Source organism: Accipiter gentilis, chromosome 12, assembly GCF_929443795.1.
Source record: "Accipiter gentilis chromosome 12, bAccGen1.1, whole genome shotgun sequence".
In the NCBI taxonomy this organism is placed as follows: Eukaryota; Metazoa; Chordata; class Aves; order Accipitriformes; family Accipitridae; genus Astur; species Astur gentilis.
The window spans coordinates 33,981,278-34,052,779 of record NC_064891.1 but is presented as its reverse complement, the minus strand read 5'-3'; the positions used below and the strand labels follow the sequence as shown (position 1 = coordinate 34,052,779).

The 71,502-nt window shown below is 49.1% G+C and overlaps 1 protein-coding gene across 6 annotated transcripts; it reads right to left on the bottom strand.

Moving 5' to 3' along the window:
- Positions 1–24,448: 24,448 nt before the first annotated feature.
- Positions 24,449–64,302, bottom strand: CXXC4 (CXXC finger protein 4). 6 transcript variants are annotated; one of them, XR_007507890.1, is made up of 4 exons: positions 63,151–64,302; positions 27,521–27,765; positions 27,307–27,437; positions 24,449–24,829 (listed from the first exon to the last, which is right to left on the bottom strand). XR_007507890.1 is itself a non-coding variant. In XM_049815551.1 (2 exons), the coding sequence occupies exons 1-2, from the start codon at positions 64,276–64,278 to the stop codon at positions 41,997–41,999; spliced, it is 1,149 nt and encodes a 382-aa protein (XP_049671508.1). In that variant the 5' UTR covers positions 64,279–64,302; the 3' UTR covers positions 40,675–41,996. The 6 variants fall into 6 exon arrangements, 2 of the variants coding, with proteins under 2 accessions (XP_049671508.1, XP_049671507.1); XR_007507889.1 differs by lacking the exon at positions 24,449–24,829 and having other exon boundaries at positions 27,057–27,437; XR_007507891.1 differs by lacking the exon at positions 24,449–24,829 and having other exon boundaries at positions 27,057–27,404.
- Positions 64,303–71,502: the final 7,200 nt, after the last annotated feature.

Below are 71,502 nucleotides of genomic sequence, written 5' to 3'. Positions count from 1 at the left end.
AGTTTAGAGACTGAAGCTGCACCCAGACCTCCCACACCTAACTCAGTCATGCCTAAAGAAAAAGACTATTGCCAAAATACCAAATAAATTAGAACAAATTTTGGGCAATAGCTGCCCTGGGAGAGGGAGCTGGGGGAGCTGCCTGCAGGTTCCAGCTTACTGAAATGGAGGGGGTTCCCCTGTCTTCTCCACCTTTAAGTCCCACCACTGTTCATCTGGCTCCAGAGTAACCCGTGGGCTCAGTAACTTCTCCACTCCTTGACTAAATAACAAAGCTCAGCCTTCAAGAGAAAAGCTGCTCTCTTCCAGACCAGGACTTCTCAGTCCAAGAAAGACCCAACAACAGAGACACTAGTATGTTTTTGTCTTGCTACTGAAAAGAAAAAGAACAAGGGCAAAGGAAAAAACCTCAGAGAACTTCATTCAACTCCTAAAATGGTCCCTAGCTGAATGGGTTTGGGATAAAGGGTAAGCATTTTATTTTCTTCAGCATGCCCTGCAGCATTTGTCCATCATTTTCTTTGAGATGAGCCAGTCTCGTTCAACTCCAATATTTACTGGTAAAAATATTCCTCTATCTTGTTTTCCTGGAATATTTCACCCTGGCACTGCAGTCAGGCATTTCTGAAGAGTATTGGTTCTGCTCACCAGCCTCTTCAACTTTGGACCAGGTTTTAAAAATAGTAAGCTTCTACTTTTTTCTTTTCTTCTTCTTTTTTTTTTTTTTTTTTCTTCCCTTGCTGTTTCCTTTTCATTACCAAGTTACAGCTAGAGAGAGGGAGAAAGACAGAGATTCTCCTTTGTTTTGGACTTTCAGTTGGACCAAAGACTTGTGCTTCAGAAAAGCTATGCTGCTCTCCCAAAGGCCATCCTTCACTTCTGTTATGCCTCATTGCCTCACCTCCCTACATGAGAGAAAACCCCCAACAATATCGTCTCCCTCGAGCTCTAAGAAAACAGGTAATGATGCATGGATGTGCAATGAAATTTCAGAAATGTGCACTGACTTTTTAGAAATATGCCAACTGTCAAATAAAAAAATAAAATAAAAAATCAGACCTAGCCAATATTTAAACTCTGAAGTCCTCAATAGCACCAACTCTGAACTGCAGCCTCTCTTACAGCACAGCAACTCACCCAATGTTTTTTGTTTAAGATTTACCCCAAAAATGTGACCTGGTGCTTGACCCAAGACATGGTTTCCTTATAATTATTAGTCTGTCGCCAGCCAGCTGCTGATCCACTGCCAGCAGCCCTTGAATGTGTCGTGTGTAAGGTTTTTATTTGAAAAGCTTTATAAAACGATAACTTTGGTTGTATAATGACCTGGCCATATGTACAGAGATATCCATCATGAGGGATTCTGTACTTTGTGCTTCCATGAAGGCAAAGTGATGGCGATACCTTCTGGGTGAGGTACAGGAGCCAAGCTGTAGATGTAAATACATAGACAAGTCAAGAGAAATATGTGTAAACTCTCTGTGTCGAGCCATATTGGTTTTCATTTTCCTATAGATATATGTATTTACGGCTGTACCATATGCTGCATACCCAAAGATTTATTATCGAGTGGATGTGCAAATTGAGATAGCTGCACAGCATCTCTAGTGGGTGTATATATATATATATATATATGTAAGTACATGAATGAAAATATATATGTTTTATTTTTGCTTTAGACTCTGTTTTTTAACATGCCCTACAAGTAATTGTAGAGAGTAAATATGTATGTGAGTGTGTGTGTGTGTGTATAAACCCACTGGTGTGTTTGTGTATTCCCACTTGCACGCACACCACTGTGCCTACAGGGATGTCAAGCAGGGTGGCAGACAATATACAATTACACATTATATATGTTATAGCAGGCATGTGCATGCATGCTTGCACCTGGGTACAAACACTGAGCCGTGCACGGCCCCGGTTGCTGCTACGCAGGCAGCAGCGTTGCTTGGCGAGCCACAGGCAGGCAGGTGGCAAGTGGGCAGGGAACAGGCAAATAATTGCCAGCAGAGAAGCCGTTGGGGTAGATGCTGGTGGGTGGTGAGGCCAAGCCTAAGGGTTGCATGGGCTTGCTCAGCTCCTAATTCCCCCTGCCGGGCTGTGATTGGAAACAAATGGTTCAGGACATGGTTCACTGCGGAAAGGCTTGAACCGCAGGGGATGTGGCTGGCCGTACACCGGCATGCCGGGCAGCATCTGGGTGTCAGCCTAAAGCCAGGCCAGGAGGCTGCAGCCCCACACGTGGCCATCCTTCCTATCATCTATTTTATGGCTTATTTTAACCACTTAATCAAATTGCACTCCTCTGATTTTCACTGAAGGGAGCTCAAATCACATTTGGACAAAGCAATTTTGAAACATATTTTACTGATAAGGGAAAAATTTAATGTTCATCAGTGCTTTAGAGAAACCCTATAGAAATAGGTTTAGAAATAATCACATGCATGCCACACATTTGCTGGTTTCTTTCATACGACTTTTCAAAGTAGAGCTATTTACATTAACTAGGCTTTGCATTTCTACAGGATTACAGGTTACACCCTCAGCTCTCTGCAGAGGGCTGGCTCCCCCGTGCCTGTAAAGCACTGGTGTGCCCAGCTGCCCACCCATTCCCCTCGTGTGGGCATCCTAGCTGTGCAAACCCCATCTTCCCAGCATCCCCGTGCCACTGCCGGATGCGTGGCTCGACCGACCGGACAGGGAGCGCGACGGTGCTCCGCGACCCCGTAATTGAACGGAACAGCACTGCCAGGGGACAGTGCTGCAGGGGCTGGTTAGTGCGGTCCCCAGGTGCCTGTGCCAGAGCCCGGAGGGTGCAGCAGTGGCATGACCCACTACTGTCCCTCCGACTCGGAGGGTGGCACAGAGTGAGGCACTGCTCTGCCAGAGGGTCGGGTCTGAGAGCTAGGCTCTGATCTGGCTTACCTTCCTGCACAATCCACAGGATCTCATGAAAACTCGATATTTTTTTCCCCCAGAATCAGTACAAAATAAATCAGAAGCCCGGGCCTCTTACCTTTCAGATTTTTGTTTTCCCTCCTCCTCTGCACTTGATGAAGAAGCCTTTTCTTTGCAATGTTCAGTTGGCATTTGTGAAAATTACATCACAAGGGATAAAAGCCCAACTTCTCACGTGTAACACGCTCACACTAGCAAAGAACGGGGCTGAAGGGCTCAGAGGGAGGAATACGCAATAGGAAGGGGAAAGAGAGCCTGTGAATTTCCTTTATTAAAAGTTGAGAGGGAAGTGTCTTTTGTCTTCTCTGAAGCTGCAGGAGAATTGTTTTCATATAAAATATTTGAAAAGTTGGCTTTCAATTGGTCTTTCAGAAAAAAATTATGAGTATTATTTACTTTGTTCTAGAAATATTTTAAGAATTTAAAAGTAATCCCTGTTTTATAGGCGTAGTATACTTACTCCCTTTACATATGCTATAAAAGCAAAAATATTTTATATGTCTTATTCAAATCTATAAAATATCATTACAGAAAATTGTTACTTTTATTACTCAAGCTGAACTTTTATGAATAGCTACTCCATTAGATTTATACACTGACTTTTTAGAGTTAGAAATGACACTGTAAAGCACAGGAATAGCTGGGATATTTATTTTAAAGGCTACATTACAAATAATTTTCTGATAACAATTCTTTTTCTGCTCAGCTTATTATTTTATTGCTCCCCGACTTTTTTCCTCAAATTGCAAACTATAAATCCAGCACTTACAGTGACAGATGTCAGAAGAACTGAATGCTCCTTGCAGATACTCCAGAGTTTCTTTCCCTGCTTGTCCCCACACCTGGCAGACATTTGCTTCCCAACAGAGGTTGTCCCACGCCGGACTTGGGGGCATGGTCCTGTCGGGTGTGGGACACACTAATGCAAGTCGTGATCTGCTGTCTAAGGTAAGAAGCAGAGCCGCAGCTCGGAGTATTTGCAGGTGGCTGGAAACCATTTCAATCTGAGTATGCACACAAAAGTATATATATTTCTGTGTCTATGTGCTTATGGACACAGACACACATGTAGACCTCACATACTTCCATTGGGGATATCCCAGACAAGGAAATGTATGTACAGCACACAAAGGCAAGTCCAGCAAGTCCCAAAACCATCAGCAAAACATCTGGACCTGTGCTGTCCTTTGGGATTTCCATATGTCCCCCTACCCAAACTGCTCTCCATCTGACATCACTGCCTGAATTACTCAACTTAGAATCATAGAATCATTTAGGGTGGAAAAGACCTTCAAGATCATCGAGTCTAACCATCATCCATGCCCACTAAACCATGTTATGGAGTACCTCGTCTACGCGCTTTTGGAATACCTCCAGGGATGGTGACACAACCACTTCTTTGGGCAACCTGTTCCAATGTCTGACAACCCTTTCAGTACAGAAATTTTTCCTAATAGGCAAACCTAAACCTCCCTTGCCGCAACATGCGGCCATTTCCTCTCATCCTATCTCCAGCCACCTGACAGAAGAGACCAGCACCCACCTCACTACAACCCCCTTCAGGTAGCTGAAGAGAGTGATAAGGTCTCATCTCAGCCTCCTTTTCTCCAGACTAAACAACCCCAGTTCCCTCAGCTGCTCCTCGTAAGACTTGTGCTCCAGGCCCCTCACCACCTTGGCTGCCCTTCTCTGGACACGCTCCAGCACCTCCCTGTCTTTCCTGTAGTGAGGGGCCCAAAACTGAACACAGGACTCGAGGTGCGGCCTCACCAGTGCCAAATACAGGGGAACAATCACCTCTCTGCTCCTGCTGGCCACACTATTTCTGATACAGGCCAGGATGCCGTTGGCCTTCGTGGCCACCTGGGCACACTGCTGGCTCATATTCAGCCGGCTGTCAACCAGCACCCCCAGGTCCTTTTCCACCAAGCAGCTCTCCAGCCACTCTTCCCCAAGCCTGTAGCGCTGCATGGGGTTGTTGTGACTGAAATGCAGGACCCGGCACTTGGCCTTGTTGAACCTCATGCAATTGGCCTCGGCCCAATCCATCCAGCCTGTCCAGATCTCTCTGTAGAGCCTTCCTACCCTCAAGCAGATCAACCCAGCCTCCCAAGTTGGTGTCACCTGCAAACTTGCTGAGGGTGCATTTGATCTCCTCATCCAGATCATTCATAAAGATATTAAAGAGAACTAGCCCAACACTGAGCCCTGTGGAACACCACTTGTGACCTGCTGCCAACTGGATTTCACCCCATTCACCACAAACCCTTTGGGCTCGTCCATCCAGCCAGTTTTTCACCCAGTGAAGAGTACACTTGTCCAAGCCATGAGATGCCAGCTTCTCAAGGAGTATGCTGTGAGAGACAGTGTCAAAGGCCTTGCTGAGGTCAAGAAAGAGAACATCCACAGCCTTTCCCTCATCCACTAGGCAGGTCACCTGGTCATAGGAGATCGGGTTGGTCAAGCACGACCTGCCTTTCGTAAACCCATGCTGACCGGGCCTCATCCCCTGCTTGTCCTGGACTTGCCGTGTGAGTGTTCTCAAGACGAACTGTTCTATAATCTTTCCAGGTACCAAGGTCAGGCTGACAGGCCCGTAGTTCCCCGGATCCTCCCTCCAACCCTTCTTGTAAATGGGAGTCACATTGGCAAGCCTCCAGTCCTCTGGGACCTCCCCCATTGACCAGGATCACTGATAGATGATGGAGAGTGTCTTGGCAAGCTCCTCCGACAGTTCCCTCAGTACTCTTGGATGGATCCTGTCTGGTCCCACAGATTTGTGAGTGTCCAGATGGCGCAGTAGGTCACTAACTATTTCCTCCTGGATTAAGGGGGATATATTCTGCTCTTCATCCTTGCCTTCCAGCTCAGGGGGCAGAGTACCCTGAGGTACCTCCGTACAAATAAAATTTCCAGGTCCAAAAGACAAGGCATGTCTAACAAAACTGGGGAGGTTTGCATCCTGCAAATGCCTTCTTACCATGATGTGAAACCATGATGGTACGTCACAGTCCAACATGCACCATCACTGCCACATCAGCGTAATGTGTTGCAGCAGTCACAGCCACTTGCATGCTCTGGGGCAAAAAGGAACAAGGACCTTCTGGATACCAGGACTACTGCAGGGATTTCAACAATCCCACTAGCCATGGGCATATGCTGGATTTAAGGTGGCTGGGAATATGCCTGTCTTTGAAGATGGGTGGTGAGCTCATACAGCAGGTTTCTCTACACAAGGGATTCCCATTTATTCTCCTGAAGCCTCCAGCGCCACTGCTGCCAGAGACGATGCTCTGGACTAGATGGACGGCTGGTGGTGCTTCCACATCCCTCGGTATATCCCCTCCTTTACCTCCTCTATTTCTGTATTCCAGGTCTAAGTTTTTTAAGACACCGAGGGACGGACACCACAAGGCTAGAAACAGCATTTCAGCCAGCTCTCAAATATTGTGAGGCTTTACCTGACAGGTTCTGGTGGCCACCCTCCCACCCATGCTCGCCCTGGCCATGCCCAGGGTGCTTGAGCCATACAGCAGGTACCCATGGTCCCAGCAGCCAGAATCAGCCCCACAACTCATCATAATTCACCCTGAAATGCTAGCAAGCAGAGAGCAGCAGTGCTAAACGCCTGGATGAAAGCAAGGATGGTCTCTTGGTGTGTTCAGTCCTTGAAAGAAGGAAACATTTGTATTGCATTTTTGAGCTAATGAGCTAATGACAGGAAACTTTTCCCATTGAGATGAAAAATAAATAAATAAATAAATAAATGAAAGGACTGTGGCCTACAACACTCATATCCTACAGCTTCAGGCATCCTATTCCTCTGTCTGTCACTTTTATATATGCATATATAAAAAGTGTGATAGCCTGCCACTTTCTACATATAAAAATTTTATAGCGGGCACCAGTGGCAACCACTATATTTTAGTGCACAAAAACGATTTCAATGAGGACACTGCCTTGATTTTGCCTTCTCATAGTTTCCCAGAACATTATGTTTAGGGATTAAGAGGTTGGTGCTTGTTCTCTAAGTGACGGTTAAGGGACAGAGGAGAGTGCTTTCTTCAAAGCAAAATTATTTCAGCTCTCTTTTTCCATACATGAACGAAAGAGGCTTTTTCCTCCATTATTTATAAAAAGGGTTTCATATTCGTACAGAGAACTACTGTGTTTGGTTGGGTTGTTTTTTTCTTTTTATTTTGAAACAAAAGCAGGTTTGATTTATAGGGATGCAATAAATTAAACTTGCATACTGAGGATAAGCCAAGGAGTTTTCTTCATCTGTTCTTGAGCAAGCATCTCTAAGAGCACTATAGCACATTCAAGTAGGAGCTAGAGCAATACTAAACTACTACGAGCTCAGAAAGCATACAGCAAAGGGCTTGTAAGACCTCTCAGTCAAGCATTATTGGGGTCTCCTCCCCTTTCTTTTGTTTCATGAGCAGCAACAGGATTAACAGAGGTTTTTGTTGAAATCTAAAGAGAGGATCAAGGGAACACCAAAGAAAAGCCACCCATGACTGCTTCAGTAGCACTCCACCGCTATCTTCTTGCAGAGTTTGGGGCAAGCCAAGCAATCCACACCTCAACTTCTCCCCATGAGACTCGGGGATGCCGTCCCTGTCCCATATGCTCAGGGTGGACTGTTCTGGCAAATCTGGGCATGTTTGTGGGGTACAGCGGGTGTAACCACGCTGACCATTCAGTCATACAGGAGCTGTGAATGACTAGCAATGTTTGACTTACTTGCGAGAGGGTTTTTCCTCCTCAATGTATGTTACAGACTATTTAGGGTGAGACAGTACTATGAAACATCTATGTATTCTGTGACACGAGGGAAGGAATAGCACTGCTGAGAAAATAAATGCCCCCAAAGTAGGGTAATAATTAAAAAAAAAAAACAAAAAAACCCTCTACAAAAGTCAGCACCTTCTTCCGCTTCCCCAGAATTTCAGATTTCAGCCCATCTATTTTATCCCCTTTACCCTCCCCATTGACAGTACAGAGCACTGCAGCTGGTACTGTAGAGTACAACTACCCGTAAGGTTGTTTTCCAGCTGCAGTCCAGACTGATTCTTTCCTTCCCTTTTGGAGTTTGTCATTCTCATCACAGATAAAGCAAAAGCATGTGATTTTCAGAGACCCTCTGTGAGCTGAAGGAGTTCCCCATCCTTGAAAAATCAGATTTATTTCTAGGTAGGAAGTGCACGGGGTAGGCTGGCATGGAAGATGAGCCTACTGTATGCTCATAACCTACTTATTACTGCTTATCTATTAATGAATAAGGCCTCAGGATGTCAGGTTTAAAACAAAAACAAAATTGATAGCTAGAAGAAATGAAAAAAGAAAGTGATTTTCAAAAGCACTTAGCATCGACTTCTAATGAGCACATTGATTTCCAACACTGTTTCCAGTGAAATAGCTCCAGTATATGAAATAGGCCATAAATATAGTGAAGATCTAATACTAAATTATGAGCACCTCATACCCCAGTCTTTAGACCAAGGCTGGACCATGTGACTAAGTATTTGGAGAACCTTCTTCTTTAGGACTCAGCTTGAGGCACTTTGCATTTTCACAAGTTGCTCATAATTTGGCAGCTAAGGTGGCCAGAAATGCCGGCTCCTAAAAGTTTGCAGACATTTCAGAAAAATCCTGGTGTTCAGACAAAACTGTGTGAGAAGGCTGGCCATCCTAGATGGCAAAGGCGAGAATGCTGGAAGATAAAAAATCCTGCTCAACAGCAACACGCAGAAAACAAAGTCAGTAAGTACCGAAATAATTGTAAAAGGTCAGTGGTGTAGGAAGCAGACACTGAAAAGGAGAAAAAAACCTAAATAAATGTAAATCCATTCAGTTTTGCCTCCTAAAATATTTAATAATATTTTCTAGCAGCGCTGCGTTAGCTGCTCTGTGTACCTGGGCTCCAAGGGGCATTTCTGCCTGCTTGCACGGCAGCCACTATGGGACAACAAACGGCCCCAAGCCAGGGGTTTCCAAAAGGCAGCATCTTGCCGACCTCTCATGGTGCCGCCAGCTATTCCTTTTTTGTCCCCAGCTAAACTGGGGTGGTGGTTTAGGTTGCTTTTTTCCCCCAGTGACCCTTGGCTCTGAAATGAATTCCTCTGGGATTTGAAAGCACCAAGATGCCCCGACCTCTAGCTTGCACTCTCCAGTCGGACTGTCTTCATGGTGTGTTGCCAAGTTGCTGGCACCAAAGGCTCAGGATGGTCCAGAGCGAGGGGTTTGGGCTAATTTTAGGGAGCGTGGCATTGTGCCAATTGGATGGGTTTGTGTTTTCAGGGTATTATCTTAATTTGATATACTTAAGGCATCTATTAAGGCACGCTGAGCCATCAAGACTGGGCTTAAAGCACTTTACCTAAAGCGACGCCAATTGAGAAGAGCAGAGAAGAATAAAGGTGATGGTCAGAGCTCGCCGTTCATAGACGTCATACACGGGGACTGGGCATGCAGTATGCAAATGAGCCTGCTCCAAAATTCACCTTCCCCAGCACCCACATCCCCAGCCTGGGGGGCGATGCTGGCCAATTTACTCTGGCTTCTGCGAGTTTCTCTTTTGTGCCTGCAGGTACTGATGGATGGGACATTTAAAATCACTGGAAAATTAATAAATATTTGACTTTTTTTTTTTTCCTACCTTTTTGTTCAGCGTTTTCCGGCTTCACTTAACGCCTGGAATAGGCAGTTTATCAATTTTGCTTGCTTTGCATCTCTTTACTTGGGTATCAAAAGAAATGTAGAGGAAACAATGGAAGGTGTGGGGATTTTGGGGGACCACACAACAGAAGATGCTGATAATCAAGCTAGAGGGCGATGCCTGCTTTCTGCCTTCAAACAGTCCAAAGTATCTGCTCAGCTGGTTGGTTGAGCCCAGTTTCTCTCGAGGGAAAAAAGTTCCTTTTTTGTGGCTGGGGCTGGGCCTGCTCTTGTGAAACATCTGCAAACAGCCCTGGCCCACGCGCCTACGCTCGCGGAAAAAATCCCCCAGGAAAACTAGGAAAAGAATGGATGTTTTCTGTCCTTTCAGGCAAAGATTGAAAGATAAATCAAAAAAACATAGCAGCAGCCACACCGAACGGCTTTCTCCAGTCTTCTCTGTCCATAAGAGGAGCTCTGAGGGTGGTCCCCCACGGGTGAAGCGGGGTGCTTGCCGCTGCGCCGGACGCCCTGCCAGGGCGAGGTGTAGAGCATCCATCTGTACTTCAGGGGAGCCTCGGGGAGAAACCTGGGTGGGACGGAGGAAAGGGGGCCCGGTAATGAGTCACAGCGTGAATTCAGCTGTTGCCCATGAAAAGCGTGGCTGAGAACCTAATTTTTGGTGTTACTTTGCAACGCTTTGGTGAAATACCGCTTCCCTTGATGAAAACAAGCAGCGTCTCTGGATCGGCAGCAGCAGCCTCACGTGTTGCAGATTTACACGGATGAGGAGATCGGCTCAGCGTGAGCACAGCGGGACCGGCCACGGGGAAAGTGCCCGCGCACCTCCTTGGCAACAAAAGCAGCTTCTGGCAGGTTAATTTTTAGCCACGGCGTATACGCACATGCTGGGCATATGGTGCCCTTCCCTGCTATATTACCATCCTCAGCAAGCAAACATACCCCGGGCCAAATTCCGCCCCGGTGAATGGAGTTGCACTGGGGTGGAGCAGGACGTGGCCACGGAAAGGTTGTTTTAAGAGGACGCTGAAGCAGGATGCAGCATGTTAAAGAGGGAAAGCGGGGCTAGCGGGACCAAAATGCGGGGAAGGAGGGTGCGATAGCTCTATCGAGGCCACGTCAGCAGGAGAGAGGAGCATAAACAGCCGTGGAGGAAAATGAAGGCAACGCATTTAAAGCCGGTGTGTATTTTCAAGGCAGAGCGAGAGACATCTACCGGTCCATGCATCCCCACTGCCAGGGCCCCCTCCCACTAATTACGGCAAGGATTCCTCTCCTTTCAGCTGACAGCCGGGAAGCGTAATTAGAGTCTAATAAAACCCTGAAAAGTCACAAATGCAAAAACGGGCTAAACAATAAACACTGCGGGCCGAGGAGGGGCAGGAGCATGACGGCCGGGTAATGCCTTGGCTAAACGGTGTGCGCATTGACACTGTCATGCTCCCGGCAGCCCCGAGCGCGCCGACAGCCCGCTGCAGACAGACAGCTCGAATTAATCCCAGGAGGTGCGCGTGACAGGCGAGCCAGGCAGACAATTAGAGTGAAGGAGGAAATTGGAAATGGCAAAGGTGTGAACATATGTCAAATTACAACTAAATGATAAATTACAATTCTGTCATTGAAATAAGCGGTAATTAAGAAAGATTTCAGCTAGCCCTCTTGGAGGAAAAAGAGGAGGAAGAGGAGCAAGCGGATTTTTCTCTTCCTCCTCCCCCCTTTTTTTAAAATAATATAGTTTGGATGTATTGGGTGTATTGTTTCCATCCATCGCGTACATGGGGGCTGGTTCATCCTGCTTCTTTCTGACTGCGTTCGTGTACTTAAAATATAATACCTTTCTTCCTGCTCCCCCTCCCCCCTCCCCATCCCCCCACCTGGCAGAGTGATGGTGTCAGAAATGAGCAGGGAGCTGATAGCAACCGATAAAAACCCATACGGAGGGATTAAAAAAAAAAAAAAAGCCTACCCCAACCCGCCTTCCCCCCCCCCCCCCCCCCCTCCCAGGTCTGTTTAAGCCGCCGCACTCTAATTATTTTAAACAAGCCCAGCGCAGCGCAGCTGACAATTAGGAAACCCTGCTTGCTGGCTCGGGGGATTCATGCGAACCCTCCTCATCATCGCCGGCTCCACGTCCTTCCCATTTCGGCAGCCGCGATGGATGCGGGCAGGCGGGGCTGCCTGCCCTCGCAGCCCTTCACGATTCAAACCAGCCAAGGAATCGCGGCTTTGGAAGGCGGCAGCCCAGCCCGATTCGGGGGCCACGGTACCTGGGGTCCCTCTGGCCTCTGGGCACATCTGCGGCGAGCTTTTTTTGGAAATGGGATTTCTCCGCTACGCAACTGCTATTCCCCAGCCGGTGTTATCTGTGGAGAGCCCGTGTCAGTAGTTGACGGCGCTTCTCCCCACAGAAGGAGAAAGCGCGCTCGGGTAATGATGAATGTTTAGCTTCGTGGTAGCACATTTGTCATGTGAAATTACAATGATATTGTGTAAACAGCAGCTTTCGGCCAAAGATCTGGAGGTGCTGTGTAAATACAAATAAGGTGGGGGGTCTTCAATTATCCGCTATATACATAGGTAGACTTTGTACCTCAATATGACCTGTTTATACATAAAACAGTTATTGCAGAAATTTACCTATTGACAATAATTGTTTAAAATCCACTAACGCCAGTTTAGCATACAAATCAATACCAAATCTCTACACAGCGATCTGCTCTCTTTGCGTTTCATTACATCTATTAGGTTTAATTAATCTGCTAATGCAGTGACATAAAGATTTAAAAAAAAGGCAAGATAGGCTAATTACAGGTCAAAGGCATTTTATATGCATCCTTATCGTTTCTTATCTACACGGCCATTATACAGAAATGGGTAAGAGACGGCCTATAGATACATTTGCACATTTACCTTCTAGCTTTGAAATGTAAGTTTTTGCCCCAGACCTCTATACTTAAACACAAGAGGAGAAGGGATAAAATAATTCGAGGAGTTAAATGCATCAGTGTGCTTCCCTGACAGCAAGGTTGGCGCTAGTGACCATCATCAGGGGATAAATCATTTTGCAGCTACTGCAGCCAGAAAGTGAAGTTCAGATCCTGGAGAGCTTAATTAGGAAGCATGTTAAAAGTGAAAGGGTGAGAGTCATGTTAATTATGTGGGGTTCCTCTTGGAGCAAACCCAGGCAGCAACTGTGCTGTAAGGCTAACATAGCATCATGTTATCCCCTGAATTAATCAACCCGCATTACTGGTATAACGCAGTTGCTTATACAAAAACCCCATCCAAATGCAATTGCAAATTGCAGGTGGGAGCTTGGATTTGATTGTATTTGATTACTGTGACGTATCCATATGTTTTTGGAGCAGCTTCATGCTCCAAATGGTATTTCAGACACCAAGTGCTGTTTTATAAGACGTCTCCAGTCTTGCCATGAACATGCAGCCCAAAGCTTATGACCAGACCCTGAGGACTGTTGGGGGGTTTTTTTCCACCTTTCGAATGGTCCATGGAATTGAAGCCCTATTCTTGGTTATCTCATGCTAGAGAGCTTTTGATATGAGGCCCCAATGGCTTTATAGATGAGGAGCCCAATGAAATCTGCTTTGTCCTCTTGTTCAGGGCTTAAATTTTGTTAAAATTTTAATTGTGGGGTACATACATGTAACCTCTACAGGTTCTGCCTCAAAATTAATGATGATGATGACAATGATAATAATAATAATAATAATAGTAGTAATAAAGTTTAGCTTAAGTAATCCATCGCTGATGGTAATTAGGATCATGGTGAAACTTCTAGCTGTGAAGACGTAGCTGCTGCTCCCTGAAGCCCTTCAGTTCCCCCACTTTGCCCCTCTGGAATAACCACCACCCTCGAGAGATCCTGAATTTCTGGAAATCTCTTTGTCAGTATAACCTGTTTTCAGACACTCACCCCCAAACATGTGTGACTCTCTGTCAATTTTTCCTTTGGGAAGACAACCAGCAACCTACCAGGAGAGGGCACAGACTGGTTTCCCAACAGGTGCCCTCTCTGGAGTTTGAAGCAGTGCGGTTCACCCTTACAGGTGCTTCCATGGTCATGCATCATCTTCCTCAGGCAGCAAAAGGAGAGCTTTGAACACGGAGGCTGTTTCTATAGTGCTGGAGAAGCCCATACCAGCCCCTGTAAAAGTCCTAGACAGTATACTTGTGCTCTGTCAAATCTTTTCTAGTGACAAAGATCTCAATGGTATGTTTTCCCTACATACTCTTGGTTCAGATAGGGAAAAACCCTGGTTTTTTCATTCTTCTGTGGGCTAGTCCCACAAAATCCCTGCCCTCTTACTATTACTTACTACTCAAAAATTTTCATAAGTCACAGTTTTCAGCTGTGATATTAGTCTATCAACATCTGAGGTGCAATCAATAAGGTTTTACTAAGCAATCCTTATAAATGATGTATTAGAGTAGTTCACAAAGGAGGTCTGAAACACTTCATCCTTTCCATAACGTTAAGTGTCAAAGAAATTAGAGAAACCAGTGGTATCGGCAGGGAAATGGTTGATTTGACTGGCGATCGTGCCGTGCTCTCTTGCTCTCTCTTTCTCCATCCACTCACCCCCATATGCCCGAAGGGTACAAAGGCCAGCTTTGCACTTACGTTTCAAAAACACCACTTGGAAATTGACATACAGCTGATGTCGTTTCCAAGGTTTTCTCTTGGTTTATGCTTTAAGAGCTTCAAAATCTAAAATTCTGCCAGGAGATCTCAACCCACTGGGAGTGCCTGGACTAGGTGCCGGGACAGGACTTCCGCAGACATTTCCACAAGAACCGATATCTCCTGATGGGTTTCTGCTTTAACCCCACCAACATTTGGTATTGCGTCACCAATCCTGAGACAAAAAATGAAAATCTACCTCTGCCTTTGTCTGCCCGCTGTTTGACGTGGGGGGAAGTATAGGAGGCAAGTAGCATCTTATGCATGTACTGGCCCGCTAGACGTATTAAAATGCATCATCAGACACCATCATTAGCTACTCCAAACACTGAGTTATGGCAAGGAAAGCAGAGCTTATATGCACAATGAGGGGAAAAACAGCATTTAAAGCCAGGAATATATTTGGCACTGATAGTACTCTGAAATCATTTGGCATGAGAATGCCACCCATTACATGGATGCGTCGAGTATGTTGTTCAACGTTTTGCAGCCGTAGGTTTACAACTGGGTGCGATTATCACACATGGAAAATGGATTTGCAGAAAAGATGGCCTGTGACAAATATTAGACAATCATTAACTAATCGAGGCTGTTCCTTGTAGATTCAAAGCAAAAAGGATAAGAGCAACGCACTAATAATTCAAGCTATTTTGAGAATCTCTGAAGATATATTCCAAAATTAACTGCGTATAAGGTAAAAAAGTAAAGGAAACTGCAGCAAGAGACAGACCAACTATAGTTTACAAACTATTCTTTCCATGGTTTAAAAAAAAAAAATTTCTCTTTGTAAATACTTCATCTCGGCAATCTGGGACACTATTACTAATGATTTTCTACCCTGACAAAAGCCCAGCATTGCGGCCTTCAGGAATCTTGTATTAGATCACAGCTGGTTTTAGCATTTTAGAAAACCAAGTTTAGCTTCCATTTGAGATTAAAAGAACATAAAACTAGTAGTTTTACTGCTGCCATGCACATTAAATCACGTTCTAATAAGAAGCAGCTGACTGCAACAAACAAAGCGGATTCGGACAACTACAACCTCCTTCACTTTGCATTACTTTTAGAGATTGGAAACAGGCGGGAGCACATCAAGTTGGCAAACGTCAGGCACCGCATATACGTTTGAATTCATGAAAATGGCAGGCTAACTTGGAATATTGTTTTATGGATTCATTTCCTCCCTGTCCTTCCCCCAAACCTCTGCACCTTCAGGAAACCTCCTGTGATAGCGGCCGCCTAACTTTTACCATGCCTCTCCAGTCAGGCTGTTCTGGCCCTGACTCAGCTGTCTGCAGCTGCTGCAAATAGATTTATCTCCCCACTGGAGTTGCAGACGATGACCAAAACACCAGAGTAATTTAGGATTTGTGGTCATCTGTATAATCTGATCCCCCCCCCCCCCCGCCTTATTTTTTTATTTTCAAAACTTACAGACATTTTACTAACCAAAGGAATGCTTCAGCCTATCTTCTTCCCACCAGTGTTCTTTGAACTTCATTTCATAACCATAATGCTATGGTAGCAAAAACATCTGAAAAGGATACAGCAATTCGCAGCAAATTAAAAAAGCATGTCCCAGAGTCTACGCAAAAATTTATAGTCAGCAAATGAGTACGGAGAAGGCAGTACACAAATCATAGTCCTGATTCAGCAAATATTTGGCAGGTATCCTGATGTGCCCCGCAAGCACAGAATGAAATAGGATGGGGAAAAAAGCTGAAGGAGGAGATAAGCCGGGAGCTGTGCTGTTTGGGAAAGAAGCAAGAGCATCTCCCATCATCTTTTTGAGAGAGAAGGAGGGCTCTGCAGACCAGTGGCGGATCCACGGTATGTCCATCAACGACAGCGGCTGCAATGTTCACCAGCGACAGCACCTTCAGCCCCGCTCTCCCCTCACACCCCCCAACCCAAAGCTGTTGTGCGGGACCTGAAGACACCCTTAGGCACGACCACGCTGTACCCTCCCATACAAGGGTGGGATCTGAGGTTCGGCTTCAAGGAGCCGGCTCTCCTCCAGCCGGGTCCCCCTCCACTGGGGAGACTGGCATGGAGCTGCAGAGCACGGAGAAGCTCCCGCCGGGGGCAGCTGCGTCAGCACCAGGCGGTGAGCAAAAGTGATGGGAGACCCCGTGGGACCCCCACTGCGAGCCTGAGCTCATCACTCCGGCCCTGGGGTGCGCTCCTAGCCCCCTTCTGCTCGCTGGTTTGGGTCCTTTGGGCCAGGACCGCATGCGGAGCCCAGCACAGGGGAGTCTCTCCCTCCCTTGAGCCCACAGGTACCACACCGACACAGACACCAAGGGGTGATGAAAGCACCCAGAGTACCGGGCTCATCCATAACGCTGCCGCTTCCCAAACTCGCAGGCAAAAGGGACTATCATTATCCACTCTTAACGAGGCCCTTAATGATGATCCTGTTGCTCGGTGACTGGCGCATTTCCAAGAGGTGCATATAACAATATATATCCGGAGCTGCTTATAAATCGGTGACCTATTCCAACTTGTGCTTGCTGAGGACCTGACCCAAAATATTTATTCCCTCGTGGAAAACAGACACTCCAGGTCTCCTAATGGTCTCCCATGTTCCCAGCTGACCCAGTTTGGAGCGTGAGCTACACTCAGCCCCATTTCAGTGCTGAACTAGTTCCATCAGAAATGGTTTCCTTTAAAACTGCTGCTACCAAATGACACACTATGAAATGTTTAAATTTTTTTTTGAGAAAGAGAGAGAGAGAAAGCGAGTGGAACTAATCAGAAAACATATACTGGGTAAACCGAAACGGGCATTACGTAACATCAATAGAGCTCCTAATTAATTCAGATTCATTCAGATTTTACAATCCTCTCCAGAACCAACATTCATTTTCAGATGGAGGGGAGAAAACTATAAGATAATACAAAAAATACATGTAACCGCAGCTTCTGAGCATATTAATGAACAGAAAAGTAGAAAAGGCAGGATTTTTTCGGAAAAGCAGAATAGCATCTACAGTGATAGATGCAGGGTACAGCAAAATAGGTCAGTAAAGGGAAATATGTGTAATGAATTATATAAAGCTGTATGTATAAAAATGAATGTATTGATGAAAAGTGATTTTAAAATGAAGGCTCAGATACAAATCATTAGTCCTATGGCCAAGACTAATATGTATTCTGCTGTAATAAGCGATGTCCTTACAAGTGAATAACAATGCTGTAACGGCCGAGGAGCCTTGCTGGGGGAGGGGATTGATTATCAAGCAGTTAGGAAACCTTTTCTCAATTATTCACGTAGTTTTAGTCACCTCGGGTGCTGGCAGAGGCCGTTTCCAAAAGGCAGCGGCGACGCTGAGGATCACGAGGCGGAAATTCAAATTTGGAGCGGTGATGGGGACGCCTCTGCAAGGACTCCGGCAGGGTCCGGCCCACTGGAGCTGCAGGGGGATGCTACTGCATTGGGCGAGCTTGGGGACCAAAAGAAATCCCCCTACTCTTTGCCGGGCAACCAGAAAGGAGCACTGAGCGGTCGAGGACGGGGCGTGTGGGGGAACCTCGGGCTCCGTCCCCTGCCGCGTCCCCAGCGGGCTCACCCCTTGCGTGTGCTGCCAAAGCCCGGCCCGCCTGCCAAAACCACCTCCTCTGCTTTTTGCACCTCTAATGCACGCCCGGCAGGCAGGCATCGCACACGAGCCCTCCCGCTTCCCCTCCTTCACGCCATCTCCCTCGGCACCGGAGCCCTCCGGCCCACGCAGCATCGCCGTGCGGGAGTGACAGGGCCTGATATGTGCTGTCTTGCCGAATTGGCGTCTCCGCGGCCATGAGGGAATGGATGTGTAATGCTGCGCTGATACCAGCCGAGCAATATAATGCGGTGCCGTTAGGAGCATTACTCATAGCTGATGAACACATACCTTTTCCAGTGAAACACATACATTCCAGAAAGAAATGCATAGATCATTTGCTGAAGCACATTTATTATAGCGAAATGTGTACCTCAACTAATGAAACGCATAGATCATATAGTAAAATGATTATGCTCGTACCTAGCAGGCTCAACCATTTATTTATTTTTAACCAACTTATTTCGGTTAGGAGGCTAAGCACAGCCCTCCCCCTCCCAGGGATTAGCAGTCCAAAACACATTCTTTCTTCGAAAGTGTATTTATTTTCCCATGATACAAACCCAGGTTCCCATCCCAAGCTCACCAAGAATAAATTAGCAGGGAGCCCTCTCTTGCAGGAGCTCAGCATCCAAGTTGAAGCCGGTTTTGCTATTGAAGATGGATTTTGTTACTGCGTATGAGCAGGTGCTGCATCTGGTATGCTTGCTAATTAAAAATGATGTCTATGTGCTACGAAACATTTTAGGCACTCTCCCTTAAATGTTAGTTTTGCTGCCCACCTGAGACATCTTCTGCATCCTTATTAGCATCTTCAGCCAGAAATAGGTTGAGTCAGTGCCCCTCCAGGGTCAGCCATAAACCAGCTGTTCCCAGTACATAAATTCAGCTGGCTCCAGCTCATGCTTGCCCTGAGGAATGAAACGGGTCAAACACTTTGTTTACGACTAAGGAATCCCTTAGTACACACGTGCCAACCGTAACCCCAGCTCAGCTATGCTGGGAACAGGCGTAAATCCCGGAGTCGTGTTGTAGCACCAGCATCATTCACACAGTGACCAACTGGGAAAAAAACCAACACCCTGACTCGTCCCGTTACATGGGATCCTGGCAGCAGCTGAAGGATAGCCGGGCTCTTTCACAACTGCTTGTTTGATTAACAACAAAGCTCTATTTCGAAAAAATAAATGAGGAGCCTGTATTTTATCGGGCTGTCCTTTCTTCTGCTGAATTGTATCTGTTTGAACAACCAAGCTAGGGGAGGGGGTTAAAAAGCAAATTACTCTTGGGAGTGAGCAAGGAAGGGAAAATAGACCAACAAAAGCAAAAAGCGGCAGATCAGGTACGAAATGACTGCACTCAATATCCCTTTCCTTTTTTTTTTTTGCCCCTGAACTCCACTGGCTTCCAATTGTAGAGCGTATCGATTTGAATTTTTTTCATGTTAACTTTTAATTGCCTAGCTGCAGCTGCAAGGCAGCGCCTTGCTGAGCCCATTTCCAGCTACCATCCCGAGCGCCCCACCAGCCCCAGCACCCCGCGCTCTCCATCAATAGGAAATCAAGCGGCTGCTCACAGAATAACTCTTCCTACTTTTCGCACTTAGCAGCGAGGCTTTTTCAGCGTGCTCGCGTGTCACCAACCTTCAGAGCAGCTTCGCCGTCCAACTATCAGCCCTGCTGGAGACTTTTTATCTTCCTTACAAACTTATCTTTCGAACATGCTTTTTAATGTGTAATCGTTGTTTGCTTCAGCAGGGGAGGCTTCCTTGGGGCTTATTGTGCTTAACTGGCCCTATTGTTGTGAGCCTTTCTGACAGAAGATGTTGCAAAAATACATGCGGGTCGGGCTCGATATTTGCGCTTGCATTTCATGGAGATAACGGCATTTTCCTTAAGTTATACGAGTCCCATTTCATTATTCCATGAACCTCTCAGTGAACCTCGGGCTTCACTGTATAATTTATGGTCCCTGATACGATCCAATGGTGTAATCTCATGATTTATGTGCTTCATTTATAATTTGATCATTTCGTTATAATATGTGTTTTCCTAGATGATTTATGTACTTTCTCCCGTAACGTATGTGTTTCATGCCATGATATACGTATTCATCAGCGTTATGCCCCTGATGGCACTTTCCCAGGGAGGAAGGTGGGACACCCCAGCCCGAGGCCAAGTCCCGAGGTTAATTGCAATCAATTCACCTTCCATGCAATTACACTTTCATCTGCACGCGCCTGTGAAGTGAGCATGCTTAACGCTGTATCAGCGGGAAAGCAAATGTGCCTCTTTTCCCCTTAGAGCCAATAAAGCCAGCCGTGGCATAGGATTACAGGGGGGCAGCGGGGACGGTTTAGCCCTCCTTTCTAACATTTCCATTGAGAAGGTGCTGAGAATAATTAATTATCTCCCCGTTGTGCTGATTAACGCAGGTCTCGTTTCGGCATGTCTACAGAAGAGTATCCCAAATGCTGACAAGGCAGCAGCAGCCTGCTCTGATTTCAGGAGAGCATCTTCACGCAGCACAAAGCCCGGGCTGAAGGGAAAACTTTACGACAACAAAAACACTCCCCTCCCTAATTCCGCTCCCCGCCCCCCCCCCCCCCCGAAGTGAGGGCTGGAAGGAGCCCCTGGGACCACCGTGTCTGCTCACCCAGTGGGATCAGCTGTGCCTAAACTCTTCCCTGCAGTGGCCAGCCCACCACCCCCTCAGGTCACACACTTTCTTCCAACGCTTTGCACCTTTACTGTCCATCTCCCTCAATTCCAACCTCCTGGTCCCTTCCAGCCACACAGCCACGGCTCCTGGTGCTGTCCTTAGCAGGGAGAACATCGCCTCACACCCCACCTTTCTGCACCCACCATTTGGGGACCCTCAGCCTAAACAAACCCTGTTCTTTCCACCCTCCTGTGCAGGCCATGCTCCCTGGACTGCACATCACCCTCAGTGCTCTCAGCTGAACTCTTGCCAATTAATCCATATTTTTCCTGAACAGCAGTGCTCAAACCAGGGCAGACAATGCCAGCTGAGCCCTCGCTAGCACTGAGTGGTGCAGAAAGCCTCACTCGCCTGCGATTCCCCCCTTCACGTCACCCGGTGAGGTGTTTGCTTTTGCCACAGCCGTGCTTCGTGTTCAGCTTGGGATGCTCTCCAAACCCAGCAGATCCTTTTGTCCTGTTGATCCACTATTTCACTAACAGTTCCTCACCCAGGACGTGCGCCGTTTATTCCTACCTAAAATGAGTCCTCTGCTCTTGTCCTTACCGAACCACATCGTATTTTCTCCAGCTCTCCCCGCTGCCTCCTGCAAGCGTGTAGAACACCTGCCTTCCCGTGGGCTCCCTGCCTCTCGTCCCTCAACGCCTCTGCCCCCCCTTGCCTATCCCAAAGGGATTCACGAAAACGCTGTGGGGCACACGGGTAATGGCTCATCGTGAGTGGCTTTCTCCCTTTCCTGGTCCGCGTCCCCGTGGCATCTTCAGGAGAGTGTGGCATGAGACGGTGTCAGAAGCCTCACTGAGCGAAGATATATGATATTCATTGCCTCTCCACAAGGCTTATTGCCCTGTCATAGGAGGAAATAAGGTGAGTTTGACATGATTTGTTCTTGACAAATCCCTGTTGGCTGTTACTTATCTCCGTGCTATATTCCAGAGGCTCATAAATAATTTGCTTGATTATTTGTTCCAGCATTTTTTCATGCTCTAAGTAGACTGACTGGTCTACAGCTCCTTGGCCCCCTTGGTTTGCCTTTTTTTCAAATATGGGCACTCTGGTTATGCTCTCCCAGGCTTCCGGAACCTCACCTCGTCTCCACCAGTTCTCGGAAAAAAAAAAAAATTGCCAACAGCTCAACAACTGTTTCTGTGAGCTCCCTCAGATCCAGCCTAGTGGAAAATAACCTGCTCTCTTCTTCTTCCACCCTAAATTTGACCTCCTGGTTGCTGAGATGAACACTGTCAACCTAAAAAACGTTCATTGGTGATGACATGGGTAAAGCTGGAGAAAAAAACCCCAAAACTGCAGAGCGCTTTTGTCTTCTTGACATCACCTAATACTGGCTTTCCCACCTCATTTAACAGTGGGCCACCCTTTTCATGATCATCATGAGAAGTAACTGAATTACATGTGGAACTTTTTTTTTTATGTCATTTGTAGGTTGTGTCTCATTTTATGCTTTGGACTTACTCATTTTGCCCCCACAGCGCCATGGTATTTCTTTTCTACTTACTGACTACAGCCCTACTTCTCATAGGGCTTCATCTACCAAATCTTTCAGTTTATTGATGTCCATCACTGTTCTTTTTCTTTCTATGAGTTACGAACAACATAATTTTATGCATTGACTCTCCTAACCCAACTTCTAGCTTCACATTTTAAACAAAGTACTTCCTGTTGATAAAGTCTGCTTGTCTTCCTTACTTGCTGTCTCAAACACCTCTTTCCAGCACGCCCAAGGCCACCTTGGACAGGTTGCATCGTACTGCGTTCCCTTTCTGACACAAGCAGAGGGACACACTTTAGCTGTTAACTTTCACCATTTTCCATTATTTGCCCTAACCTGAGCTGAAACTACACATAGGGTAGAGTTGTAGTTGATACAGACAAGATGATGTGCATATCTGCATCAGAATAAGACGTTTCCTTTGCATCTCTTAGAACTGCTCAATAAAATTATATATATATATATATAAGGATGTATATAAATTTATGGATGTATATAAATGCATAAATATATAACAAATATAAATATATGGGTATAAAACAAGGTGGTACTTTGAAACCAGAAGGGGTGGGATGCCCATGTGGACCGGGTATTCCTCCAGTACCAACGCTGCTCATTTTCAGATATCCCCGCCTGCGAGGTAGCGTGCCAAAAGAAATACCACGAAGCCTCAGCTTTTTACCACATGATGAGACAAAAGCCCAGAACAAGCTTGGTGTGTAAAAACCCAGCTGTATAAACAGTAGGAAGCTGGCGTGTGTGTAGATGCATTTAAGCGTAAGCCAGATGTGAATCCAGCCATGGTGTAGCCCTTTCGAAGCCAGGGTCTGAGGAGCAGGGACTTATGCAGGCCTGTCTGCCCCACTGCCTGCTCTCCTCCTCCACACAGAAACTCAGGCCGCTGCATTCGTGTTGACCAACACAATGGTCTCCATCGAGGAGGAACATCTCTAGATTATCCCAAGACCCCCAAAAATCAGTTCGGGAGATTTTGACGGTATCTGCTGGGGACTCCCTTTTCAAGAGGAAGAAATCCTGAGTGGAGACTACTTCTTAAAAAAATAAAAGATCTATGTTTAATTGGGAATGATGCAAGCAGTATTCAGGTCTGCACTATAAAAATTAAAAATACAAAAATACAAAAAAAACCCCAAACCCTGAACCCCCCAAAACTCCTACAAAAAACATGCAGCCCCTCAAAGACCGCAATATACTTGTGGGCACCTGTGACTAGACCAGTTTTGTTAGATGATGTTGACTATCCCTGACAATCAAAAGCATCTTTCAGGAACGTGGTGCTTAAGAGATCATATCTATATGCCAGAAAAGCTCAGGCCACTTGTATCTGAGATTCATTACAGTACTGTAGAGGAAATAAATGTTGCCTGGGTACAAGTGTTGAGGGAATTTTGTCCATCTGAGTGAAAATCAGTCACCCAAGGACTGGTCTAAGGAAGCAGCCATCAAACTCCCACCAAGTCAGAAAAGACAAAGAAGAATTTATTGATTCCTGCCTCACTGGAATGAGACCTCCGAGAGCGTGAAGTTAGTTTGCATCCCCTATTTTTCCTTGGCCTTGCTCTCCAAGGGGCAACGCCACATCTGGTCACTGTGTCACAGAGTCAGGGCCCAGGTACGTCCTGGCGCGTCACCCAGAAGTAATCCCTCACTCAGCGCAGCCCGCAAACCTCTAGGTTTTAACAATTTGGGGGAAGGAGGGGGAAACGAGAGAGGGGAAAAAAGGCACGTTGTGGCACGTGGATACACACCAAGCACATGCAAGATGAGAATTTTGGAGCGACCTCTTTGTCGTGAGGATGTCTGGGCTCACAACAAGGCACCAGCCACCACAGCCGTGAGAGGGGCGGATGGGCAGCAACCCATCCCAAACTGGCCAGGGTGTCAGGAGCCACCCCAAGGCCAGAAACGGCCCTCAACAACCGCAGGCAGCTGGTGTGGACCCCGGGCAGGGCCATCGTCCTGCTGCTGGCCTGTCGGGAGTAACGTCACGACCACATACTCCAGGAATGTGCCTGCCGTCAGCCAATCAGTTGCTGGGTGAAGAGTGACCTCATACCTCAGCCCCCTGCCATCAGCTGCCCTGTGAGCTGCTCGGGCAGGAGGTACCTCAAAACCACATGGGTCTGCTGCTGGCCAATCAGCTTCTCAGGGAAAAGTGATGTCACGAGCACATGCTGATGTCACGTGCGAAGGCTGCTGACGGAAATGACCTCATACTCCGGGTCTGGGTCTTTTGCTGACTTCTCAGCTCCTCCTGCAGAAGCGACCTCACAAGCACGTACCGAAGCCAGTGCCGCTACCGGCCTACCAGCTGCGCGGGCAATGGGACCTCACAACCGCCAACACCAACCAGGCTGCCCCTCCGCTCTCCAGACCACCCCGCACGCCCTCAGCCTGCCCACCTCACTTTGACCTCAGCGGTCGCTTGGCCTCGACAGACTTCAGTCCCTGCACAGCAGCCCATAACAGGTCCGAATACAGATTTTTCTCATTACTGACAAGGACCCATTTCCCGCTAGAGTACCAGGAGCTTCCTGACCGAACCCACCGCCATCAGCCTACGCTCCGCGGCGGCACCTCTCCGGGTGTGCTTCGAGTTCAAGAGTGGCGCCGGGGGAGTCACGCACAGGGCTTGTGCTGTAAGAGAGACAGAAAGTTTTCAGATTAAACAGCTGCAGCCTTCAAGGATTTGCACGGTTCTAGCTAAGGAGCAACAAAGAGTGCTCCAGGGGATGAAGGGTGAATTTTGACAACCACAACTTAGGAACGAGCGAAGTTGTTTCCTCCAGACACAGAAGGAAACAGGGCTCTTCCGCAGAAGAGCCCGGCCGAGGGCCAGCCGTGACCTCACCTCGGTATTCTGGGTCTGTTTGCCACTTAGATGGAGATCTTCAAATATGAACAAACAAAAAAAAAATCAAAATCTGAGGCAGATCAGGTCCCAAGTTCTCAGTAGCAATCTTGTTTTAAGTGGTGGGTGGATGGACTGGTGCTGGGCTGGAGTCCTGAGTAAACCAAAACGTGTGGCCAGGTATTTGAGGGGGTGTATAAACCTAAAATGTGGTTTTCCATTCAGTATCCTTATTGATACAGAACAAGCTGCGGTTGCTGTAAAGGCCCCCATTCCGAAGTACTTTTGCACCAGGCACCCCTTCCACTAGTTTTTTAAGATCAATGAATATGGTGTTTTCAGATGTAATTTAAAGTATCCAATACTAAACAACAGAGGAGAAATCCCAATCTTTTATCTTGACAAAGATAATTAAGGGTTTATAAATATTTTATTTGACAAGTGAGGTCCTTGGCAACACCTGCATTGTGCCCAAGCGCTGACTTCCAGCTCACACAAAGAACAAATTTTGCAGGTGGGACTTGGTTCCAGGCAGCCGCTCAACTGAGTAACCTCACTAGCAATGCAAACATAACATGGGCCTAGTAATTTCCAAATGTCAAAGGACTGGGCTGCACACAGACAGGTCCCGCTAAACTCTTCTGCAAAATAGCAGCACTTGGCACAATGAAGCACAACTCACGAGAAATGCTGGGTTTTATGGTACAGGAGGTTAAATCTGATGAAGAGACCTCTTTGCTAGTGTCACCATTTAAAGAGATTATTCTTAATTAAAATGCAAAGCATCTGCAAGATCTGATGGTGGCTAAGGGATTCAAACTAAGCAGTTCTGTTGCTCCCATCATAGCTCAGCCTTTAAGAAGCACAGAGCATGTTGGCTGCTTCATTCCACTTCATAATACCGTGGAGCAGACATCAGGTTTGGAAGGTAGAAGACTGGATGAAGACTGTGTGGTGACCACATTTTAGGTCTTCTAGGGCAGGCCTAGCAGCTCAGATGTGGTTGCAGTCATTGAAGCTGACCATAAGAAGCATGAATAAACGCATTGACGCTGTTCAGAAGTGGGTTTGGTTGAGGCAGGAGCAGGGCCAGCTACAATATTAACAAACTGATAGTGAACCCTCTTTTTGTCTGATTATCCGAACAGATATCTCCTCATACCATGGCACAGATGTAGGTGGGCTGCAACGGTGATTAACATCACCCGTCCTGTGTTGGTCTGGTCTGGGACTTCTTAAGTATCAAGAGTGAAACAGACAACCCACTCTGGGAAATAAATCCTATGTTCAAACAGCCAACAGCGACGGCACGTATGACTTCACCGCAGCTTGCTATTCAAAGCAGAAATGCCTCGCCAACAGCTTCAAGATGCACACGAAGGACAGAAGTGGATATAAATTCAGTTTTCGGGATGGGAAGGACTGAGCTGCTCTTTGTGCTTCTGCTGGAGGAGGGGAGGACCCCCAGCCAGCTCCGGCCACCTGCACCGGAGCCATGACCAGTTGGTCAGGCACGATGACGCCGGCAGCAGTCAGCGGACACGAGGACAGCGCGCGCCCTGGAAAGGCGGTACCCGACCCCGCACCAAACCCACGTGTGGGCCCTCTGCACGGCACCAAACACCTCGCTCCTTACCCGGAATGTCCCGGGGACAGCCCGGCTGGGCTGTCGCAGCCCCCAACGCCTGCCGTCACACGGCTGGAGGTCTGGGACCCGGGCACCCCTGCCCACCCAACGCCACCCAGCTCACTGCCGGGCAGCCCCCAGGGTACCCCACAGGCAACTGGGAGTCTGGGGAGACCCGGGGCCAGCCCCAGCAGGGCCCCCCTCCCCAGGCATGATGGGCCGGGTTCTTCCCCTCGTTTCCCCTGAGCTGCCGACTTAGTTCGTCTCATCCAGCAGAAGAAAAGCCCGTTTCTTCCTTAAATGCACAGGGGACATCGGCGGTTGGGGCGAGGGCGCAGCTGGGACGCACAGCCCGGGGAGGGGGCAAGGGAGTCCGGGCATATTTTATTTTATTTTATCTTATTTTATTTTATTTTATACAGTGGGTCCTGGGAGCATCCGCCCCAGTCCTCCCTCAGCGCTGCCCCCCACCCCAGGCCGGGGACCCCCGGGGGTCCCTTCTCGCCTCTGACAAACAGCCAGACCCGGCCACCGTGCCCGCCTCCCGCTTGCCCCACGCTGCAGGGGGGAGGTTTGGGGGGGGCAAAGGGAGGTGGGGGTCCTTCCCCAGGCGCTGGGGAGCATTACAGCACCCACCAGGGCTTTTCTGATCCATTTGCTTCCTTCCCCAGCACGTCTTGCAGGCTTCTGGGTTTTCTCCCGCATGACACCCCATCCCCATGGCCGCTCCACCGCTTGAGGTACAGGGGGGTACAACGTCCAAAGAGCTAAAATTAAAAAAAAAAAAAAAAAAAAAAAAAAAAAAAAGCAGCGCTTGCAGCCTCTACTAGCCCAAGGTACAGCACCTTACCGGCTTGAGGGACAACAGAAGCCGGGAAAGCTGCTCCTCCCTTTCAGGTCGCAAATTAGAAAACAAGCCTGAAATGAGTTTTCGCCTCCCGGGTGGGAACCGGCCCCTGCTTCGGTGCGGCGCAGGTGGTGGCGGTTCAGGGTTTAATTCTTTGAGGCGGTGGGTGAAAATCCAGCCCTCGCTCTAGGCGGGTTGGAGCAGTATGGGAATACTGACCAGTTACGGGGAAGATTGGAGAACTTTTCCTAAAAAAAAAAAAAAAAAAAAGAAAAAAAAGAAAGGGGTGGGGGGATCCAGTGTGTTTCTGTCGCCCGCAAGACGCCCGTAAGAAGCTTTTGTGTCTGTTTAGCTGCAACCTCCTGGTTTTCTTTGTTGTCGGAGCGCATTTCACTCTCGTGTCAAAGTGTGTCAACTCTAACCTTTCCCTCCGCAATGCTGGCACCCCTCCAGCCCCCAAACCCCCGCCCGGCCCCCTGCGACCCCGCGGGCTCAGCCAGCCACAACACCTCGCCGCATAATGAGCAGGCATTTCCTCCCCATCAGCATATGCAGAAAGGTAATTAAAACTGTTGAGGTATTTTTGTTGTTGTTGTTGTTGCTTTCCGAGGCTCAACAGCATAAATGCAACTTCTGCTCAATTAAGCTCTGGGATAAAAATAAAATAAAAGAAGGTCTTACGGCGGTTCTTTATTTCTGCACATTAAAACTGGAGCCGGAGATTTACAGACGCCCCCCTCCCACCCCCTATGGAAGGAAACCTTCAAATAAAGATGTCTCCAGCTGAAATGACCATTATTATCCACAAGCAGGCACATATATGTATATAATGCATATACGCACACGCACACGTACCTATATATAAACCCCAAATCTGTTTGTCCCTCTTCCTGCTAATGCTAAGGGTACGTTCCTCCCCATTACAACAGCATTTGCACATTTATAGGAGGAATAAAGAAAAGAAAAAAAAAAAAAAGATGCATGATACGTGCGGAGGAGCCTTTCCTCTGCCATCCAGAGAAAGAAGAACTAAAAGGATTATAAAAGTTCAGATTAAAATGATATAAAATCTAGCATTTGGCTCCAACACTAGTGCCTTGGTCCTCTGTAGCTAATCTGTATGCACTCTGTGACCTCCTCGCAGCGAACCCTGCTAAATATATTATTCCCACGGGGGCTTTCACTGCTGCTTGGTGTCAGAAATCAATATGTATGAGGCGCGTGGATGGGAATTTCTAATAGATCTGCCTGGCCCTGTGCTGCTTTTCAATATCTGCCTTGGACTATTAGTGCCGGCTCGGTGCCTGTGAAATAACCGAGATAATCTTTTAAGGTGCACTGTTAAGGTGGAACCTAAATGTTGCCGTTTCAATTAAAACAAAAATATATATATACATTCATAAATCAGTCGGCGCTGTGCGTAACCTGGTGTGTAGCCCGATTATAAACAATGATGGGGATTAAAGTATTAGGGCGAGTATGCTAATGTCTAGATTTCTGAGGAAGAGCTTAGTTCCTTTCTTATTTTTTTATTAACGGAAAATTGCATAGATTCACGGGGAGGGGGGGAGGAATTAAAAGTGGAGGGAGCGAGGGATGGCACATTGTCTGCAATCGCCTCCATGCCGGCGGAGCAGTGGAGGTGAAAGAGCCAGATCGCTATATTACTGCAGATAACGCACCCATTTTACCTAAGAGACACCAGACCATGGTTCTGCAATGCTCTCCATTTTAGACCGGTTTGTGCACATTGAAATCATTGCCCGAGCGATCCTGCGTAGGGTGGGATTTTTTTTAATTATTATTATTTTTGAGGGCGGGGGGGGTGGGTTGTTTTTTAGTTATTGCATAATTGCGCCCAGTCATCCTTTCCCCTTCCTCTTTCGGAGGTGCTGAGGGCTGGCAGGAGAGCGCAGGTTGATGGGTCCCCCCCTGCAGACCCCCGCACCCAGGGCAGCGTGTCCCCCCGACGCAGGCAGGCAGGCAGGCAGCGGAGCGAGGCTCAGGTTTGAGAGCCGGCGGTGGGGAAGGCTGCATCCTGCTCTTTCATTCTCCTTCTCACTCTTTGTTTTCAGTTGAATGCACAGAGGAAGCTGTCTCAGCTCAGCGCACAGAGGTGCGGCGTATAAAAGCAATAACTTGCTAAAGGACCTCGCGCTCTCCCTTTTTTTTTTTTTCTTTTTTTTTATTAGGGGAAAGGTAACCGCTAATACATGCATACGCTCCTCTGGCTTTACAGGCGGCCAGGCTGAGTTCAGCTCTGTGCTGGAGATGACAAGTGGAGAGTCACCACCCCAGAGGATCCGTTTTAGCCACGTTTAGCTCCGCCGCCCTTGCGAGGTTGTCACCCTACCAGAGGTTGAAGAACCGGCATGCAGCCCTGGTATTTTTCTTTCCCCCCCTCTCCTCCCTGCACACTTCATTTAGCACGGCCCAATCCACCTGACAACTCTCCGAAATGCCCTCAACTGCTCGGCTGGCCTGAGCTGGAGGCAGGGGGTGGGGAACAGCAGCCCACAATTAAGGACGTGGGTCCGGGGAGAAGCACGGGGAGGAATGTCTTAACCTCGGAGCACTCGCCTGGTGTCGGCCCATCCGTCAGGATAAAAGCAAAAGGCTCCGAAAGGAGGTTTTGTCCTTCTGAATTTCACCACAACTCCCTGAAACGAGGAGAAGACGGAGTGGAACCCGTTTGGTTCTGGTTTCCGTAATGACTGTGCTTTTCTCCGCAGGTGCCATGACCCCGCAGGATGCAGCCGTGCTCCCAGAAAGAAAAACCCGTCAGTGTTACCTGAGAAATATGAACATGGCTTCTCAGACGCTTGTCTGGGTCTGCTTCAGCCGCTCTCCTAGTTAAGCAGTAGCGTGGTGCGTGGCCATGAAGTGAAAAAAACCACAACAAACCACCAACTCTGGGTGGCTTTTGGAGGGTTTTTTTCTTATGCTCATCTATAAATAAGCCACAAATCTCTCTGGTCCCTGAAAAATTCACCTGAATATACTTCTGCCTCACAGACTGTATATAAATAGATCAGAGCTGCAAAGCTGAATTCTAGATTTAAAAATCCACCTGCAGATATTGTGGGTATTTACAGCCCGGGAGCAGCTTGCCAGCAGCTCCTCTGGAAAACAGGACTGGGCAGGCAAGGCAGGGATGGATGCGTGCACATCCCGTCCCTGCTGCCTAAGGCCCCATCCCAGTGTGGGGGCAACGCTGCCGGCGGCCACAGGAGCTAAATTCCAGGCGTGTAGTTTGGATTAACTATCCCCTGCATCTGGAAAAATGCAAATGTTTATAAAGGGCTCCACCATCACCGGCGGTTTTATCCCGGATGCCGAGAGCCAGCACGCTCACCTCCTCAGCTCCTCGCAGTATTTATAATACAAACACTCCTAATCTAACGCACGCAATTCCCAACAGTTTAATAGGGCTGAAGTTCCCTTCCCGCCTCCCCTTTCTCAACCCATCAATTAGGTAGGTATATGTGAAAACAAACAACCTATGTGTTTTCTGCATCTCTAAGGAGGTGTAATGGTGCGAAGTGCTGGTTATATGCGTTTACTGATGGGAAAAGAGGAGCTGAGTGGGTCTTTGTAAACCGCAGGCTTGGTTTTTCCACGAATGCTGAAAAAGAGCAGCTTTTAGCAGCGCAGGCAGGGCCGGAGAAGGAAAGGGCAAGGGAAGGGCTTGCACGCACGCCACAGCCTCGCGGGGTGGCCGTGGTGTCACTGGCAGCGGGAGAGGTGGGAATGAGACCCAGGACGGGCACTGGGCTGCAGCCCAGCAGGATTCACCTCCCCGGGCGTGGAGGTCCTTCACCTGTGTTTTCCTGATCCATTTAGTCACCCACCTTTAACTCTACGTTTACAGCAGCAGAGCAGGTCGTGGGAGTCTCTTATGGCCCACGGCTGATGGTCACTTTTAGTTGGCGTTGCTTCAGTCCGTGTTGACTACCAGAGCTCAACTACAGACCTAAGTCCGTAATTAAACAAAGAGATTTTTTAAATCCATTTTAAAAATCCATACTCATGTATTTCAGAAAGACTGCACACCTCCAGTTCTCAAAGAGGCCTCCAAAGCACCAAAAACCCACGTGGGGCACCATCAAACCAGAGAGCCACACATGAAGCATCCCTTGGTCTTCTGAGTAAATCTCGTGGTGTAAAATACCACCGAGGTGTAAAATCAACTGTGCACACGTCGAAACAGCGTGTAAGCCGTTATTGGCAAAAACACTTGAGCTGTTAAGGGGAGCGGCCTGCAGAAGGTCAACCAGCCGCTCCTCGCGCTTGCCACCGTCCCGTGCCGCATGCGTGCCATTGCAACACCCAGGCAAATGCCCACCTAGGCAGAGCACTGCTTTGTCTGACCTTTTGCCACGACCTCCGCCTTATTGCCTCACGGCTCAAATTCGCAAAGATGGGATTTGACAAGAGGTGTCACGTCCCTTCCATCCTAAAGGCAAATAAATGTCCCTTTCGATCACGGCTGTCACCCGCCGCTCATTGCTGAGCGACACCCCAGCTCAGCAAATTACTCCTACCCCAGTTGCTGCCAGCATCTGAAATACAGTTGACTTGGAGACCCTCCTGCGTGAAGGCAGAGCCCAGACTACAGGTCCACCCTGCAATACTCACACGCAATGTCGATACCATCGGCACCCACATAGAAAAATCACTTTTCCAGTAAGCACGACATTTTCAAAGGTGGGCATTATACAGCCACTTTGTTAAGGGAAACATGGTTCAATCGACCCACTAGAAACCAGCCGGTGGCTGTAAGGCAAGGCACGCTGCTGTGGACCAGCCCACTCGTGCTCTCTGCGCCGCTTGGCACAGGTTGATGGTTCAACACCGGGAGCGGTTGGTCACCCCTTCCCCGGCACGTGTGGGCACAGGCACGCTGCTGCCCACAGCCCTGCCGGCAACGGCAGTGGCCAGTGCCCCAAGGACTTGGGAAGGGAGCGGGAGAGGGGTGCTGGTCTGCAAGAGCAGCCCGTGCAAAGACAGCAATACATATTTGGATCGATATATGGGCAATGAAGCTGGAGGTCAAGCCCACGGTGCAACAGAGACACCGGTGTGGGAGACAGCCACCACGCCGGAGCAGCCCCCGTTTATTGCTGCACAGCTTTGGCCCTTCCTTGCACACTCCGGGCAAAGAAGCTGCCGCTGCCTGGTGGAGGTTGACGTCCTCTTTTCCACTCCGCCCTCAGGAGTCCCCACCTGAGGACCAAGTAAAAGCGGGCTTGAGAGCTGGTTGTGACAGGTGTCCATGAGAGCAGGAACGAAGCAAAAATGTCACCAAAACCCGAAACAGAGAGCCCAGAGCAGCATCACGTAGCGCAAAGCCTCAGAGTCAGCACAGGCGCTGTTTCACGCCGCAGCTCTCCCACGCCAGTCCCACGGCTGGAGCAGGGTGTCCCTGCAGGGCCTTTCCTGGAGATGTGGCCAGATCCCTGACACCCCACCGGGCTCCTCAGCTGCTGGGAAGGGCTACAAGGAGCAACTTCACCTCTTGAGGGGCCAGGGTGCTCCGCTGAGGCGGCTGCGACGAGGGAGGAGACCCCAGCTGGGGCCGTGGGCACGGCCAGGAACCCAGGGGGACCCACGGGGGCACGGCCACGCACTCAGCACCCCATGCTCGCCTCCTCCATACGCACCCAGTCCTGGCTCGCCGGGCTTTTTGCTTCTAGGTCCTCTCCTCGCGTCTTCCGATGAAGGGATTGAGGGACGGATTGACGGCACATTTCCCAGCACAGCGAGTGATGCTGGCATGCATTTGATTAGGGCTGCGCTCAGGACTTTTTTAGTACCTGGATACCCCCCAAAGCTGCCGGGCACTTATTTGTGGTGGTGCATGTTTTAAGCGGTGTTTCAGCACTCCTCCCCTGGCTAAAGCATCCTCACCAAAACCTCTCCTTCACTACCACAGCTCCGCTGGATGCCCCAGCGCCGGTCATGATCCTGACCCAAAGCTGGGCTCCCCATTAAAAACCTCCCGGGAGCAGCGTTCCCGCGGGGCAGAGCCCCCCCGGCGAGGGGTGGCAGAAACCGCAGGCACAGCTGGGCTGGGGCTGGGCTCCCCCCGCTCCTGGGCCTCTCGGGAGGCGAAGCAATTCATCTTAGGCCTTCTCGGCAAATCGCTCCTGTGACCACACAAGGCGAGCTGCCCATTCAGGCTGAACCCTGGCCGTGTATTATATCCAGGCGGTGAATCCCGCAGAGCCCTGGCAGCTCAGCCCGGCTCCCGCAGCTCGCCCTGCCTCCCAGAAAGCATCTCCCGTGAGCTGTTACTGCAGCAAAGGCAAAGCTCCGTCCCGTGGAAGGGAGGCAAAATTTTACATTTCCCCACCTCTCTCAAAGAATTATGAGCACAGCTGCTGCTACATTTCTATTTACTCCAGTGCAGTCCCAGCTGCTCCAGCGGCAAGCTGAGGGTGCCAGCAGAAATACCCCAGGGGGGAGCTCCCTGCCTTGCTGCAATCAATATTGGTGCATGGGCTTCCAGGGAGAGCAAGGCCAGACCTGACGGGATTGCTCGGCTGCTCAAATCAAGGTCTAACTTTTTCTTGGTCTTCCCTCTTTTCCCCCCCATAAGGAAATGGGGGTTATGGGGCCATTCGGTAGCAAGGGCAGAGGGGAAGAGAAGAAGAGGAAGAGGAAGAGGCAGAGGCAAATTGCATGGTGTATCTTTTAAGAAGTAAAAAGCAGAGTTAGAATAACAAACCTAATCTCCAGCCCAGCACTGCCTGTTAACACTCACACATCCACACACATGACAAGCAGGTTCAAATCCTCTGTGACGTGGTGGTGGCATCGATGAGTTCAACAGCACAGACAGTCTTTGGGCTGTGCCTGGTGCGCTCAGGCTGGCTGGGATGTGGGCACAGAAGCGGCCGCAGGTGTACCGGTAAGCGTGTGCATCAGCACGTGCCCACACAGGTATCTCTTTCTGCCCCTGCTCCTCTGCCTGGAAGCGTCCCTGTCCCCAAGCTCCAGAAGCGGAGAAGCCCCGTCTGTACAGACCAGGACAGTCCCGTACTTCCCAGCTTGGCATCTGCTGCCCTTCCCGAGTAAGCTGAGAGCAGACCCAGCCGTGTTCGGTGACCCCATGAGGCGGTCCCCATCAGCACATTTCAGGGCACAGGAGCAGTTTCTCCTCTCAGCCCTGTGGGCTGCATCAGGCACGCTCAGCTCCTGCGGTTACCGCAGGCGAGAGCAGGTTCACCAACCCTGGGGGCTCTTTCCCTGCTTCTCCCCGGCTCCCGGCAGTGGTTTGGGACAGCCCAGTTAGGGCACGGCCTTGAGAAGCATGTCGCCAGGTTTCCACGACCGTTGGTGACTCTGGTACCCGGCTCAGCCACAATCTATGGGAATATGGCAATGGTGGCATTAGGCACAGGCACGTCCCTGGTAAGGTCAGACGGGGAGCGGCTTTGCTCCCTGGGACAGTCCTCTCCAGCAAAAGTGGCAAAAGCACGAGTGGTAATGACAGTGTTTGAGAGAAAGGCACTGGCAAAAGGGGATTCAAGAGATAAACTTAATTCTCGGGGCTAAAAATGCAAACAAGAAGCATTTGCCAGTGCAAGTTTCCCATTCCTATTTTCCGCGGGTGCAGTCTGCCGCTCCCCAGCTGCCTCCTCCCTCGTCTGCAGGCAGAAGCAGGGGAAAGCAAGCAACACTCTGCTTTTAGAGTAATCTAAGAAAAATGCCAACCTGCCACAGCCACCAAGATTGCTTTTGCACAGTTCTCTATTCCAGGCTATGCCGCTACGATGTTTAGAGCCTGCATTAAGGACCACCGAGGCTTGGCACAGCTCGGTGCACCCACCGGGGTGAGCAGACACGCTCGTCCAGCAGCAACGGCCAAATGCAGCATCCCTGGGTGCCAAAAGCCACACGAGTTTTTGCCTCCTGCATCTGTGGAGGGGCAGGAGCATACTCCGATTCTGCAGGTGTGGTAATGGCTGCAGAAGGCACTTGGACACAAAAAAATAACTTGGGGGAAGAGCAAATAAAAGTCGTCTCCCTTTGGTACAACAGACACCGAGAACTCCAACGCCCACTTTGTTTAAGCGAAAGATATTTGAAGGAGCAGTGACAGCCCACAGGAGCAAGAAGCACAGCGCTGTACATCGCACATCTCATGCAGATTGCTGCCAAGTCGGTGGGAAGGTGACACATCGCAGGGAGAACAACAACAACAACTTTAAAATAATAATTAATGAATAATTACTGACAATTGGAAAAAAATAAAATCCCAGTCGCTTATACAAATGAAACTCGGCTTCTGGAGTTTCTAGCGATAATAAATATTTAAACACCTTCCTTGTTTTAACATAAAGCAGAAGAAAAATGCAGCGACTGCGGTGGGAGCGGCGATGTGTCAGAACAGCAGCGTGGAGCATCACGTCAAACCACGGTGGTGGCTTGTGCCCGGGCGGCGGGGAGGGGGCTGCGGCACGCCATCACCCCCAGCAGGTTTCTTTAAACAACCACCCTGAACACAACCGGCCTCTGTGCGTAGCACGCCGGGCCGGGAAGGTGACGAGCTGGGCTGCCGGCTCTTTTCAGAGGAGTCAGAGGCAGAAACCGTGGCAAATGCCCACGTGGCGCACGTGCTGGGCGAGCGTCTTGCCCGCCTGCTCCCTGGGGCACGATTTGGCAACCACGGGGAACCGTCTGCCCGGAGCTGCCGCTGTACCAGGAACCCAGCGGCCGTGCTTTCCCTCATACAAGCGGTGTTTTTATGCTAAGGGGATGCCTACCCAAAAAGTGCTAACCCACCTCAGCTGCCTCCAGCCTTGCTGGTGGAGAACCGGTCTGGGTCTCCCCGTGCAGTGCTGCAGAATTAATGCCCTTCTTGCTCCCTCCTTTACTCCCAACAAAGCCGGTGGCAACACCTGCAGTTCTCATCAGCTAAAGTGCCTATTACAAGGTCCCATCTTTGGCAGTTTGTAGCTTTGTTCAGACCTTTAATTCTGCAGGCTGAAAGCTTCCAGGCAAGGCGTCTCCCTTCAGCTTGGTGTCTGCCTTGAGCTTGGTGTGCTATCAAAGTCCTAGCACCACCAACTCAGCTGTTCCCAACAAAATAAGTAGGGAAAAAAACTAGCTAGGGCCTAGCTTATTTTAACCTCTTTTGCAGAACCCTCAACTCTGGCAGGGGAAAGTTTAGGACACGCCAGTGATGGATCGAGCACGCGTCTTACTTTCTGCCCCTTAGAAGTCCCCCTACATTTGGTCAGCACCAGCATTTTGGGGCAGAAGCAGCCCTCGTATTCACTGCTACCATTGGAATCTGCATTGTCTTCCTGCCCCTGCCACGCTGGGGACATGAAAAGTTCAGCATTGACTGCTTCAGGCCAGCATCCCCCACCGTTTCGCTAGGGAAATTGCTGGCGCAGGCAGCAAAGCAGCAGCCCCAGAGCACTGCTACCTTCCCCGCCTCGACACTTGCCGGGGTGCCGCTCCGCACTGCGAGCACCCTACCTACCTTTGCAGGAGCTCCAGCCTTCCTGGGACGCAAACCACGCAGCCGGGGACCTGCCGGCAGGAGCCACGGGAGCTGCCTTCCTCAAGGGAAGGGAGGAGTTAAGGGAAGGAAACACAGGGGAAGGGGCAAAGAAAAAAAAGACGGAAAGAAAGAGTGAGCAAATGAGCTTTTTCCTCTGCTTGGCTTGAGGGAGCCGCAGTTTTCCCTGGCTTCTCTTCTTCTTTCAGCTGTTGCAATTCTAGCTGATGGTACTGGAGTAAGATGTGCTGGGTCACAACAGGGGGAAAAACGATCAGCTAATAATCCTGCTCATGCTTCATCGTGAAAGGCAGGGGCCAGACTGGTGCCCCCCAAAGATCCCTGGCTAGGACGGCTGCGCCTCTGGCAGGTTCAGTGGGTACGGAGGCTGGATCCTGTCTGGTCCAGCCGCACGGTTCAGTGATACTCAATCTCACTGCTCGCATCCAAAGCCTGAAATTTGACAAAGTATTAGCCCTCCTTCTGCTATCAAATTCCTGTATGCTCGCCCTTTGGCAAGATTAAGGTCACATGTGTGCCCTGGACCTCCAGCGGTCTGAAAAATTCAAATTTTATGCATGATGTTTGTGACACGCATCAGATTGACATATGATGCTGACTTCTTTCCATCAGAGGACTACATGTAGTTTCGCATGGCATCAGGCCAACATACTCCTAGCCTTGCTGCCTCTCCCTGTAGAAATGCTATTCCATCCCAACGGTCTCCTTGAAGAGACCATTTAAAGGGTTACCAATTACTGCCAGCTTACTCACCTATTGAGATGCCTTAAACAGCTATGACAACGAGAATTCATATTCCTTCTGCCTACTACACTTACTAACAGCACTTCCAAGCTGTCTGAGTTTGAACCAGCCACCTAAGAGCGAAAACACCTCTACCACCGGCGGAGTCATTTCCGACTGGACTTTTGCCGTGCCTCGCGGGTCGGGGAGCGTCGGACCCCAGGAGCGGGGACGATGCTGGCCCCGGACCTCTGTCTGCTGAGAGGTCGCCTGCCTGCGCGTGCTCCGGCTGTCCCCTGCACCGACACGCTGACTGCACGGAGCATCACCCGGCTAGAGCAAGTGAGCCATACTGGAGGCAAATGCTCGGCTTAATTGGTCTCAGCTGGAAGCTGCTCTGTGCATGTCGGCGTGTTTAAGGAAGCAGGTCTACAGGAGAGAAGACACCAGAGTAACCAATTAGAGAAAATCCCCGATTTCCCTCCCCTCTCTCTCGCAGCCCTAAACCCTGAAAGTTTGTTTTATTTTAACTTTGTTTCTCACTGTCAATGAAATCAACTTGAGAATAAGGTTTTGCTATTGGAATTTCCAAGTCTACTACTGATAGCACCTGTGGAGATAGCTACAGAGACCTGGTTAAATCAAGTCAAGGTTTGCACCTTCACGACTCCATTATTATTAATTTTTTTTCTGAAAAAGGGAAAAGAAGTGACACAAGGAAACTCTTCATCCAGTTCAAATCCAAGTTTATTAGCCTGTAAAAGTCTGTTTCCACACAGTAATAATAAGAAATGAGTGAATGTTTACGGAGCGTAGCATAAAAATATACCGAGTCAGCCATAGGTTGGAGTTTATGATTGCTCACAAAAATTAATCAGCAGATCACATGGCATTGCATCAAAAAGGCAAATCGGTCCTAGGAACGCAAACAATCAGGATAAAAAGGCAAAACAAGTAAGAGCAGAATGTCAGAAAGCAATAATTAGTTCACAGTTCCTAATGTGGGTGACAGATTTCTTTAGATCAGGTTATTTGCCCACTAATTCTCCAAAACCAGGTTGAAAGCCAGCTGTTACAATTTTGCATTAAACAGTACATTCTCGGTCAACACATCCGCTGGTCAAATTCACTATTGATCTCTAGGTATGAATATTAAAATGTAGGCACATAAGAGACTAGGTATACTTAACAGTCCAGCTACTTCTCCTAAAGCCTGGTGGCCTCAGACACTCGCAGCTAGAAATCAGCAGCTAACGCAAGACACGCGAGTCGAGATATTCTAGTCACTCTCCGGATGTGCAAACCTTCTCTCCTCTTAAAAACCCTCCAGCATGCTACCTGCTCATCAGATCTGGGGAGGGACACCTCTCTCCTGGGCGCAGCAAACCTGATCCCCTGGGAGAGCACGGGGTGTCGGACAGCTGGCACAAACTTGTGCGTGTCGCAGGTACCAGGGAGGCGGCGGTGGGAACGTCCCCCCCGGGGTCGTGTTTGCTTTGGTGTTGATCTCCTGTAGGGTTGTGTCTGACGGCCAAGCTGATGTTATGGACTTTGCTCACAAGCTACATGCGACGCGGAGAATACCCGTGTTAGGAGACTGGGGCAAGCAACAGGGGTTTCTGACCTGGGCTAACTCTTCTCTCTCAGCTTCAAAAGGAAAACGTCTAGCCAAAAGGAGATGTGTTTCTCCTAATGTTTTGGGTTTTCCTGAAGAAGTGCAGAGGGTTAGTGTTATTAACTCTGTAAAGAGAGCAGATTTAAGGCAGTAAGGGAAGAAAGGTGTTTTCTTCTCAAATGTAGGATGCTTATACATATCATAAACCAAGCCGGGGAGAACTACACTGAATAATTCATCCAGGCTCTGGCTGACATCATGACACCTGCAGATCTTTCTACAAGAATTCTGCTGAATTATTTTCTAGCAAAGATCCTTGACTCTGCAAGTCAAAGGGGCCTTATACAGGCCAATGAACCCACAATTACAGCATCTTCTCTTACGGGGAAGTCGTATTAGACCAAGAAGTACCCTCAAAGTTTATTGGGAAATTAACCCATTAAGGCTAATTTCTAAAACCCCTTTTTCAGGGAACGGGCAGTAGCACAACAAACTGTTCCTGCTTGTTAAATTGAGAATAACGTGACAATCCTTTAAATATCATTTGAAAACTTAGAAGACCGATGGAAATACTTCTCGAACATTGCAGCTTCTTTCGGCAGTCTAGATCCTTGCCTTGCAAGATTACAATTTGCTACGCGCTATCCTTCATTCTGCCTATCTTAGGCAAAACTGCCTTGCTGTAAGACCCAGCTGAGCGTGTCCATCCCAAAAACCAAATGGCAAACAGAAACAAAGCGACGGTGGGATCCTGACATCTTTGCTGATGTTCACCTTTCTTTCCTCAGATAGTTCCAGCGGTCTCAAACTTTATTGTACGTTCTGCAGTTATTACCGAGAAATGTATTTCTTACCTTTATAGATTTGGGGGCCATCTATCCATGCTCACTGTGCACTGGTGACCGAGTAGGTCCTTACAGTGAAGGAAGGTAGAACTTATAACTAAGTCACCTATATAATATCTTCCAATTTCATGAGCTATCTAGTAAAGCCCATGGGAAGCTGTGGAGGACTTGAGCCTCCCAGAAGGCATGTTGCCCCGTATCACTAGACCGCTCATAATTTCAGACTTGTTCCTTGGAAAAATATGAGAGAGCACTGAAATGGCTAGCGGCAAAACCAAATTGAGTCCAACACAGCCTAAAAGAATCGAGCTTCCACACAAAAGAGTATTTTCCTTCCTTTTAATAGGCTCAGTAATGACTTTGTCAGTTTTGGCTTTGAAGAATTACCTGCTTGTTGTCTGGGGGGTTTTTTTAGATATTTTTTTTTAATTAAAAAATAAAAGCTTAGAAAAAGCTAGAGGTAGTTTTAAGCTGAAAGGTTCATATCTGGGGTGAGTATTTCTCTGGAACTGAGGGATGTTTTTCATTCAGACTAGTATAAAACAATACTCGAGGGGAAAAAAAGTTGAAAGAGAAAGCATTAAAGGAATAGGAACTCAGAGACCTCTTCCTGCTTCCAAATCGACCATCTCATGAAATGAGTGTATTTCCTCCCTGTGAATTCTATATTTAATCCAGAGAGATCACTGACTATGCCTGAGCAACCTGGCAGCCCTTTTCCTCCTCTTCAAACAGACCTCAAGATTCACTCTTGGCATTGTCTAATGAGTGGTCTACATCTCCCAAGAACATATATCCTTACGGATTTCGATAAGAGCAGAGAGGATCAGTGGAAAATCCACTTCTATTCCTTTCACTTCTGTTGCTTTCTTTAAAAAACAGAAGGATACACTGAGGCTCCCCCTGGAAAATCAGTTGGCACTGAAGGAATCTCACAGACCAAAGGACCTACCTCGTGTTTCAAACTCTTTCAAATCCTGTTTGGGCACCTAAGAGCAGACATTCTGTTTATTAAAGGAATATTCGCAGAAAAATGACATTCCAAATTTCACCAAAATCAGGTGATGTGCTGCCGGCACAGTCACGAACTTTCCCACCTATCCGAAGCTGCTGTAATGTCGGCAAGTAGTATGGGGAAATAAAATAGCACAAGGAAACCGTTTCCTTTGCTATGTATAGTTCATGAGGCAGGTAAAGAGCAGAACTTTGAACTGAGCAGCAGTAAAACAAAACGGAAGACATCGTTGTCATTCTCTCACAAATCCTATTCGTAACCCCAAATACCCCAACAGCAACGGGATGATCGAATCTCAGGACTATTGTTTGTTGCAAGAGTTACAGATGAGATTTCACCTTCGTATGCTTTTCCCCATGAAGCTAACTGTTAATTTATCACATCACCCTCGCTAGTCCACTCTTTTTATACAACAGAGGGCTGCATTAAAGGGTTGAAGGCTCTTCTGCAATCTGTCTTGCTCCTACTTCATTAACCTTCTCGTAGCCTCAAAAGCTCAACGTACCGTCCCTGGTCTTTAAAAAGGCGGTATTTTTTTCTGCTATTTTAAAAAATCCAGAGTACAATGTTACCTTCAGGTATACAACTTATGGGGTTTCCATCGATTGCCAATTGAGAAGGAATCAGTTTTGTAGCTATTGTACTGTCAACGTCATAAGCATTCATTCCCATACACAAGACTGAGGTCAGCATTTGGACCTTCTCGCTCATTTTGAGGATTCTTTTTTAAAAGAGGTTTTCTTTGTTTAAGATCCCACAAACAAAACCTGTTTATGGAAAAAGAGAGATATTTTGAATACTAAAGTCCTTTATTCAACAACACAGAAATATCACAAAAACAACTTTACTGGGCAAATTGAATGTTTTTATACAGTTTTGTACATGCCCCATAAGTGATTATTTTTTTCATAAATACACTGTTTTCCAAAACTGTTTTTTTCCATAATTGCACAAGCATACATACACCTTACACAAATATCTATTAGAAAATTTAATAGATAACTGCACAGTTCAGAAATAGGAGAACACTGTGAAAGGAGTACATTTCTGTGGCCCGTGTTTCTGAAAAAACCCTCCTAGTTCCCTGCAATTGTGAAAATGGAGTACTTTCTAACATAGGAGCTGTCTTTTATTCACTAAGAATACAGTAGCGCTCAGCATGAAACTGCCAAATTTAATAAAAACAAAATCTGAAACATTTAGCTGTTACATGAGAACCCACTGTTTGATATCACTATGCATCTAACCATGATCAAAGACCCACTACTGCTTTTTGCTGAATGCATTCGACCCTGAATGGTATGTTCATTTAACTACTTTCTTTCTTCATTATTTGATTACAGATATAGCCCATTTAAAGACTTTATATTCTTTAACATTAATTGTAGGACTTACATACCAGGGGTTCTGTACAAAAGGGAGTATTTTCCCTCATAGGGAGGGTCTGTTATTAATTGACAGAATGGGTACGTGTGCCTCCCTTTCAGCCTTACCATTTTTCATAAGTTTATCTGGGGTATGCCAAAAATGCTTCTATTAGGCTTAGTGCTCACACTTAGAAGATGGCAAAAGTACGTTCTGCTTTTTTTTTTTTGCCACCACCTCCCCCCCCTTTTTTTTTTTTTGCATTGTGAGAATGAAAGACAGAGAGGAATACAACTTTTCACACTGGAAAATGGTGTTGGACCTTGTGAAAAGCACAAATTTGGTAATTAGAACTTGACAATAATCCGATTGACAAATGTGTATAGAAGAGGGGGTGGGGTGGGGGGGTGGGGTGTAGGGCTGTGGTGGAGAGAGACAGGCCAGAAAAGGGATTTCCTTCTTCAAACATCACTAATTAAAATGGTCTATGCACACTACACCATATAAATACTGTTTCAGCAAAAGCTAAAAATCTGATGGTGCAAAGGAACAACATCTGAAATGAAAACCATATGGGTAAATCAAAGAAAAATCAACTCTTGTTCATTTTCAATAATTAACAGGTTTGCTTGTTTGTTTGTTTTAACAATTTTGAATTGACATGTAAAACACCACAATTACAATATACAGATCCATCAGTTCTTTAAAACAAAATGACAAAACAAAAAAAGAAACCACATTAAGACATGCAACATTAGGGTATTAGACAGTAAGTACATTGCTATGAATATCTTTGTACACCTAATGTAGCCTGAACTTAATTTTGCCTCTGCTTCTGTAAGAGCAATCACAGTTTTCCAAAAAGCAAGGCAAGCCAGATGTGCAAATAAGGCTTCAGTTTGTAACTCAATCAGCGTTTTGATAGAGAAGACCTTACAGAGCTCATATTGGTCAGTAACAGAGGCCCTAACCAAAAAGTCTCCAACACAAAAAAAATCCATAGACGGCTGCCATACAAACAGACGTAAAGCTCATCGAATGGGTATTGGATGAATATTCAACTGAGGATCTCTTACAAACTGCGAGAGGGGCACCATGACAGAAGCATTTCAGGTGTGACATTCCATCTCTGAAGCCATGTATGTGACGTCATACGACGCAAAGACATAGACACGTGCATTGACCCTAAGTTGAGGACGCAGGTGTACGCCCAGCCCGCCCGCCACACTCCTCCAGCTCCCCCAGGTCACCCACGCTCTGCCCGGCCCTGCTGACACACACGTGTGACCTCAGGAGGTTCCTCCTCCTCCATCCCTCGGTCTTCGCTTTCTGGGCCATTCTCAACACCCACCAGTCCTGCGAGCTCCCTCCCCTGCCAAAGCCGGCATCTCCCCTGCCTGCACAGGTCCCACACAGCAGTGTTCCCAACCACCCCCTGTGCTTCACCGAGTGAGAGTGACCAGGGGCCAAAGGCTGAAGTACTTAGCAAAAAACAGAGAAAGTGCTGAAACAATAGGAGATTTGAACGTGCTGTGCATCCTTAACCGGTTATTCCCACGCCCAGCACCTTGTCTGTGAAACTTACTGGTAGTCCTATCTCGTACAAAATGATAAATCTATCAAATACATGGCACAACAGCATTGGCTTACTTTGATGGGATGGCCTTCTCACTCATGAGCGCTATGACGAAGCCAAGCAATAAAAAGTGATGATCTACTGATAATAAGTATCCCTAAGTTCAGTATCCTCCGTATTTTTTATGACATGTGAGTTATATCCCTCCGTGCGCTGCCTTTTTGAGGAGCAGACATTTCCTCCACGCAGCTAGAGCAGGAAGAAGAACGGCGGGGCATTCTTCTGGGGGCCTAAGGGACCAGCCGTTCAGCAAAGCCGAGATGGGTGGACCAAGAAACGTGTGGGGAGAAGCGGCCTTTTTTTAAACATTTTAAAGAAAAAGTTCATTTTTATACCACAAAAATATCCAGGCTCTCACATGAACACAAGTGCAAGTGAGACCCAAACCAGTCCAACTGTCAAAACGCACTTAACTGTGAAGAGCTCCACTTGGACCAAAAATATGGCATTCCACTTCATAAAATATTTACTCCATTGACTGAAAATGTTACATAAGAACTCATAGGTGAAGGGTAATTAGGCTGAGTCGTGATTTTTTCTAAGGTCTTGTACTCACTTTGTTTTGCATTCTAGAACAACCTTTATATAGACGACTGGTTTTGCACATCCGCCTATGCTGGGCACTCCACCTCAGAGCACAGTGAAAAGCGAGTCAGACACCAGACAGCATTTTTGGAGAGATACCCCTCTGTAAAGCTCCTTTGGAAGCAATGCAAGTGCACAAACCACTACTCTAATATAGTGCTTGAAAGATTAATCTTAAATGTTATGTCTTCCCCTCTTACAACACCACGACGGAAGGTAATTGCTAGATGCGTCACGATCTTTTTTATCTTGGAAAACTTGGCATCAAGTCTCTATGGAAGGATGCATGGTAAAACAGTGCTGCTGTTGCTGCTGTTGCTAAACAACTAGCAAAATAATAGTTAAAGCTAGAATTTATTGCTCCGGATTTAACTCGCAGAACCACACCGTTGTGTACAAACCGTTAATCTCCATAGATGCTCAGACATGATTGTCTCCTTGTGTCTAAACACACAAAATACAAGCGGCTATCTGTACAGTTTACAGTACTGAAACACATATATTTGAAAATGAAGTATAGATATGTTACTTTTCAAAGATACATGACTTTATAGCAGGGGTTTACCCAAACTTTTTTTTTTGTTGTTTTTTACAGCCACTTTAAAAATAGACAACAACTTCACTAGTATCGCTAAGTTACATCAAAGAAAGAATCAGTGTACTGAATGTGAAGAAGCTGGCCAATTCCCCAGGCTCCCAGATTTTTGTCTTTTGCTTTTGAGGAAACCCCTATACATAAATGAAAATAGTATCTGAGTATATTCTTCAATGGTGGACTAAGCAGTTTCTTAAAACAAGACTTTAGCTTGCCATTCACTTCGGACTGCCTTGAAAATAAGATACACTACTGCTTAAAAGAACCATCGGAATGCTTCAGCGCTGGGAACAGGTGTTCTCTAAAAAAAAAGCAAGAAAACAAGTTAAGCTTTCTTTTGCAGCATTGGCATACTTGAGTTCTTCTAGTTGTTCTTTTCCTTTACATTTTAGGCATACTTTCAGTTATCTAGGAACAACATGATGCCTCACGTTGCCTGACAATTAATAGAAACAACCTTTCTCCAAACACACACCATTTTAGGATCACACGCGATACATCGTACCCAGTATATAACACACCTAACGTTCTGTCTTCTCCTTAGTTAGTTAAACAAGGTAGTCATGGAAATGAAAACATTGCTAGAAAAAAATCTCCTGGAAAACAGACAGTGCTTTTAGAATAACCACACAGTTGTACAATGGTTTGTGCCTGTGCCTCGGCATACTGGATGCGCGGTTACGGCTTGGTGGGTTTGCAGGTGAGACACATGCTTTGGCAAGAACACTTCTTTTCATAGGGGAATAACGAAGGCATTGAGAAAGCATGCTGTGTCTACAGATGCCATGGGAGCAGAGGTCGGCATTTTCAAACCTCAGGCCGGCCACCTCGTTCCACGTTTTAAGTTGCAGTGCAGAAAGCACTTAAGCACGTCCTCGACTTCATTTCAGTGAGGGAAACATCCTACCGACCTGGGGGGGCGCTGCCCATGCACTTTCTTTTGCACGCATGCTGGACCTTGGCTTACACAGAAATAGTCTACTTGCAGAGTTGCCACCCTCCCTCCTTGTCCCACCTCTTGTCCCTCCACAAAATGATAGCCTCTTGCATTCAGGTGCCTCCATACACGTTTGAGTACAGGCAAATTCCCTCCACAGCCTTAAAGTACAACATACATGAGAGACTGAGGGGCTGAGCCTGCAAGGGCTGTGTCATTTCTGGGAGGTACTTCTGGCCCTCCATTTCCTTCAAAGTCAAAAGATGAGGAGAGCACCCTTGAACCCATGCATCTAGATCCACACATCCCTCCTCCAGAACTAATGATGATGCACCGACCGGGGAGGTGAGAGCAAGCCCTGAGATGGCTTTCTGTCAGTCAGTGCCAGCTCACGAGTACTTGTTTCATTAAGAACCGCCGACAAATAGTAGCATCACGTCCAGCGAAACACCCCTCAAAGCAAAACTCTGGAAATTTGCAAATAAATACTCGTAATGAAAGAGTTCTCACTGATTTTGCTGGTGTCATATATAAATACCATGTCTCTTTGGGAAGGACTTCTTTCATTTTTGTTTCAGGGAGGACCTTTTAAATGTTTTCCTAGTTTTTCCATAAAAATCCAATAAACTATGGACCCTACAGTGTACAGCGTGCATTGTACTTGATGTCAGAATATTTCTTTCTGAATTCCAGGGAACTAACTGCTTATTAGTATGGCAAGTATTTTTTGTTGAATAATTAGCTCATTTTGTGATAGCCAGGCTCAAGCAGTACACGGCTCCTCTTTTTTGTAAAAGCCGTATGGAAGGGGAGCTGTTATTGTTATGTTTATCGCTCGTGCCCATGGAAATACCAGAGATGAAAATACTTCTGCTGTGTCACCAGAATTCTGACCTGCAGTCAATTCAATACCCTCTCCCCCTCCACGAATGCTAGGCTTTAATAAATCATCCAAAAATTAACTTCCCAAGACAATGAGCTGGTTTGTTGAATACAATCGCCCTGACCAGTATGAGTTTTCTTTGTGTCGGTGGTCTAAAAGTGGGAATTGTTCATATCCATCTTTGCCAGTCCCTGTTCTGCCCCGTTACATGTGTTTAGCATAAGCACAAGTAGTGACAAAGCACAGCAGCCCTCCTCCCCAGGTACGCCGAGGAGAGCTAATGCAATTGCTAGACCATCCGCACCGGTCTGTGTGGGCTGTAAGATGGCTGCTGAGAGCGAGGTATACAGATTTATAATTTATAAAGAGGTTGACTGCAGAAGAGGCTGGAGTTCGGAATGACAGGAAACAATCACACGACCAAATTGACCTCAAAAGAACACCCAAACATGCAACTGTATTAAACTCAATAGATTGCCTTCACCTGAAAACTAAACATAATATTCCGCTGTGGGTCCATCTGCCTAAACACAAAACCACAGCCAGACAGAGAAATTTAAAGACATAGTGACTGAGATGGCCTTTATTTATTTTCTTGCAGCATCAGGTTGAGTTACTGTCAGACGTTGTCATATCAGCTGGAAGCAAAGGTGCAATGTCTGATTAAAAGGTCATTCAGACCTTTAAATACACAGAATAATATTTTTGAAGGGCAAAGCTGTGGTTTAATACGCGTGCTTTTGAAAAACTACAAGATAAGGAATTTTGCATCCGCGTACCAAGTTCTAATTAAAGATATACATTTACAATTACATATCCATTGTGCTAACCCCTGATTTGGGAATGAATTATTAATCCACGCTTAAGCAAAAAAGAAAGCTTTTAAAATTGAATAGGTGGATCAAGTTAAATCTAAACCAATTTATGTGATGAAATCCATAGATTTTACCACTCCAAGAGTCAAGGTTATTTCCAGACAAAAAGAGACCCTTCGAACCCATTTAGTGGGTTCAGCACACCAACGTCCAAGCTTAAGCGCAATGACGCTCTACCGCCTGGCTCTATAAATCCGGGAGTCCCAGCTGGGGAATCAAACTCTCGGCAAGATCACAGCGCATTTCTGGATCTCTGTGCTGCCAGTGGGGAACTGTTATCCCGAGTGACAGGAAAGACAGATCCCCCTGGAAGCCTGGGGAAGGGTGGTGAGGAGCAGAACCAGAGTTGATCAGCGTGGTTTTGCTGCAAAAGCCTTCATTGCTCCTGCCGGTGCAAATGCTCACAAACGGTAGGCTCGCTCCCAGGAGGATGCTCAGAAACCTGCAGCCCCGGCGTCTCCAAGCGGGTAATGCCATAAAGCGTAGCGCTCGAGAGAATTTATCCCTGCGCAGACCCAGGATGAAATGACCTCCACGCTTTCAAACTCTCTATTCTGTTCCCTTCTTGCCAGCTTTCACTGCAAAAGAAGTAGCTCGAACATTTCAAATTTGAAATTTTCATTGTTGCCTTGAAAAATCAGCTTCACAGAGGGAACCGAGCGCGCTACATTTTTGGAGGTGGAGGTAAAAAAGGCAACCAAAATCAACAGAAGAGTGAAAATCCCCTCAGTTAAGCAGGAACGGAAAAAACGATACCTGCGTTATCTGTCCTGGTTGCCTCACGCAGCAACGTAAAAGCAGACCCTTGCCACATGTGTGTGCACGCACGTGCTGCCGACACATGTAAACAGCACACCGGCAGGTGCTGTACGTTCCTCACCAGAGACTCCGTTTTGACAGCTGAGCTCTGCATTTTCACAGCAAAAGCATTCATTCCAGAACGATGCCTCCCCCGGCCCCCCGGCGTGACCGACCGACTGCTGGAGCAAGGCGTGGGGTGCCAGACAGCAGGCTCTGCTCGCCCAAGGCCTGCCTGTTTGCCCAGCCCAGCCCCATCCTACGAAACCTGCTGGAGATGCCTCTCCCCTTGCCTCTCTGAGTCTCGCAGCTGCCTGAAAGATTTGGTACAGAGATCAGGAAAGTTGGCCGCTCCTGCTCGGGATGCTTGTGCTTGGGGTGCAGCCCAAATTCACAGCTGCCTAACCAAGACTCACTGTAAGTCATCTGTATTATTATTTTCTGCAAGGCTAGGGAATCACTTGGGTTGAGGTGAACCACATTCAGAAATAAAATCGGATAATAAAATGTATCAGAGTGCTACATGATTATGACCTAATGCTTTACCGACGTTAAAAGATGTTGCGTTATGTAAGAATCCTTTGATGTTTGATCCATGAGCAAAAATCCTGCTTTCATTGAAGCAAACTCACACGTTGGCTACAGCAAATTATCGGCCAGACGTGGCACTCCTCACTCCTCTTGAGGAGTCCTGGCTGAAATGATCCAGCTCAGCAGAGGCCCTTTGGGAAGGCTATAGCAGCTGAGGTTCAACAAGATCTGGGCTACTTGGCAGTCCTTGGAAAGACCTACACGACCACAGAAACAGACAGCGGTGAAGGAACTATGTCCTTAATGGACCTCAAATTCACGTGGCAAGGCAAATGAAACCAGGGGATTTCCCAAAACAGTGGGACTGGTGCTGGCCACATAGGGAAAAATGACCTTACCAAGGGTCTGCACAGAAGCCGACATGAGCTTCTCACCCTGGAGGACAATCCCTTCTCGAACTGCCTTCCACAAGAGGAGCAGTTTGGCACTTAGGCCAGCGGATGAAATTTGGCCTTCTAAGTTATATATGTGTGTATGTATATCTCAATATACACACACATGCACATCTATAGATTTATGAGCAGAGACAGAGAAATCTGGTGCTCCACGGTGGCCAAGAAGTTCAGCCGGGAAGTCACGGCCTCTGTGCGAAATGCAATTTGGATCAATCGGCAGCCCAGCCCAGCAAACACTGACCATCCACTGGCCATAACTCAGCGACCGTATGCTTTTCGCCCACCTGTGCGAATGTGGGCGACCCACCTAACCAGTCCCACAAAACTCACATGACTGCCGGCGAGAAAGCAAACCGGCCTTTCCTCCACGTCACGCCTTGCATTTCCAGCGCTGCAAGCTAATTCAGGTGTCAGCTTGATGACGCCGGAAAGGACGTCAAACGTACACACAGCATTGCACATAGATAAACAGGGCAGACTCTGGTGCAAATCCACGTGCTCCAAAACTGACTTTCCATCCCCAGTTTCCCTCTCCGGAAAGACCCCTCCCCAGCCAAGCGCTGGGCTGCAGGGCACGCGCGGCGGTACGGACCGACGGAACAGGGCCGTGCATCTCGCCGACGACGCGCCAGCACCCGGCAGAGCGACGCCATCGCCCGACCCGCTGAGCGACACCGTCTCCTGACCGGCGGGCAGGCACCTCCCCGGCGGCAGAGGCAGCCCACCGGCTGGCGGGCGAAGGATGCCAGCCACCTCTCCCGTGCCGGCCCGCTCTGCCGCCGGTGAGCGCGGTCTGGGAGAGCATCTCCCCCTCCTTACGTGCCTAAATACCGAGCCACCCTGAGAGGAAAGCAGCCTTTGAAAGTATCTATGGCCCACTTTGTTCCGCTCATAAATATACATTACCTACAGCAATGACTTTGGGGAAAAACCTCCCGACGCTCAGATTCAGCTCACACAGAGTCTCCTTCAGTGTTTTTCTTCAGGCGAGGAGGCTTGGGGGCAAGAAACCGGTGGTGTGAATTGCATCTCCTGGAAACGCGGAAGGAAGGAAAAGGCAGAGCCTGGCACACGGCGGCGCGTTTCCCCCAGCCGCTCCGCTCCCAGCCTGGGAGGCGCGCCGAGAGTCCCACCGCGCCGACAGCGAGGGGGGACCGCCTCGCGGCTTTGGCACACGTGCACGCCGCCGGCACGGGAGAGCTCTGCGCGGGAACAGCCTGCGCCCCAAACCCCTGGCATCCTCCCACCCAGCCGCAGGCCCGTGGGAGGGAAGCAGCAGCTCTGGACGAGGTGTGAAACAGTCCACAGAGCTGCCGGTCCCCACAGCTGCCAAAACCCCTGGCTGCCCACCGACGCCGTGCTCCTGCTCGCTGTACGTGTTATCAGGCAGTAACAGATGTCCTCTAATAACGAGCTTATTATCGGACTCAGCAAATAAAAAGGGACACGTACGCCAGGTCAGAAGCTCGGTGGTGAGTTTGCTTCCACAGCCCACCTTAAAATATCTCTCCTAGACCCGAGCCACGGGCCTGCCTCCCTTCGTACCAAGGATGAGATTTAACATTTATTTTAAAAGTCAGCTTTATTTGCTCCGAGAGGACGTGCATCTGCGTGCTGGCAGTTATTTTTCCACTTGCGCTGCGTATCTCTGAGGCCGTGTTTGAGACAAACCAGATTAGGAAACTCATTTGACTTTCTCTGCCGCCAGCTCCACCACGTGAAAAGTAAACCTCTACCACGGGACATTGCAAACAGAAATTTACAAAATGTACTCCTAAGTCAGGGTCGTGTTTTGAAAACCCAGCTCCTCTCGAATAGCTCACGCGGAGGTAGCCTCAGGAGATTTCAGCGGGGCTAACTGGGGAATAAAGGATTTGTGCCCATGGTGACGGAGACCTGCCGCTGTAGGGCCGGATCCTGCCACTTGGACTCGGCATCAGCAGCAGGCAGTAGGTCCCCAACTAAATCAATAGGATTAGTCTGAGGAGTAATATGTTTCTCCACAGGAGAAAGAACGAGCAAACGTGTCCCTCATTTACATTCAGTACACACCATAGTTTATTTTATATATTAATTTTTTTCACTTTCTATACGAGATTAAATTTGGGGAATGGGTAAACAATTTCACTTTTTTGATCTGAAAAAACGCATAACACCATTGGGGAAAACAGATGGCAAATACAGATCAGAAATCATAAGGAATTCAGACTAATGCTGTCAAAGAAAACCAGCTCAGGCCCAGGAAACGGTAGCGACGGAGCCCCTCTCCGTGCCGGCGAGCACCTACAGCGAAGAGCAGCCACGCTAGCTTTCAGCGGAGCGGCTCACATGCTCCACCATCGGCCTTGAAATCCCCGAGGGGCCACCTCGAGCCGCTAAGCGTTGCTCGCACCGAGGCTGGCAGGCACAAGCGTCGCCCCAGGATGCAGGCAGAGCCCTGGAAAGGAACAAATCTCCTCTCCCCTTCCCTCCCAGGCTGGGAGTAATTGGCTGCGGTCGCCTTCCAGCACACTCCCTCCCTTGTGCCAGCGCAGCTCTTTTGGCCAGCAAGCCGAGGGACGGAGCCAAGTCTCCACCTCTGCCGTCCCACTTGCTCCCGAGGGGAGCGGCTGGCTTGGCCGCCGGCTTCCCCGTGCCTGGCACCCCACGTGCGGGGCTGGCAGCGCCGGGCAAGCCGGGGTCGGGAACTCCTTCTGCCGTCTGCTACCCTGCAGCCGCGTTCCAGCTGGCCGCGCTCCGGCCTCGGACGGGAGCTCCTAAAGGCTTCCTGGCACAGGCAGCAGGGAACACATTGGAGGTTTGGGTTTTCAGGTTAGGGGTCTCTCACGTCTCACTGCCAAAGGGATTCACATTTCTTTCCCTGTTTCTACGTCCCTCTCGAGCAGTTCTTGCAGTTCCTTCAGTTTTTCAGCTATTCCTGCACCTGAGGATGGAGCTGCTAAGCCTGCCAGAGTGCCTATTCAGCTTCCGCGACTATTTTGCTTTTTTTAATTTATTATTTGCATTCCAGCGGCATCTGAAGGCCTCAGGCAGGATGAGGGATTGTTCCTGTTGGTTCTCCCTGCCCAGCCTCTCAACCAGTAAGTCTGGCCTGTCTCCTGCTTTTTCAGGGACAGGAAGGGCTCGTGCAAGCTCTAACACAGTGTTACTTCAGAGCCAAGACTGATGCTAAGCAGGTCAGAAAAGCTGTCACTCAGTGCTCCCATACTGACTGTGGGAATTAGTATCAAATAGCCAAACATTTTATTAGCATAAAGCAGAAACCTCTGTTGCTGAGAAAAGTTTTATAGAGAAATTCTTGGATGCAGGTTTGTTACCACCACGCAACATAAAACCCAAGACCCTACAATGCAAAAGACAAAAAAAAATGAAATATCCACACCAATGCTCAGCTTCTGCTTTCACCTAGGACTCGCCTGGTTACTTCTGCTGACTCTCCTCTGTCAGACACTATCAACTAGAAGTGTGCCTGCCTTCTGCAGTGGATGCACCACGTGCATACACCTCCCCCCTGTCTCACACACACACTGCCATTCACCTTCTCCCTAATCAAATCTCTGTGAAGACCATCCATCAGTCCCTATCATTTATCCTCCCCACACACACAAGCTCACAAAACAGAATTATTCTTGTTAACATTCATTCCATTAATGAGAAATCCCTGCTGGTTCGTCATCCAGTGGTACAAGTCTTTGCACTCACAGCCTGACATCTCTATCATCCTCCAAACTGCTGCTCTGGGGTACAGTAATCTCTTACGGACTGGTCTCCAAGCAGAGGGGAGGCACGTTTCTCAGGACCAAACCTACATTTAAATCTCCTTCCCCTAGAGCTGCTGGGCCTTCAGCATCTTCTTCTCCTGCATGGAACCTAAAATCAGCTATGATGCCTCATTGGTTAGCTAACTGCTTCTGTCCTTTGGGATTCTTCATACGCTGTTGAGAAAAGAGCCAGTGAAAAATATATCCATTAAATGCTCGACCTCTGCTTGCTTGTTTCTTTTTCTGCAACACTTGCAAAAAAAAAAAAAAAAAAAAAAAAAAAAAAAGAAATTCACTCAAATGCAGTAGTACTCTGCTACCTGGGCTGAGGGAGGATTTCCAGCCCATGCCTAAGACTCATTACAAGCGCCAGCTTGGCTCCCTCACAGCCAGTGAGCAACACGTATTGTCCGATTAGATGCAGGGAGAGGGGCAGCAACGCAGACTCTTATACAGCAGGTCACCACAGTTCCCGACTGGAGGGGAAAACATTAAAAGATTGCAAATGGCTCTGAACCCCATTCATTCCCGGGAACGTCTTCTGAAATTTTCAAGGACGACAATTAAGACCCATCTCAGTGATTATTTTCATGACACCGTCACCTCCGCTGGACTTTGACCTCCAATTTATTTTACATCAGCTACCAAGCAACCAGCCAACTGTGATCTCTGCCTCAAAGAGCCCAGACGAACTGGTGATTTAGGGGGAACAGGTTACTAAGTTTGTGTCATCGAGTCCTCACTCGTCCACTCGCTGGTGGCTAGCTATTCAAACCCACGACTCTTCCAAATATATTTTCTCCTCTTTTGCTCACTCTAAACCCAACAGCCTCTGCTTGACCAATGCCACTCACTTTGGAGATCACGTATTTAACAACATATACTCCTTGCCTCTCCTTTTCCGTTTCTGACCTCTTTAACTGCACCACAACAATCACGCTCTGCCCTCCCCGTACCTTCTACACAGGTGGCCGGAGCTCTTCAGCTCTCTTCCCAGCCTGTAACTGCCAAGGTTGCTGCACCCCCTCTGCATCCCCACCCAGCAGTTAGGATGTGCAGAAGGATGGATGTTACTGAACCACAGTTGTTTGGGGGGATTTCTTTCATGACGATGGAGCAAATTTGTTGTGTTAACGTAGTGCAGACCGACATGCTGTCAGCATGCTCCAGCTTCCCTAGGACACGCAGGACAAACCACCAAAGAAACCTCTAAGCCCAAGCAGTCCTTGTGCAACAAATCATCACTTTCAGCCTTTCATTTGCAAGCATCCCCTCCCTCTTTCACATTTGTCAGCTCGTCTGGATGTACGCCTTTATCATTTCCTTAGCTCTTGAACAACTTGTTTGGCTCATATGACTCCTCCCATACCACATGCTCACCCCAATACCCAAATTCTCTCCATAAATTCCAGTCAATTTAAAAAAATGAACTAAAGAAACTGGATTACCCTGTCAACAAGGGCACTCGGAAAGCCCTGCTTACGCTCATCAAGGTCCCCTTCTGCTGTATGAAGCCTTGGCCTTTGCCCATAGAATTGTTGGGAAGATGGTTACTAGTGAGCTCTTCAACTGCCTCACCTGAATTACTAATGGCAAACCTCCTGCTCACAGCAGCAGACACATTCCGCGCTCTTCCCGCCAGGAGAGAACTCACTGTCATCTTCAGCACTACTAGCGTACCCTCCCTGTCAGCAGATCGGCCCCACGGCTCGGCTGGTCTGCCCCACGGTAACCGAGTCACTCCCACGGAGGAGCAGGCACCCCCCCGCCGAGGCTTTGCACGTGATAACCAGCCCTCAACCACTTTGCGTCCTTTTCTGTTTGAGCACTCTGCAGTTCTTCTTTCCTCCTCCTCTGTTCTCATCTTAAGTGATATCCATCCTGAACTCCGTAGGATTTCCCATCATTTTCCAGTGTTTGTTAAGTTGCTCCCTCCACCTCAAATTTTAATACTGCTTCTCCACTTCCTAAACCACTGAATAATCTCCCTCATCTCTGTACAAATAACTCCTACTCAAATGAAGTCTGATACCAGCCAATGAGGATCCTATATAGAAGTACCACAGAGACCATGGCCACAGCAGCCTGGAACCGAAAGGAATGCTGTCCTGAGACAGGAAAGGTGCAGTGTTTTAAAATGTCCAGCGCTTCAGAGACTGAGATAAAGGAAAATACGGAGTAGAGCAGGGGAAAGAATAACACCCTATGGTGAGTAAGGGAAAGGCGTTTGATGAGCTTGCTGCCCGCCAAGAACGCGGTATCTAGCATGACCCAGGCTGCCTTTATCCCTTTTAGGTTCTCATATCTCACTTGGCACTGGAGTGTCTGGTTAAATAGGAAGGAACAGAGAAACTCTGGAAAACAGCAAAAAAATTCAACAGGCTTCACGCATACCTGGCTATTGATTTTTATAGTGTTAATTAAGAGGATGCCTAGGAGTTCCAGGGAGGAGGAAATATTTCCCATAATGTCTGAGAGTAGAAGTTAACAAGCCTGCTGGGATCTTTTTAGCCCCTGCAGAGCTAAGGCTTCAACATTATTAAATGGCTGTCGCATCTAAAGTATGGTGCAACATAACTCAACACACAACAGAAAGCACAGGATGCTGAAATGGGGGGATGACTTCAGATTACGCCGCAGAGTAATTCAATTTCAGGACGGGTGTTTGCATGTGACTGAACAAGATACAACTGTGGAAAACAATAAAGGTACCCAAAAGAAGAGAGAAGACAGACACAGCAGGCTGGGCTCCCAAATAGCAAAAAAGCGTCAAACGAAACCGCATGCTTCAAGACTCTGTGGTTCAGTACGATCATTCAAAGTAGAGGAGCTATCAAAAAATACAGACGCTACAGAAGCAAAGAAATGCTTTCTTCAGATGGTGCTACTCCTCAGAAAACATAGTATCTGCAGGCAATTTTTAAGCACACAGTCAGTAACTCAGGAATTGTTAGCAACCCAGGCCAAGTCCCAGGGACTTTGTTACACTGACACGAGTTACTTTCTTATTGCTCCTAACTCACTTGGGTACATCTGAAAAGCTTTCGGCTTTAAAGCCTTTCCCTACGCAATCGGCAGCCGCTTCCCATTGCAACCAGCAATCGAAAGGATTATGCCGTATTTGATGAGACTTTAAGGTGTACATTCTAAGGTTTGCCTGCTTAGAAATATTTCATCAAGCCTAACGCTTAAAAACCATGCATTGTTAAGGAGTCAGAAGGCTACTAGTTTTCTTTATACAGATCCAAAGTTTTAGGATATTTGGAAAGGACCTGCTCTCAGTCATTGCTATGCATCAAATGCATGACACAGCATACAGAAATTAATATCTACCTTTTGTTTAGACCACATTTCTTTTGAAACCAAAAACGCAGTACTAAGTTGCTCTTCAAAAGGGACTGCTTTCTGACGTGCTAATTCATCCTCCAAGCGAGCAAGGTCTTCCCTGACTTCAGTAAAGGTGTTAGGTGTCCACCTGGCAAACAGAATTGCATGGAAAGTAGCCCAAAAGACCAGTAATATGAACAGGCAGACAAAAATTGAGACTGTTACCCACCCCCAATTGGCAGCGTATAACGTGATATTCACATATCTACAAGCTCGACTGCGTCTCCCTATATGAATAGGGCATGATGTGCATAGCCCGTAACATTTTGTACCAACACAGAACTGCTAAGATTTTCCAAACGTGCTGTAGCTGGCATAGGAGTCCAAGTCATGATGGTTCTGTCCACCTTCAACTGACATACGTAGTCCAAAGTGACTTAGCCAATTTGGGGAAAAAAAGAAAAAGAAGAAAAAAAAAAAAAAAAAGAAAAAAGTACTTACTATGCTAATTACTACTCTAGAAAAAAAAAAACTGGCTTCATTCATCATCCTTCTCACAACACACGCGACTTGTCCAGCCTAAACAATACGCAGAGATTTCGTTATGTCAGCTTAAAAAATTAGACTAACCAATCAGTCACGACACTAAAATCCAAAGCCTGGCGCAGAATCCTGACACCCCAACTGTATAACCTGTATTAGTACTTAGAAAAACGCGCAAGGAACTATTCAGTGCAATCAAAATGCGGAACCACCACAACCAGTTAACCTCTTTTACCATATGGACAATTTCACTGGCAAACAACCATAGTTCAACGATTTAAAGCAAGCAATTTCCAATGCAAGTAGAAAGCAGTGTTTCTATGAAAGAGGCTGTTAAGCCCTTGACTGGCCTACAAGTTTGCTGAATTCCTTGAAATTCTGTTCAGTTCAGTACCAAATCCCACCACTCAGAGATTTCCTTAGGCGGGAGAAACTTCGCTTTTGCCCCCCTTTAACAAATTACGCTGTATCAAACAGCAGTTTATATAATATATATTCTAAATTGAACGCTAACATCATGGGGTTTGGGCACTTCCTTTGCTTTGTAAGTATCACACGAGGAAAAGTTAAAAACAACATATGAAACAGTAAAACAGATGACATCCAACTCAACTTCAGAGGCTATCCCTTGTGCTCAGTAATTTGCCAGAACTGTAAGGAGACCAAAAGCTCGACTCCGCTGGGCTCTCAAGGCCCTCCTCAACCCCACGTCTGCAACGCATTCCCGCCTTGCAAGACGTGATCCTAACGCAGAAGGTCAAACAGGTTCAACGAGATTCCCAAGCGGCAGAGATCGCGCGCCGGTGAGGAAAGACGCCTGCCGGAGGAGGCAGCAGGAGCCCTCCTGTTTTCCCCAAGAACTCCAGAGGTCAAAAGGAAAACTCACCGTGGAACGTAGGTTTACCCCAGACACGTACAATCTGGATGAGAGCGACAAAACCCATCGCAAAACGCTCAGCAAAGGTCAAATCTCGTCCCGCCTCTTGCCTCCCCTGCTCCCTGCCAACACCATCACCGCGGGAGGGACCGTGCGCCGTGTCGGGAGCCCCGAGCGAGACCACCGCAGTCACCCGGCGAGGGCTCTCTTGGGGTGCCGGCAGGCAGTTCCAGCACCAGGCACCCTCAGGGTGAAGGGGAAAAACCGGCACGCAGGGCCGATCAGGGCTTTACAGCCAATGGGCAACACGAATCGCGCTCGGGACAGGCTGCGGTTCTTGCTCCAGCTGAAAACGCCCGGGGACAGGAACTGCTTTTTTGCCCGCTTGCACGGTGTTTAACACATGGGGAACCTCGGCCAGATGGAGGGCTACGAGGCAGCAGCAGGGAGGTGAGAAACGCTACCGTACAGCAACACTGCAGCGGAGAACGGCAACGCAGGCTACAAGGTGGTCTTTCTTTCCCCCTTCCAGTTAGCCACTTGCATGGTGTTAGCTGCCTTGCTCCTTATCGAGCTTTTCAGTTCTCCCTCACGCTACTCAATTCCATCGTGCCGTCGCTTAACTTATGCATGTAATTTAAAGCTAGATAGGCGGCAGGGAAATTGCTTCCTCCGAGGCCCATACTAATTGACCCCTATCCACAGAGCTCAGCAGTCTTCCCTTAACAGTGCTCACACGTGCTACCACAACACGAAGTGCAAGTTCGGAGGTTGCCAGCGCAGCCTCTCTCCCCCGTGGCAATGCCATATGGTGTTAAGATTTTCAGGATCAGATGCCGTTCCTGCTGAAATCAATCATCACAAGCCTATCCCCGGCGAAGGCCATCTCAGACTCCCGCTGGCTTGAAATGCGACTCAGCGAGGTGCCTCGGATTTGGATGCTGGTATTTACTATTTCAGGTCGGTATGCAAACGTTTACTTTAATAGCGCACATATCAATTAGCGCGGCTGTTCCGAATGAAGCGAGTGGCACTGGCTATGATGACAGCACGCCCGAACAGCGGATATTTCACGTTTGGGCCGAACCCTTCAGACCCTGCCAATGCGAGTCAGCCCCTCTGCCTGACTTTGCTGCCACGCTAATGAAAGCAAGGAGCGGGGCAACCGAGATTCATACGCTGAATCGGGATGGTTTCCTTCAAAGAGAGGGGGATGTAAAGTAACGTCAGGCTCCTACTCTTCATAACCTGGAGCAGAAGTTATAGACGCATATACCAATCAGAGGAAAATAAGTAGTCTCTATGGGTAAATAAAGATTACGTCTCTTTAAACCGACTGTAAATCTGAATGAACATAGAATATACATACACAAGTAGGCAGCGTGCAACGTGACGTCAATCTTATTTTTATAGATTTATTATTACCGTACATAAAATTTCCTAGTAATAATAACATTCTATGAAAAATACTAGAGCATTGGGACACTTTTAAGGTGGAAATAGTACAAGAAAAAAATAGGAAAAAAAAATAATTCAAGCCTTTGAAAAAAAAAATGCTGGGAGGGAAGCATTCCATTAAAAATGCAAGGGTCAGGGACTGGAAAGCATTCATGTGAATCTGTCTTCAACTCCGTGTACTAACCTTGAGAGTTATATCCTATGCCTTCATTGCACCAGCAGAAGAAGAGATTTAAAGGCAAAAGAGAGAAATGGTTTCCGTGGGATCAGCCAGCTTACTGTTTATTGTTATTATTCTCATTTTTCGTTTATTTCGTTTTTAAACACAGTTCCGCCTCTTGCCTTGAATCATCTCCGCAACTTGCAGCCACTGTCGAGCACCATTTTCACAAATCTTACGAGCGTGTAGCGGAACGCGAGCCCCTCCATCCTTGTCGCGTTTCCTCGAGACCGTGCCTATGGAGGTGACGGGGGATCACCCACGCAGCGCCGTTGCTTCCCCGAGAGCGCAGCCCGAACGAGCCCCAGAATCTCGCTCCGGAGGGAGGCTGCCCTCGCCCACCCGCAGCCCCCGCAGCCCCCGCTGCTGCAGTGCCCTCATGTAGGCCCTGTCACTCTCCAACACCCTTCCAGCCGGTGGCCTTACAGCCAGCGCACCGCTGCTGCACATGTGCTCTAGGCAGCCCTGCCGTCACTCTTTATTAGTTAATTTAAATGGAAAAGAAAAGAAGAAGAAAAGGAAGAAGGCATAAGAAAACCAACCGTGTAAGAAGGTCACTCAGTTTGGGCACTGTTCCTCCCCTACTGACAAACCACATTTCTGTAAAGAAATGAGCCGCATCCCGTGACAAAACTTTGTGATGGGCCACGACCTGCAGAGAAGCGATGCCTCACTGACATCTCCACAGTTGGGAAGAGAAACCCGTTTCCTTCGAGTCACGGTACAGCAGCAGAGGAGCTTTTGTGTTTACGTATCTGGCGGAGCACAAACAGGAGGGAGCGAGCAAGTGGGGGGAGAGACAAAATGAAGAAAAGAAGTGAAGGCAGGTGGTTATGAGGGTACACAAGTGGCTAATAAAACCACGGTTTTTACTAGTCACAGTGGTTAAACAATTTTAACGGGCGGCATTCTCATAACACGCCTGAGCAGTTTTTAAGGCTGTTGAACACCTCTGTCAGGAGCAAGGAAGTTCTGGAAACGTGCTCAGAGATGCAGACGCACCCACAGGAAGATCTGATAACGTACAAATTCGTTTCTTCCAGAGATAGCTCACTTTCTGCACGAATCGATAAGCCATCAGAACCTATCATTTATCACAAACGTTAAATCCCAGCAGCATCCTGGTTTGCAAGCCTAATGAGGGAACCTGGCACACAAAGGCACCCCCGGAGCTGGGTGGCGCGGGGGGGACTCTCCACGTCTCTGGTTCAGAGAAGCCTCTTTTAGGCTGTACTCAGCATTATAATCCGTCATTAACAGACCAGAGCATTAAGTACCTTCTTTGCCAACTTACAACGAAACGAACAAAGGCATGTTATTGAGCAAAACAAGAGTTGAAAACCCAATCTAGCTTCTGGCACCCAGCAAGTCCATCCGGGTTTTTGCGTTAGTGACGCTGGGTCACCGTACATTCACGAAAAAGAGCTAAGAGGATGCAGAGCTACAAATCAAACTTTCAGCCAGGACAGTTGACTCTTGCAGGGAGAGGAATTAATTAGTTGGTTTAGATGAGGCTGGTCAGGAAAGAGTTAATGGTATCAGCCAGATGTCAGTTAACCCCCGAAATGTTGCTTTTGTCCCATGGCGGTACCAATACCAATGCCATTATCTCCATTTATTTAAGACAGACCAAATGAACGGGCTCTTGGTGCAGCCTTTTCCCTGGAATCCCTCATCCCACCTCTTCTGGGAGAGAAGTCCTGCAAGCAAGGAGGAAGGGAATAAAAACCGCTCTGCGCACACGCGCGCGCAGGCACGCACGCACACGGGAAAGAGGGAAGTTGCAATTTCTCACTTAGTTGCTAATTTCTGTGACTACAAATCCTGATGTCACCCGGCATACACTACTCCTCTGCACTAAATCCATCGTCCCCGACACCTTCAGACGCATCCGATACGTGCGCCTAACCGGCAACGCTGTAATTTTAATAATGACTGAGGATTAAGTACGATCACTAGTCTTTCCTCTGGCTTGTTTCCCTCGCCTAACGCTATCGACCAGTTTGCCATTTTCCTCCCGGTTGTGTGTTTTGGTTCCCACCGTCTGTCTGTCTGTCTGTCTGTCTGTCGTCCCCGATAACACTGACCGAAGCGTCTGCCGCACGGGATCTGGTCCGCCTGTCTCTCGTACGCCTAGCAAACCTGAAAACCTGTCGTTACAGCTTTGGGAAATGCAAAAGGTCGTCAGTTCCGAGGACGTGTCGTTAAGAACGACCGCACGTAGAGTTTGGTCAGAAATCAGTTCAGCCGTACCTCTGCTATTTTTCCATTGTGTTTTATACACCACGAGCGGGTTATTTCGTAAAAGACATTGCCAAAGAGATTACTTGGGCACGTTCCACCGACCGCGGGCGGGCTCTACGGCCAGTCGTCTGTCCTGGACAAACTGCTACCAGCCAACCTGGAGATGAACTCGCCATTACTTTCCCCTCGAACTTCCGACGGCGGGAGCCAGGCGTTCAGCTAAAACTTTCCCTTTCCCACCTCCCCGTCCCTACAAACCGGCCCGAATCGTCACGATCGCCGTGAAAAAACAAAACAAAACAAAACAAAACAAAACAAAAACAACCCAAAGAAGATGAAAAAGAAACCAGGGACAGCCAGCAGTCTGACAGAGAAATAGCACGGCAGGTAAACCAGGCGAGCAGCGTCTCGTAACGGCCACGGGCCGGCCGGGAGGGGGCCGGCGCCCCCCGGCTCTGGAAGGCTGGGCGCTGCGGCCCGCGGCGGGGGGGCTTGGGGGGGGTTGGTCTCCCCGTCCCTCCCCGGCGGGGCCGGCGGCCGCGGCCGTCGCCCGGCTCGGCGGGGCGCCGCGGGGGGGCGGCGTTTCTCTTGCCGGCGGGGCGGAGAGGGGGGCGGGCGGCGGGGCAGCGCCGCGGGGTGGCGGGAGGGGGGGGGCCGCGCCCGCGGCGGGGGGCACCCTCAGAGCCTGAAGGAGGCCTCGGAAAAGGGATGCTGCATCTTGAAGCTAGACAAGAAACACTGGAGGGGGGGGGGCAGGGGGTTGAGGAGGGACGGCGGGAGGCTGGGGAAAAAGAAATCATCTCCTCTGACCTCTAGCGAAGTGCCCGGTTTTTTCTTAAGCTCTTCACATTTCCTAAATTTGCAGATCTGGTGTCCCGTTTTGCGGTTCCTGCAACTGCTGCAGACTCCACAGTTGATGAGCCGCTTGCAGGGCACGCACACCCCGCAGCGTTTCCGCTTCTTCTTGGCGGGGTTGCCCGCCCCGGCCCCGGCCCCGCCGCCGCCGCCGGCCCCCCCGCCGCCGCCGCCGCCGCCTCCTCCTCCTCCTCCTCCTCCTCCGCCGCCCCCCGCGCCGGCGGCGGCGCCCAGGGCGGAGGCGGGCGAGGCCGAGGCGTGGCTCTGCGGGCAGTCCGCCAGGTTGGCGATCTGGAAGGCGCTGTCTGTGACGGCGGCCGAGGCCGCGGCGGGGGAGTGCAGGGCCGTCATGACGATGACCCCGGGGGGCAGGGAGAGGCCGCCCAGCGCCGGGATGGCCGAGAAGGTGCCGACGCGCTCGGGGAGGTTCATGATCTCGGCTTCGGCGGCGCCGCACTTGAGCTTGTTCATGCACTCGCCGGCCAGCGGCCGGCAGTGCTCGGGGGAGAGGGTGGAGAGGAAGTTGCCGTTCGCCATGGGCAGGGCGGGCTGCTCGGCCGGCGGGCAGCCGGGCTTGCCCAGCCGCTGCGAGTCGCTCCGGTGGTGCATGCCGCCCCTGCCGGCGTGCAGCGAGGAGGCGGCGGCGGCGGCGGCGGCGGCCGCGGAGGCGGAGGCGGCGGCGGCGGCGGCGGCGGCGGCGGAGGAGGAGGAGGAGGAGGGCGGCTTCCTCGCGCCTCCCGCCGCGCCGCCGCCGCCGCCGCCGCCGCCGCCGCTGCTGCCCCAGAGCATGGCGGTGGCGGCGGCGGCCGTGGCGGTGTCGCAGTTCCAGGGGGACATGCCGATGCGGGCGGCGGCGGCGGCGGCGGCGCTGGGAAAGATGGGGGTGGTGATGCGAGCGATCTTGGCCGCCTGAGGGAAGGCGCCGCCGTTGGTCTTGTAGAAGGTGGCGAAGGAGCGGTACCTCTCCATCTCCGAGTTGTAATCCACAAGGCTGTTGAGGGCCCCCTCGGGCAGGTGGCTGTCCTTGGGCAGCCCCGGCGCCTCGGGGTTGGGGCCGCTCTCCACACACACGTTGGTGTTCATGGTGGCCGGGTCGAGGGGGGGGGGACGGGGGTGAGGGGACGGGAGGGGGGGGGGGGGGAGAGGGAGAGGGGCGGGGGGGTGGTGGTGGTAGTGGGGGGGGGGGGGGGGGTCGTTTAATCCTCCTCCTCCTCCTCCTCCTCCTCCGGGCGCATTCCCGCCGTGGGTGCCTGGCCGGGCAGCCGCTCCTCCTGCATCCTCACGGGAGCTGCGGCAGCTGAAACACAGAAAGTCGTTTCGGAAGGGGGGGGGGGGGGCGCTAACGGTCGCCAACGGCCACCCCGGGGCGGGGACGGGGGACACACGAGACGACACCGGAGGGGAGGGGGAGGGGGGGGGGGGGGGGGGGGCAGGGCACACGCCGCCGTGCCCAGGGGCTTTGAGGGGGCGGCCCCGGGTGGAGCAAGGCCGGTCCCGGGACAAAGCCGGGGACCGGGGGACACGGCCCGGGAGCTGCCGCCCACCTACCATGTCCACCGGGGAAAATGAAGCGGCAGGGGAAAAAGGTGGTGGTTGGGGGGGGGGGGTATTAAAAAAAATAATAAATGAGGCGGGGGGAGGGAGCCGCCAGCTGCCACGGCGTCCTTCTGCGCCCGGCGGTCATTAGCACAGCTGGCTCCGCCGGGCGCTGGTGGCGGCGGCCCCGGCCCTCCCCGCCGCGGGTTGGGGAGGGGGGTGGGGGGGGGGGGGCTGCCTGCGGGCCACGGGGGAAGACGGGGCTAGGTTAAGAAAAAAAAAAAAAAAAAAAAAAAAAAATACTTAAGGCAGGCAATTTCACAGCTTGTGATCCCGGCGCCTGCAGCTGTACTAAAGACGGAGTATTTATCCCAACCTCTCGGGAGGATTCCCCGCCGCCGGGGGCTGCGCAGGGAGGGCTGCGTGGGGGGGGGGGGGGACACGGACACACACGGACACACACACACACACACACACACCCCCCGGCACGGGGACAGCCCCTCCTGGGGCACCGCGGGGCAGGGGGGGGCTTCGCGGGAGGGCAACGTCGCTGTACCTGCCGAGCTAGCCCTCGGCGGGGAAAGATGGCTTTCTGCTTCAGGGTTGGGAAAGTTTAGGAGGGGGGTAAGGACGCGGGGCTCGTTTTATTTCCCTCCACCCACCCCCCCCACCCCCCCGGGGAGGTGAAGGGGGGTATTTTACTTTATGGCAATGAGGAAGGTACGTTACGGCAGCCTGCGCGAACTAAAGCAAAACATAAACATAACTTAAAAAGCCCTCAGTTTGTGAACACTGGCTCTTTGTTTTCCAGATGCTCTACCTGAATAGTTTAGATATTTCCAGCATCTTTTCCTGAGGTAGGGCTATCGATCAGAAACGTTCACTTGGGAGACACTCGTGGGGGCTACGTCTAGTTTCCAGACTCCGGTATGTTTAGTTCAAAATGGTTATCAATTACGGCAATTACGATCATAATTGGATTAATGAACCGTTTGCAGCCCAACCTACCGAGTGCAAAAACTTCGTCTTCTCCCGACGTCGTGCACTAAAAAACGGGCTTTATGTAAACAAATCCGGATGAAGGGAGCGTAAATCTACAGAAGAAACCTCTCCCTCGGCTGCGGTAGGGACCGGCGGGCGTCTTTGCATCGGAAAAAAAAAAAAAAAAAAAAAAAAAAAGACCCCCACCCCCCAGGAGCCACCTCTGTGTTTCCACGTCAGGGAAAAAGGAAAAAAAAAACCCAGGCTCTCGCTGCCTTCAGAGGTCTGGTGGCAATACAAAGGCTGCCCCGGAAAGCTCTAGGCTAAGCGTCGTCTTGTGGAGGGATGCGAAGGATTTGCATATAGCAAAAAAGAAAAAAAAAAACAACCCCCCCCCCCCAAAAAAAAAAAAACCCAACCGCCAAACCCTCTGCCGTTTCCAGAAAGGAAAACCTAGCCGCACGTCCTCGATAACAACTACTCAATAAAACTAGTTTTGCCAGCCATGTGTAGGAAAGCCACGCATCTGGTAAGGAATAAAACGTTAGCGTTCAGCCTTTTATGCCAGAAGTCAAGTAACATACGCATTTTCTTGCCCTATTCCCCCCCAGCGTTAAAGTGGCTTCTCTCCACAAAAGCTTCTCTCACTGGCTACCTTTTCTCTCCCCGCAGCCCCCTCTCGGGGTTTATTGCCACCAGGAGCGAGAAAATGATGGTGCCCACCAACCGGGTCATTATTGTTTAATCGATGCATCTCCGGAGCATGAAAAGGGTACCCGAGACGCAGTTATTGATTTCTCCCAACCCGCCCCCCCACCCCCCCTTAACTATCGCCCTCATTTCCACGAATGAAATAAATAAAGAGCAATCGCTAGCCGGGCTTCGCGATTCTGTCCCTGCTTAAGCTGAATGTGACCGTACATGTTCAATATTGCACGTCTGCTCTGCCAAAGACAGAGAGATCAAAGGTCATATTTAACATTCAGGAGGAGGGGCGGGTGCAGATTAATTAATAAATTAATATAGCGGCGCCTTTTATTGCCCACGTCTAGCATTAATCTACTTTTACGATCCCAGAGGACAAGAACAAAAAAAAAAAAAAAAAAAAAGCCCCGACAAACCCACCAAATTAAAAAAAAAAGACACCCCCCCCCCAAAAAAAAAAAAAACAAAAACCCAAACAACCCCAAAAAACGATCCACGACGGATAAGGGGGGAAAGGAGAAGGGGAAAAAAAAAAAGCAAACCGGTCACTTACCAGGCTCTTTATTTGGGGGGGCTTGAGCGTGCAGACGCTACCAGCCTGTCTGCCTTTAATTAGTTGCACATCAGTCCCTAACACAAAGAAGAAGAAGAAGAAGAAAAATATCCAGATGTGCCTTGGCAGCTCCTCAATTACAACTTTGATACTTGTAAACAAACTGCGAGGGGCGGTGGGGAGGGGGGGGGGGGGATAAATGAAGCCGCCGATCCACTAAACAAATACCTGTAAGTGGCTTTTTTTCCCCCCTCTCCCTCTCTCGCTCGTTGCAGAGAAAGGAGGAGGAGGAGGAGGAGGAGGAGGAGGAGGGGGGGGGGGAAGAGCAGGGAGGCGGCGGGGGGCGAGGAAGGAGCAGGCACAGAGGGAGTGTGCGTGTGTGTGCGTGTGCGTGTGTGTGTGTGTGCGGTGGTCTCCTCTGCCGCCGCGCTGCTCGCCGCCCGTCTCCCGCCCTCGCACCCAGCACCGGGAGTGCGTGCGTGTGCGTGTGCGTGTGTGTGTGTGCGTGTGCGTGTGTGTGGCGGTGCGGGGGAGGGGAGGGCGGGGGCGGGCGGGCGGTGCGATCGCCGCCGAGGTGAGGGAGTAACGCGGGGATGCGGCCACCCGCCGCCGGTTCCGCCGCCGAGAGGCGCGCACGGGCCGCAGCGCAACGCTGGGGGCCGCCTCCCCCCCCTCCCTCCCGCCCGCCCCTTCCCGCGGCGCGGCGGGGCGCTGCGGCCGGCGGCCGCCCGGTGCGGGGCTGCCGGCGGGGGCGGGGCCGCGCCGCGCCGCAGAGGGGAGGGGAGAGGAGGGGAGGGGGGGGCGCGCCCCGCCGCGCCGCCCGCTTCGCCCTTTCACCCTCCCCGCGGGCGGGCGGGGGAACTACCGGGAAAGTTTGTGCCCCGGGAAGTTGGCGGGAGACACACACACACACACACACCCCCACACACCCCAAAATCTGCCGCCTCGCCCCAGCCCGGCAGCGGCGTTACCCGGCGGCAGAGCTGGAGCAGGAGGCCAGAGCGCAAGTTAGCGCACGGCCGCGCAAAATTGCGCGTTTCGAGCGCGTTTGTGCGTCCCCAAAAGACTGCGCGCGCGCACACACACACACACACACACACACAGAGACACGCACACGCACACCCATTATTTTTGGTGCTGCGGATTTCAGGCACGTTTAAGGCGCGATGGCCAGCTGAATCGCGGATGCCAAGCAAGCGTCTCGGCGATGGTTGGAAGCGCTTTCCCGACCTTTGCCGTTCCGCCTTGCGAGGATGGTTGTGGCGGAGCGGGAGGTGCAACCGCAAGCCGCTGACATAGGGCAGAGCGGTTCCTTAAAGAATTTCAACAACTAAGTTTGAAAAAAAAAAACAAAAAACAAAACCAAACCAAACAAACCAGCCAAAACCGCCTGCCTTCCCCGGAGTTCTTGCAAGCACAAAAAAAGGGCCTATAGTCGCTGCATAAATTACGCGTCGCGAGTTTTTCATCCAGGTCCTCTTGGTACCTCCAGAGCGAGCGCTGGCATTTCCAGAGCCGTTGCTGCAGCCTGGTGCAGCCAGCGCGGGCACTAAGCGGTTAAGAAATGGATGTCTCTGCCAGCGAAATCATTTTAGCCATTTGTAAATTACAGAAAAAGAAGGTAAAGTCGTACCATTTCATTGGCTTTATATGTAAGTAAATGAAGGCTTTATCCACAGGCTGAAGTTTTATTGCCTTCCGCTCCGATCTGAATTCAAGCTCGGGGTGCTCAACGCTAGGGAATTACCCGCGAGAAAGTGCCGCGGGAACTTTTTCCCAGGAGCGGTAGGAAGAGGTGGATTTCGGCAGCGGGATTTGGTGAGGGGCAGCAGCCTCGCGGTTAATACTCCAACAAGTGAGATGGACTGGCGCAGAAAAGGGACAGGTATGGTCGATCGGGTAGCTCGCAGATGTCCAAGAAGTCACACCGCTGGCAGTTATGTTATGGATGGGTAGGTACGCTTTATTCAGTACCAGTACAGTTTATCAAACTAATAATCCGCCTCTAACCGCACGATGTGCATTTTAAAATACCCCCAAACATGTATTTACATAATAAAGCATAACCTCCCGACTAGCTAGCATCATCCCTTATGACAGTTCTGCTGCCTTTTTCAAAGTCTTTTCTGGTTTGATACATTTTAATACGAACTTATGGGGGAAAAATACAAATGAGGAGCAACGACGTTTCGCTAATGTCACAAAGTGACAAAAAACAAGCGCTTTTCCTGTTGAGGTTCATTCCCTACCACTTTTCTCCCAAATTAGTTGTCAAAAGCCATACGCAACACTCCAAACACTGAGGACGTTTTTCAAACACAGACTTCTCGTGAACTCCAAACTTCCTTTAATCACAGCCCGGGTCTCACTTAAGCAATTCTTTCCGAGTTAATTTATTACTCTTGAAGGAGTTACATTTTTAATAACCTAAAAGAGGAAAAGGGGAAAACTCTGATAATCTTTTCTCATGCATAAGGAAGACTGTTTCATGTATTTTTTAATTGTCTTGTGAATTAAATTGCAGTGCTATATATAACCTTTCTGCTCCAGCCTGGAAAACTTGTACACTTTTCTGGTATTGGGGAAGAAGTGTGGAATCCAATTCAGATGGGCTTTCTCTGAACCCTTTTGCTCAGGAGAGGTTTTTTTGTCTTCAGATATGAATCTGTTTTATGCTGCAGTCTGCCCTAAGCCTGGGAGCCGTGAAGGAGCGGAAGAGTGGAAAATATACAGGTGTTTATCGGTGAGGTAGCCAACCTTCCAGCTACAACTTTCTCATGATGCGTCTTAAGAAAGCAATTCCAGATTGTCCTTTTCACCACAACCTGTGCTTTGATGGGAGGGAAAGTTAAAAATCACAGGCTCTGGTTTTTGTCCAGAAACCATTCCCATCTCATTTGTAGCAGGAATGCAGGGAGAGCAGTATGTTGCAACATTGTGAACACGGGGGCTGCTCTGCCTTTTGAAATATTAGAGTTGTTCTGAAAGAAAGTTGCAAATAAAGGAAACAAAGTGAAATTCATTCTCTGTTCTTGTTCATTCTGTGACTGGCTGTAGTGTGTGTCTGCAAACTGGCCGCTGTCAACCTACCCTGATCCATCAGCATTATAAGCATTGCGCTAGAATTAGAAAACGAAGGTGAGGCAAGCGCTTGGGGAATGCAGCGGTTCATCACAGACTACTAGCTGGGTCTTTTTTTCTAGTACTATTACTCTTTCCTTTTGTGTGCTGGTTTCCTAGAGCTCCTAAAGCCCACGGATCCACCGTCGGGGCTGGACTCTTGCCCGGCTGCTATGTTTGGGTTCCCTTCCGCTGAGGCCAGGAGCTCTGAAATGTCCCTGGCCGCGAGCGCTGCGACTCTGGCTCTCCCCTGGGTGCTCCTGGCACGTGTCCTGAGCAGGCTGCCCCTTGGGGCACGAGGCTCTGCTACGGAAAGGCTGCGGATGGGGACTGGAAAAGCACCTGCCTCTGCTCCCCTCGCTTTCTCATTGGGACATCTTCTGCCTTGCGCTGGAAGTGGTGGGGTTTCGTTCAGGACTGCGTTCCTTTACCTGCCCCCCAGCTCTGTGCCTCATCCCTTGACAAAAATGGAAATGGTGGCTCAGCTGTTTTTCCACCCTCAAGACACGTGTCTGCCACAGCCTTTCTTCTAGCACCAGTCTTGTGGGCGCTCTGAATGTTTGGTTCTCCCCTTCTGGGACAGGAGGTAAACCGAAGACCAGATGCATGAGCTTTCTCAAAGTTCCCAAACCAATTTCTGCTTTATTTCATTGCTGCAAGAAACACGTGGAAACGTATGGATGTATCTTGTACACCGTCCACGACAATAATGCCACACCTGCACCCCGTTGCCTGGAATCCCTGATAACTCTCTTAACATCCTCTCAGCTACAAATTATTCCACGGACTCTGTGGGACCTGGGCTCCAATCTAACCTGAAAGCTGTCTGTTCGCACTGCCTTGCTACCGAGCCCAGCCCCTCTGAGCCGCGGTTCATCTGTGACTTCCAGCAGTGCTAGGCACCTCCCTTCCTTCCTCTGTAGATGCCCACCTCGCTGCTGGCACATACGTCCCATTCCTCCTTTTGATGGCCGGGTACCTCCTGAACACCTCCCGCATGCCTGCCCCCGCTGCTTTCCACACGTCCAGCGCATCCCAGCTCCCTGCCAAAGAGGGATGCCTTGCTGCTTGCCAGCTACTGTGGAGCTCTTGCATCAGTACGGGAAAAGACCAGGCATGACTAGTTTTTGTGTGCTGTGAGAAAAGACACCTGAGAACTGCTGTAATGCATAATCTGCCAGCAAAAAGAAGGTTAAAACCATCCATTAGAATGCCTTGCTTATCATCCAGTATTACTGAAAACTGCTCTCCTTGCTTGTTTGAAAGGAAATGCAGTGATTACCCCCCTATTACAGACACCTACAAATATTTACTAAAATAATGTAGCAGAGTGATTTTTTTTTAAAGTTGTCACAGCTTAAATATTCCCATTACTTTGAATCTGGCTTGATTCTGCTTCAAGTACAGCTGCT

What these genes read in the sequence shown, in the direction of transcription:
- CXXC4 (XM_049815550.1), bottom strand. Translation starts at nt 64,278, where the DNA reads ATGAACACCAACGTGTGTGTGGAGAGCGGCCCCAACCCCGAGGCGCCG. An exon ending in AACCGGGCACTTCGCTAGAG is followed by an intron (nt 45,733 to 63,150) that starts GTCAGAGGAGAT and finishes CTTTTTTTTTAG; the next exon opens with AGAACACCTGTTCCCAGCGC.